This window comes from Melanostigma gelatinosum (assembly GCF_949748355.1).
Source record: "Melanostigma gelatinosum genome assembly, chromosome: 1".
Classification (NCBI taxonomy): domain Eukaryota; kingdom Metazoa; phylum Chordata; class Actinopteri; order Perciformes; family Zoarcidae; genus Melanostigma; species Melanostigma gelatinosum.
The window spans coordinates 30,295,844-30,357,740 of record NC_136634.1 but is presented as its reverse complement, the minus strand read 5'-3'; the positions used below and the strand labels follow the sequence as shown (position 1 = coordinate 30,357,740).

Here is a 61,897-nt window from a genome sequence, read left to right as displayed (position 1 = left end):
ACCCAAAAGAGGCGGGTCTATGAAGCAGTTTAGCCAATTGCTGATTCAAGATATAAATGAGTGACATACAATTTAGCCAATCAGCGCCCTCAAATAGATTCAGCTATGGGCCAGAACGATCTGGCCCATAGCTGCGCGTTCTCGTCAGGAGAAGTCTCTACAGGCGAGCGCCAGCGCGAGCACTCCTCCTCCAAGACCCGTTTGAGAGGAGAACTTTGAGGAGATTCTGCAGCCAAAGAGCTGATATCAGATCAGCCTGACCTCACAATCAGACAGCAGACTCGCGGGAAAGGGAAGCAGTACATGCGGAGCTTCTGTACTAGCTGTACACAAGACAGGTTTGGCTAGCTGGATGACGTCATGCTAATCATTTATTTAGCTTTTTAAAACAACGGGGACGGATCCAGCACGGACAGTTACGGGAGTGAGGGCTGAGGAGGTAAGGAAACATGAGAACACCAGGGTAGGGAGTGAGGGCTGAGGAGGTAAGGAAACATGAGAACACCAGGGTAGGGAGTGAGGGCTGAGGAGGTAAGGAAACATGAGAACACCAGGGTAGGGAGTGAGGGATGAGGAGGTAAGGAAACATGAGAACACCAGGGTAGGGAGTGAGGGCTGAGGAGGTAAGGAAACATGAGAACACCAGGGTAGGGAGTGAGGGATGAGGAGGTAAGGAAACATGAGAACACCAGGGTAGGGAGTGAGGGATGAGGAGGTAAGGAAACATGAGAACACCAGGACACACATGAGAACTCTGTCAAGCTACATATTAGACAAAGTGAACATCTTTTCTTCTACATAGCTGTCCTCAGTCTCATCTGCTTAACTTGGTCATGGAGGCATCAACATGTAATAGAGATGTTAAATTAACAGTGAAAACTCATCATAGCTTAATTTAACATCAGTATTCATAATTACACATCATGTTTACTTCTCCTGATCTTTACCTCCTATAACAAGGTCCATAGGACATCTCAATAAATGAACATGTTATATTATATTATATAAGTGTTATTTACTGATTGTTTTCGTGTTGGAATAAATGTTAAATATTTAACTGCCAAGTAATAATGCGTGTTTGATACTTCCATTTTTTTTACATTAAATCATACTGGGATGTTTGCTGAAATTGATAGGATGGCCCTACCTAGAACATGTTCCACCAGCCGCCACTGGCTAGAACCATAACTTAATTATGGTTATGAGCGAGTGAAACAGGAATAACTCACTTGTTAGAAGTGAGATGTGCATTTGGCTGAACAATGACCTCTCTTGCTGTCATTTGCCCCACTTGGAGCACCATCTCAAGTGCGTCTGTCTCTACGTCTATTGGCAATCGGTTTCCGGGGTTTAGCTTCTCAGGCAGTCTACTTCCTAGCAACATACAAATGCAGCAGATCCCCCCAATTGTCCTCATTGAGTGGAACATTCTCACAAACCACTACCATTCATATTTACTCTCCATAGCCAACAGCGTTAAGTTTGCAGTTGTATGACCACTGTTATGGTTACTCTGCTACCTGACAGACCCAGCTCTGGGGCGAATTAACCATCAACAGTTGCGTGACGTCAAAACAAGTTGTGTTGACAGCTAGCTCCAACTAGCCTGATGCTAGCTAGTCTTCTTGCGTCGGGTCCTGGCAAGTCCCTCGCCGACTCTCATGGTTTTAGAAGTGTGTTGGCCGTCATTCGTCCATGCACCGTAGTGTATCGGTTTGAGACATGCAGGATAGGTACAGCGAGATAGGCTTTGTCCAGCAAATACTCGGTTTGAATTTAGTTCCGAGAAAAAATGGCACGCACCGAGGAAACGACACATCTCTCGACGACTTCTCAGGTGGGCGAATGTTTGGTAGCTTGCTAGCTAACGTTATACAGGCTGTGTATCAGTGCTGAAATGCTGTAACGTGTTCTGAGGATGGATACCACACGAAGTCGCATCTAGTATTTTCATTTTAACGAACATGGGGAACGTTTGAATGTGCAAAATGTCCCTTAAAATATATCCCTACATGTTTGTTTGTACGCGTTAGCATTGTCAAGGTACTGTGTAGCAGTGAAGCTAGCTAACTTCCTGCTTCATCCCAACCATTGTTTTTATCGTCGGACTCGGATATACTGATTGTGCCACTACATTGCATTGTTTCTAGCTATTGTAGGCGTGCAGGTTAACTTTATTGTCCTGTTACCTGTAGGGATTTTAAGTAAGAAAGTATATCGTGGTAGGTAGGTAGGTAGGTAGGTAGGTAGGTAGGTAGGTAGGCAGGCAGGCCATCCATCCATCCATCCCCAGGGGGAAATTTGTATGTTACAGCAGCGAGACGCACCAAAAAGCTAAGTAACAGAGTAACCCGAATATTAAGTATTAAAAAATGCACAATATAAACAATAGAATAACAGAGTATGACAAATTAAATATCAGAATATATAAGATAAAACAAAAATGCACAGTATATACAATGAAATAGAATAGTGTTAAATTATCTGACATTTACAAATAGTAGTAGCGCTATTAGTGGAAGAGACTAACTTTACAGGTGCTTGAGTTATACAATACGGTGTATATCACAGAAAGCCTGCACCTTTGAGTGTATATCGTGGCTTTGTGGAGGGTTCAGCAGCCATGTTCTGCTAGAGACGTGGCACTCATTGTAATTCAGGGGTGCCCACACTTTTTCGGCTTTCGAGCTACTTTTAAAATGACCAAGTCAAAATGATCTACCTATATTAAAAATGCTGAATATATGTGTATATATATATATATATATATATATATATGTGTATTGACTATACTTTATATTTACAATATATGTTGGCGTACCTTGCATAACTGCATGAACCCTTATGGCACAATACAATTCTGTACATTGTTGGTCGTTACCTTACTCTGATGACTTGCACTGAATGGGATTGGCCAGAGTTGCACAGTCCGGACAGTAGCTGCTGGTAGCCAGCCTCAGACTTCAAATGATCATCAGTCATGGTGTTTGGACTTAATGTTCTTCATGTGGGAAAAGGCTGACTCACATAAATGAGTAGAGCTGAATAATGCAGTCAAGAAGGTATCACATGTCCTCATGTTTGGGGACTTTTCCTCTGTGAGAAAACTGTCCATGCGCCCTGGACTTCAGCTGAATGTCAGCTTGCAGTGTCAACATCTCATCCTCCACTCCAGACGAGTTCAGGTGAAACAGCGTTGACATTTTTGATGCGAGTAAATCAACCTCAATATCTTCCCCAAATGTGCAGCACATAAGTGTAGCAACTGGCTCGAGTAAAGCAAAGTCTGGAAAGCGTTTGTCAAACTCTGACAGACACTTGTCAATCTGCTCTGTGTAGCGCGTACTGTCAAGTTAGGCACACGCCTTCCGTTGAGTCTCCGGCTCTGACGCCAGGTTTTGGAAGTTTCCCAAATCGTGGCGCTACAGCTTTAGCTTATTTTGTAGAAATACATTGGAAGGCTAACTAATTAGCTCGCCGGAGTTTACGTGGTGACCCGTGTGTTAGAAAATCAAGTGGCAAATGCCATGAGGACATCTAATTTTTTTTGAATGGCATGCGATCTACCTCCGACCTATTGGGCACCCCTGTTGTAATTAAACCGTGTTTATGTTGCACTGACTTGTTCTTCCATTTGACTATGAGGCTGGATAAAGCGTAGTCTGAGTTTGCTGTTAGCTGTTTTAAGAATGCATTCTGAACAACATCTGACCTTTTGAATAAATTATTTACATTTATAACAAATACCACAATGTGCCATACTGGTGTACCTAACAGGGTATTGGACTACCTGTCCTTAAATTTTGGTGTGTACCGAAGTATCTCAGTCAAGGCTGTCCATTTATTACCATGGATTCACTGGGTATCACAGAGCATTCATGATTATTATTGATTCACTAACTGCTACTATGTTGTTGTGTGCATTTTGAAATGTCCATTGATGTGATAAAAAACATATTTAGAACTTATAGGCCAAAATTTGGCACAGTCCTCTCTTAACTTGGGACTCGAGTCTCCGCCTCAGTTGTTTATTCAGCTTTTTCTTTCATTTGCAAAATGTTTCTTCTCCAAAGAGGAGATAAAGTGCATGGAGCCAGATAGCCCGGATCACATTAATGAATGATCTAATTGAATTGTCACAACTTGTACTTTGATTGTCATGTAGTGATGTGTGGCTGCATGGTCGTGTGTTTGTCCAGAGATGTGGTACGGAGTGTTCCTGTGGGCAGCGGTCTCCTCGCTGATCTTCCACCTGCCCGCGGCTCTGCTGTCCATCGCCACGCTGCGCCAGCACAAGATGGCCCGATTCATGCCCATCGCCATCCTCCTCATGGGCATCGTGGGACCACTTTTTGGGGGGGTCCTCACCAGTAAGCCGATACTTGATCCTGTGAAATATGCTCGTATATTGGATTGTATTGATTTGGCTCGGGTAGGGATGTCACGATGCCAGACTGTGTCTGTCGACACCGACACCAGTGAAATTCCTTAATTCTCAATACCACGTTAAAAAACAAACCACTAAACACGTGTTCCGTTCAACAGTGTACATAAACTGTACTCACTGCTCCCTTTTCAGGGAATGTCAGTTAGAGGAACTTCTTCAAAAAATTTCTTTAATTTGTAAAACACCCTGCAATGACATCACTTCCTCTGTGCATTACCCTGGTAGCTTTAACACACGCTCGACTGTTGGTTACGTTAGTTTCTGACTTCAGCAGCTAACATTAGCACTGACAGCTAACGTTAATGTTTGTTATATTATTCATGTTTCATGCATTTTACAAGATTACATTTGAACACATCATTTTAACGCTGTAATTTACCTTCGCCTAATACTCACTTTACTGATTAGAGCTTGAACGCACCATAATGAAACTCAATGCAACCTTCTTTAGCGTTAGCTCTGCAGGACTGATCGTCTGCCAACAGCTGAAGATAGCTAGCCCTCCTTCTGGCGAATTCGACTCGGATTTGTTGTTCACAATGTAACAAAAGTAAAAAAAATATGTTGCGTCCCCTGGAAGCTATAGTTGCATCCCTAGGCTCGGGTGTCTCTACATTGTGATGTATCAGTGAACGGTGATTTCGTAACTGGCAAAGATTTTTTTTTAAATTATCCATTCATTACTCAATTCAATGAAATTTTACTGAAGTAAAAGCATTGCTAGTTTATCAGAAATTAGGTCAAATTAAACAACAAATCTGTTGAATAATGTTTTTGTTTTTTTAAAGGTGCAGCCATAGCAGGTGTGTACAAGGCCGCAGGAAAGAGGATGATCTCTTTGGAGGCTCTTGTGTTCGGTGTGGGACAGTCATTCTGTGTCCTCATCATCTCCTTCCTCAGGGTCCTCGCCACCCTCTAGCAGCACGAGGCCCGCCTGGCCGGCACCTAATGCCGCTGGGTGAGTCTGACACCAGTCGCACCTTCTCTCGAGAATCTAGCAAGACTAGATTCACCCGGGGAAATCCCGGGACACGCGTAAACCAGTCAGACCTGGGATGTGATGTCATTTGCTACCGGTGGACCAGAGACCAGAGTGGCTTTTATTCAAACTCCTGACTTGCTTGCCATCCGTGTAACGTTTCCACCGTAGGACGGCACAATGCTGCGTTCACGTCACATGACTTGTATGATGTGACGGCAGAGCGGGATGCTGTAGTCCCCTGTTGCCGGCGGTTACAGGTTAGCAGCAGGATGACACTAACCGTTCTCAGGGCCTGTGTGTGTGTGTGTGTGTGTGTGTGTGTGTGTGTGTGTGTGTGTGTGTGTGTGTGTGACAAACAGTCTGACTCCATGCAATGACTGCAGTGAGACAGAACAGCAGGCAGGTTGCTGAGACAGGAACGTGATGGTTTTATGCAAAGATTCTGGCTTTTTCCCTCGAGGCCTTAACTTCTATTTTCTAACTTCCAAAGTGTTGTTTTCTCTTCAGGGCTGTCTGTTCTTTAACACCGTCTCTCTTGCTGCTCTTTTTTTGTTCTTCCTTATATATTTTTTGTTCAAACTAATTGAAACCTGACTGCCTGTGTGTTATTGTTAATTCCAGTTTGTGAGACTTTCTCAGCTCATTTATTCTCGACGAGCATCAAGCAAAGAGGTTTTTTATATATCTGTTTTCATGGGACAGGACATTTTAATTGTTTTTAAATTCTGCGCCGCACAGGCAGCGTAGAGCATGTGTCCGGTTCGTCTGCTCTTCTTCTTCTGAATAGATCGGAGGTTGGAACACGGGGCCTCCAGGAAGGTCCGACCACTAAACAAGAGCCTTTCTCATCTTTTTGCCACACTGAGCTGATTTGTACATATTTTAAATTATTTCCATGTCTTTTATAGCTTTTTAATCTTCACGACCAAATGTGTTTTGCTGGTTTCTTTTTCTGCACTACACTGAACAATCGACTCATCCAATTCCCACAGTCCTGAGCGACTGCTTTTCGTTAGGGTCTGGTGGCGGAGCGGGTGCTTTTTAAATTAGGCACCTTAAGGGCATTATGTGGGAAACAGCGTATGCATGTTATTTCTTTAAACATCTGGCCACAGGTGGAATTTGTGGAGCAGAGTTTGATTCATTTTGCTTCTGTCCCATCCAGAATGTTTCTATTTTTTGTGCTGTTGCAGATTGTTCTGCACATTCCAACTGGACATATTGTTGTCCCACATCTCGCTGCTTACTCCATCGTAATCGTAAAACAGCCAATTATTTTCCAATCCCCTCAAAGAATTCCTCTAACCCGTGAATATTTCCCTGTACGTCACGAGCTACAATCAGTTCTGTTACATCAGAAAGAACAGTCTCACAGTGCAACAAATAAAGTGTTTATTTATTGCTGGGAAGTTCAATCTATAATACTAGGGAGGGCTGTGATCAGAAATGAATGTTGTCAACACACTTCAGATTGTAAGGACAAGACTACAGACGTTCAGCACCCATGGGACCAACAATGGGACAGGAATTGTTTCTTAACAGTGGACAGTTACCCGAAAACTCCTTTTGTCTTCTAGATGCATTTTAACGGTGGCTCTTTTGGACGCTCGGCACAAGAGTCCCCGCCACACCAAACCGCTTCCTTCTTCAGATTTGGAGTTTTTCAAATTTTTGTTTGATTTTCTTTTCAACTGCGAGAAGCTCTGTATCTGTGTGTGGCATCGCACTTTACATATTTTTTGGAGTTTGCGGTGGTTTGAGAGGAGTTTGGTGAAATGTGCTCTGATAAAGACTTGACTGAAATGTGTGTCTGATGCAGAAACAAGCGAGCCTTGTTTGAAATTTGCCCTTGCTTGGCCTTGCTTTTACGCTGTGTGTGTGTGTGTGTGTGTGTGTGTGTGTGTGTGTGTGTGTGTGTGTGTGTGTGTGTGTGTGTGTGTGTGTGTGTGTGTGTGTGTGTGTGTGTGTGTGTGTGTGTGTGTGTGTGTGTGTGTGTGTGTGTGTGTGTGTGTGTGTGTGTGTGTGTGCTGTTACAGCAGCACATACTGGCACGTAAAGGAAGCCCGCGTTTCCCTTATCTGCCTCTGTGACATGAATTTCCCATGTTGTACTCTTGTGTCGAGAGAAAAAGGTATCGGCGGTCAAAAGCGGATGCGTTTATGTGCACTGTTGGTGCCCAGCAGTGCATGTCTGAGTCCTTTACGTTAGACTCCCGGATGGGGTTAAAGTCCCTGCTCACATGTTCTTGAAGCTACTTAACTCAGGAGGATAAACCAGGAGTTGAGCAAACACTAGAAGAACATTGAGTACTGCAACACTCATGAAAGTAGCTGCACACATTGCAGGATTGCTGTGTTTGACTACTCTGCCGGGTTCAGACGATGCCGTATCGGCTTGTTTATAGACACGGCAGACATAAGGTGTCTGCTCCGAAGGGGAACAATAAAGCACCATTGTTTGTTTGCATTCTTGTTCCTGGACGGCGGTTCCTAGCACCTCCTTTTGATGACATCATACGAGTTATGGAAGACAGCAAGCATTGATTGGTCTAGTAGTCTTTCATGTCGTTCCGCCAAGTCACGCAAGAATTTAAAACTATAATTGCCGAATCTGACACAGTGACCATGGAAACAGACAAATATTGTGTTCTCTGGAGACATTAGTTTTAGCTAAACTGACATGTCAAAATTGAGAGATCATAACTTCGATAATTTTGACTATCTCATAATTTATTTTAATTGCCATGAATTCTTTTTTTATTAAAATTTTTGCATTTCTACTTTTATTGTTTGGGCAGAGATTGACTTCCATACTTGCCAGTTGTCCCGTTAGTTTTGACAGTTTCACGGTTCCTGAGATCGTCTTCTCTTGTCGGATGTATTGATGCAAATGATCTGTGATCGACAGCCAGGCGAAGGAAATGTGTCTGCTGTAATAGAACCGTTTACTTCCACATGGCTTGGGCCACATTCCTGGACTGGTTATGTTTCATTTTTAACCAGATTGCAAAGGGTTTTAAAAGTTTATTTTATGAGAGTAAATTAAGTGCCAATGGTTGATATTTTCATGGAATAAAATTGTTTCAACTATCATGTTGTGGTTTCTCTTCCTGTGCTTCCTCCAGTGGTGAGAGCTCCTGGTAAGAAAGCTGTTGGTTCTGTTTGCACATAATAAACCATGGTTTTAATATTTGACCCACAAGGAGGAATAAATCAGGACATAAATCAGTTTGTTTATATTCCAATTCAAAAAGTAGGAGTAAATAACCATGTAAAGTATTTCAGACTTCGGAGACAAAGATGTGTTGAATATACAGGTGCATCTCAATGAATTTGAATATATCGAAAAGTTCATTTATTTCAGTAATTCAATTCAAAAAGTGAAACTCATAGATTCATTACACACAGGGTGATATATTTCAAGCGTTTATTTATTTTAATTTTGATGATTATGGCTTACAGCTAATGAAAACTCAAAATTCTGTATCTCAGAAAATTTGAATATCAATTAAGACCAATTTAAAAAAAAAAAGGATATTTAATACAGAAATGTTGGCCTACTGAAAAGTATGTGCATGTACAGTCTACAGTATGCACTCATACGCGTTAACCTCGCTTAGGCAGCATCGGCTATGAACAACGACCTCATTAACCCTCTATGTCTATGGCATGACTTTTACACTGCCTTCATTGTCTACTAGTCGATGAAAACATTGACCTCAGCTGATCAGGAAAACATGGAGAAGGACAGAGAGCGAGTGCCAAAAATGTAAGGAATGTTGGGAAAATTTGTACCTTTTTACAGAAGTCAAGGAAAAGTGTGTTTGCCTTATTTGAGAGTATAATGTTCAAACATCAGTCCCACACTTCGTACACTGGCACGTGGTGCTTCCTGGTCTAGAAACATGGCGTTCTTGCAGTGTAACTGGTTGACAACATTTGGGCCTGCTATCGTTTGGCCCGTGACTCCTTATACTTTCTGTATATGGCCCACAATACATAGACACTAAAAAGGAGACAGGAAAAAGGAAATGGAGAGAAAAAAACAGTGAGAATATAGAGCTCAAAGGAGAGACGGGTGAGAGGCCTGTGGATTCAACTTTAAATCGGTGTTGTGTAGTGGTGTCACGGATCGATCCGTGATCCGTTCGGATCAGCCCTCACGGTTCGGTTCACTCATGAACCGCGGATCAATCGAGTATTTATCTATTTATTTTTTACAGTGTAATCATAGTGTGTAAAGTTCAACTGTTGCTGTTCCTTTTCAAGTAACAAGTCCCCGAATATCAGTGCAGAGTGTCAGTGAACAGATACAAAGCAGTAGTGTGTTCACGTGAACGGAGCAGCTTAGAAGCATTTAACGGTGAAGTCATGGCGAGCGGAGGAACGTCAGAAGCCGCGGCGTCATTTAAGTCGCAAGTTTGGGAACATTTGTGCAGGGCCGAGATCCTTCTTGTGGCACTGGCACCTCTGCGTCAGTCTGTGTCACTCAGCGTCAGTCTGTGGCACTCAGCGTCACTGAGTGGCAGTCAGTGTCACTCAGCGTCAGTCTGTGGCAGTCTGTGTCAGTTCAGCGGAAAGAGTCAGCTGTGGCAGGCGAGCATAGTTCGGCAACCGTCAAGAAGCTGCGGCGCTGAGGGGGCGGAGCCACATTTCCTGAGACATTTCCTGAGAACACCCGTTGTTGTTACGACAGATCAGCTTCCATAAATCAGTTTTATGATTTTAGGTGAGTCACCGGAGCCCCCTGTTCTCTGTGTGCATCCTTAGAGTAAGTACGTTGTACTTTTTTGTTTCTCATTCATTTTATTTAAGTATGATTTTGCTGGTTTTGCAACAAAATGGAACATAATACACTTTCCAAATTATTACTTTTATAGTCATTTACAACAATCGGCTAAAATAATGAAAACAAATCATCCGTTTTATAATCATTTAAAAGTATATATACAAATTAAAATTAAAATTAAAACCCATAAAATGTCCAATCCAAAAATACATGTTTGAAAATATCTTCACTCTTCCTCTGCTTATATGTATATGTATGTCAGTAGGTGACACAAGCTGCCAGAGAGTGACGCAGAGTGACACAAGCTGCCAGAGAGTGACGCAGGGTGACGCAGAGTGACACAAGCTGCCAGAGAGTGACGCAGGGTGACAGAGAGTGACGCAGAGTGACACAAGCTGCCAGAGAGTGACGCAGGGTGACGCAGAGTGACACAAGCTGCCAGAGAGTGACGCAGGGTGACGCAGAGTGACACAAGCTGCCAGAGAGTGACGCAGGGTGACGCAGAGTGACACAAGCTGCCAGAGAGTGACGCAGGGTGACGCAGAGTGACACAAGCTGCCAGAGAGTGACGCAGGGTGACGCAGAGTGACACAAGCGGCCAGAGAGTGACGCAGAGTGACGCAGAGTGACACAAGCTGCCAGAGAGTGACGCAGGGTGACGCAGAGTGACGCAGGGTGACGCAGAGTGACGCAGGGTGACGCAGAGTGACGCAGGGTGACAGAGAGTGACACAAGCTGCCAGAGAGTGACGCAGGGTGACGCAGAGTGACGCAGGGTGACGCAGAGTGACGCAGGGTGACGCAGAGTGACACAAGCTGCCAGAGAGTGACGCAGAGTGACAGAGAGTGACAGAGAGTGACGCAGAGTGCCAGATACGGATGTATTTAATGCAGGTTATTTCATCTGATATTTGATGTTGATGGTTAATTTGCAACCAAGTTGTATACATCATGTATTTACTTATTTGTATGTAATAGAAAAGTGAGCATGTGTAGTTCATGAAGCAATAAATAATGACAATTGAAGAATATAGAGAGATGTTTCGGTTCATTCTTTTCAAACACTAAGCCTAATTTACCTAAGTCATTGATTTAATTGTCACACTTAAATCCTGAATTGACTGGTGTAACAGAAGAAGTTAAAAGGCCAAGATGAGAAGATATAATGTTGCTGACAGTAGTCAGAGCTGCCACAGGACTGCCACTAGATGTCAGTTTATTTGAAAAATACTTTTTCTAAGGTTCTGTTTAGCTCGATTTAGGTTCTGTTTTGTTGTTTTCGATGAAAAGTGCTGTTGAAACTTGTTGGATGTAATTAATGTGATGGTGGACAATTCAATAATAGTCAAAATTCTGTTACAAATGAAAGCACAAGTGTTTGCTGAATCAATAAAGCTGCAGTTGTCACGGGTGGGAACACACGAGGAATAGAACCAGACGCAGAGACAGTCAGGACACAGGGTTGAGAGAACCTATTTTTATATCTGTTAATTGGAATCAAAATAAAACTGAACAAGTCAAAAAATAGAATAAACTCCAATTAAACATAAAAACAACATGAGAATTTTACAAATGAATAATTAAACATGGCAAGAAATTCTGACCAAAAAAATGCAGTGTCTAGCGGTGTACTTGTGTTAAATAAACGTAGTTGTCCTGTTATGGAAGTCATCACAATATATAGCACTACATATAAAAAGCAGATAAACAAGTTTAATACAAGTTTGACAACACAGTATATTATTATCATTGTTAGTATATGTTACCATATGTATTGATTGTTTTATAGGCTACGTTACATAGGCTACTACTTAACACATGTACAGCAGGCCACATCATTATTTTTGTTATGTTATTGCCATCACACTACTACTATACAGCTATATTAATAAATGCACGTTAGAAGAGTGCTCTTTCAGGAACAATTAAGCCATCTGAGGCTACAAAATGGAGCGATTGCTTGCAGCGTGATTCAGTTCCGAGAAAGAAAAGAAAATTACGTTCAATATAGTATTACAAAATATTAAAAACGTGGCAGGAAATTGCTAATATTATAAATGTATAACACGTTAATCTCATCACTGCACTCTATTATTAAACAGCCTCCAGTGGACCTTGCTTTAGTTCCCATAGTAACACAATCAGTGATACATTTTCAAAATAGTAACACTTCTGACAGTCTGCATCCACCTACAGCTCCAGAGATCAATCTTAGGGGTCACAAGACAGTTAACATGACAGCAACGAAGAAAGGAGAACACATTCATCTTGTTTTTGCTCTTGTCTTGTGAGATTCGGAATTGTTTGAATATTCTAGAGTCAAACTTTCTATATCTCAATGCCAATAAAACTGAATAAATTGAATTTGGACCACAGTATTTGACCAACATTATATCTTCTCATCTTGGCCTTTTAACTTCTTCTGTTTCACCAGTCAATTCAGGATTTAAGTGTGACAATTAAATCAATGACTTAGGTAAATTAGGCTTAGTGTTTGAAAAGAATGAACCAAACATCTCTCTATATTTTTCAATTGTCATTATTTATTGCTTCATGAACTACACATGCTCACTTTTCTATTACATACAAATAACAAGTAAATACATGATGTATACAACTTGGTTGCCCTGCGTCACTCTCTGTCACCCTGCGTCACTCTGTCACTCTCTGTCACCCTGCATCACTCTGCGTCACCCTGTGTCACTCTGCATCACCCTGTGTCACTCTGCGTCACCCTGCGTCACTCTCTGTCACCCTGCGTCACTCTGTCACCCTGCGTCACTCTGTCACTCTCTGTCACCCTGCGTCACTCTCTGTCACCCTGCGTCACTCTGTCACCCTGCGTCACTCTCTGTCACCCTGCGTCACTCTGTCACTCTCTGTCACCCTGCGTCACTCTCTGTCACCCTGCGTCACTCTGTCACTCTCTGTCACCCTGCGTCACTCTGTCACCCTGTGTCACTCTGCGTCACCCTGTGTCACTCTGCGTCACCCTGCGTCACTCTCTGTCACCCTGCGTCACTCTGTCACTCTCTGTCACCTTGCATCACTCTCTGTCACCCTGCGTCACTCTGTCACCCTGCGTCACTCTCTGTCACCCTGCGTCACTCTGCGTCACCCTGTGTCACTCTGCGTCACCCTGCGTCACTCTCTGTCACCCTGCGTCACTCTCTGTCACCCTGCGTCACTCTGTCACCCTGCGTCACTCTCTGTCACCCTGCGTCACTCTGTCACCCTGCGTCACTCTCTGTCACCCTGCGTCACTCTGTCACTCTCTGTCACCCTGCGTCACTCTGTCACCCTGTGTCACTCTGCGTCACCCTGTGTCACTCTGCGTCACCCTGCGTCACTCTCTGTCACCCTGCGTCACTCTGTCACTCTCTGTCACCTTGCGTCACTCTCTGTCACCCTGCGTCACTCTGTCACCCTGCGTCACTCTCTGTCACCCTGCGTCACTCTCTGTCACCCTGCATCACTCTGTCACTCTCTGTCACCCTGCATCACTCTGTCACCCTGTGTCACTCTGCGTCACCCTGTGTCACTCTGCGTCACCCTGCGTCACCCTGCGTCACTCTCTGTCACCCTGCGTCACTCTCTGTCACCCTGTGTCACTCTGCATCACCCTGTGTCACTGCGTCACCCTGCATCACTCTCTGTCACCCTGCGTCACTCTCTGTCACCCTGCGTCACTCTCTGTCACCCTGCATCACTCTCTGTCACCCTGCGTCACTCTCTGGCAGCTTGTGTCACCTACTGACTCGGGTTGGGCACCGAAACTCGGTGCCGGTATGGAACCGGTTCCTATACGTTCGGTACCTACCGGACCGAAACGTAACGCAGATTTCGGTGCTTCATTTCGGTGCCTGCGCCGATTGAAATACTTTTTTTACAGTACCCTGATGACTCCGTCCTGGCAGCAGGACTCTGTCCTCTGCTCCTCACTCATAGTATTATTACAACGGGGTACGTAGCGCTGTCGCTCATGAGCACAACAACACAGGCACGCCAAAGCTTCTTCTTCTTCTCCTCCTTTGAGGTGTACTGGCGGTTGGCAAACGACGAATTGGCGCATTACCGCCACCAACTGGTAAAATAAAATAAGGCATGAGACGTGTCGTATTTTGCCAGAGGGGGAAAATATGCTCATATTGCTGCAAAATAATTGCTGCAGTGTGTGTACAAAGTGTGCGTGTGTTTTGTATTTATTTATATTTATTTAAGTATACTGTAAACTGTTAACAGTTAACATATTGTTCACAGTTAAAAAGTTTGAAGCTGTAGTTTGAAGCCAAGTGTTTTGTATTTATTTATATTGATAGTATACTTTAACAGTTAATATATTGTTCAATTTGAAGAAAAAAGTATCGGTTCAGGCACCGTTCAGGCACCGGTATCGTTTTAAAAGTATCGTTTTAGCACCGGTATCGGAAAAAAACCCCAAATGATACCCAACCCTACTACTGACATACATATACATATAAGTAATCACTCTGCGTCACCCTGCGTCACTCTCTGGCAGCTTGTGTCACTCTGCGTCACTCTCTGGCAGCTTGTGTCACTCTGCGTCACTCTGCGTCACTCTCTGGCAGCTTGTGTCACTCTGCGTCACCCTGCGTAACTCTGCGTCACTCTCTGGCAGCTTGTGTCACTCTGTGTCACTCTGCGTCACTCTGCGTCACTCTGCCTCACTCTCTGGCAGCTTGTGTCACTCTGCGTCACCCTGCGTCACTCTCTGGCAGCTTGTGTCACTCTGCGTCACTCTGCGTCACTCTCTGGCAGCTTGTGTCACTCTGCGTCACTCTCTGGCAGCTTGTGTCACTCTGCGTCACCCTGCGTCACTCTCTGGCAGCTTGTGTCACTCTGCGTCACTCTCTGGCAGCTTGTGTCACCTACTGACATACATATACATATAAGCAGAGGAAGAGTGAAGATATTTTCAAACATGTATTTTTGGATTGGACATTTTATGGGTTTTAATTTTAATTTTAATTTGTATATATACTTTTAAATGATAATAAAACGGATGATTTATTTTCATTATTTTAGCCGATTGTTGTAAATGACTATAAAAGTAATAATTTGGAAAGAGTGTATTATGTTCCATTTTGTTGCAAAACCAGCAAAATCATACTTAAATAAAATGAATGAGAAACAAAAAAGTACAACGTACTTACTCTAAGGATGCATACAGAGAACAGGGGGCTCCGGTGACTCACCTAAAATCATAAAACTGATTTATGGAAGCTGATCTGTCGTAACAACAACGGGTGTTCTCAGGAAATGTGGCTCCGCCCCCTCAGCTCCGCAGCTTCTTGACTATTGCCGAACTATGCTCGCCTGCCACAGCTGACTCTTTCCGCTGAACTGACACAGACTGCCACAGACTGACGCTGACTGCCACTGAGTGACGCTGAACTGACACAGACTGACACAGACTGACGCTGACTGCCACTGAGTGACGCTGAGTGACACAGACTGACGCTGAGTGACGCAGAGGTGCCAGTGCCACAAGAAGGATCGCGCTGTCTCTCGAACAGTTTTGTCTTCCCTGTAACGTATAATGACGGATGAGGGTGGTGGACGAAACCGTTACGGTATGTAGGCGTTATTTAAAGAGAGACGCACGACAACGGCAAAACATCGGCATGTCCACACATGAAGAGACACCATCCCTTCTGTCAGCGACGGGGACACTCCGGTGTAGAAAACAAAGGATTTCTAAATCTGGTTAAAATGCTTGAGCCACGCTACGAAATCCACTCACGCACCCACTTCAGTGTGAAGCTGTTCCAGACCTCTATGAGAAGGAAAAGACTGCAGAGACTGCTTTCACCACGGCGGAGTGCTTCTTAGTCCGGTGCTGTAGACACGCCCCCTCTGTGAGCATCTCACACACACACACACACACACACACACACACACACACACACACACACACACACACACACACCTGGTTCAGGTGCTGACAGAAGCATCAGAGTGGAAGCTAGACAGGCCCAATAATATTCCAGTCACCACAGAAAGGTTCACCCTCTCCCCAGACAATGGAGATATTCTCATCTTTTTGAAAATAATGTCACAGTAATGTAACATTATTGTGTATTTGAATGACCTGACAGGAAGTAAACATAGACCCAAGTTGTTGCTGAGCAGTTCAGTTCAGTGTAAGCAGTGGAAGCTCACTGGCTGTTTCTTTCTTTCAGTATTGATCAAAGGACGAGGATATCGACATAACTCATGTTGCACTTAAACTTAACAGAATTCTTGAATGTATTATTTTTATTTATTTATTTCATTTTGTTTCAAATTGGACATCTTCAATATTTGTGTTTTCATGTAAGACTATAGGCCAAAGTTCTTTGCTTTAAGTGTTCTTGAAGTTCTTTCATTAATAAATGGAAAGCAAAGTTATATTTGTTTCCTCCCCTTTTCTTTGTTGATTCGAAAAATTATCCGAACCGTGACTCCTGAACCGTGATCCGAACCGTGAGGTTTGTGATCCGTGACACCCCTAGTGTTGTGTCTGGCAGCTACAAACTGCCTGGATTAGAGAAGTGACCTGCAGATGAACCAAGTGTTTAGCTGCTAGTCCATCCATTAGTGGACTAAATGGAGCCACGACTGTTTTCTTCAAAGGTTTCAGCTTCTTATGAAGGAAAAGTGTCAAAACATTCTCCAGCTCCCTTTTCTCTTTATATCACTATAAACTGAATGTCTTTGGGGTTTGGACCGTTGGACGGACAAAACTCCAGCTGTGATGATTTGTTTTTCTGACATTTAGTATGCTAAATCTGTTAGTTAAGAAAAAATTGACAGATGAATCCAACTTGGAAATAATCTTTAGTTGCAGCCTTGTGAGTCTTATCAGCGCAGTTTCAATCTTTACTACAATCACGACAGCACACACACTGAGCCCACTCTTCTATGTACTGAACATGTATTTATTGGTAAGAGCTTGTGCACAGATGCACGTTATCACAGGTCAGAAATGCGCAAACAACTGGAACTTGGTCTTGTCGGCCGAAGAACGACGGAGCAGAGCGAGAGACCTGGAGGGAGAGTGGGCCGACTGATCTGCATCTTCATCTGGGCCGGAATGATACTCCTCTCCCTCTTCTTTCTCCTCCTCCTCTAATGCCCCTTCTTGTAGTCCTCTAGGTGAGACAGTATCCAGCCGGAGGGACCCAAGATGGCCACAAACAGGGCAGTCATAGCTACTGCCTGCTCCTGAGGGACACACGGAGACAAAAGGATGGATTTTAGCAGCATGTGAGAATACCTTTAATTCTCTAATGCCCCCTGAGAATAATATAAACTAGAAAAGAGTAGAGTGCAGATCTCCACCAGGTGTGTCTGGAACGACCACTGCCGTCATGTTAGTTTGAATGATACTACTGATACTGTAGCCACGTTTGCGACCCGTTGGAAGCAGTTTTATCACCTACCGGCCGGTTCAGAGTCGTGCTGAGTCAGCAGTCGAGGACGGTATAACACAGTCAACGAATATGTTTTTCAAAAAGTGTGAATCGCCGCAACCGCAAGTGCAATTAATTAGAATTACCACCACACGGTTGTACGCCTCCGCCAACCAGTCAAATTAGCAGTTTACATCCATGTCTGTCCAACATCATTTGTATGGAATTGTCATAATTATCAGTTGTGGCCCAAAACGTGTTTTTGTGAGATCACAGTGACCTTGACACTTTGTGGACGTTTGCGCCAAATTTGAGGAAATTCCTTCCAGACCTTCCTGAGATATCGCGTTCACGAGAATGGGACGGACGGATAATCCGAAAACATAAACTTAATATCTTTATGCCTCCAAATGATCCACAGCATAACAATATTAGGCTGATGGGTCCAGTAGTATGCAAGATGAACCGTGGACGGACGGACAAATGCACATACACGCACACACACAACTCAAACACATAATCTCCGCCCAGACTTCTCTGGTGGAGATACTTCATTTCATTGAGGGTGGTAAACACAATACACACTCATTAGTCCCATCAGTTCACAGCAACCTTACTGAAACTCCAAAACAACAGGAAGGGAATGGCTGAACCCATTCTCTTTTCCCATTTTGGTATCTGATGAAGCTTTATGTGGTTCAGAATAGCGGTTTCCTACACTTGTGTCCATATTTGGTCAATATAAAGCAGAGGGTTGCTGTTATCTTTGGCAGGAAAGACTGCTCTTAGATTCTGTAGTCTGTTAGGCTTCAATCCACAAACATCATTCTACCCGTCTCCATTTTCAGGGCTCAAAAAGTCCTCTAAAAAAACGGAGCATGAGCAGCGACTCGAGCACCCTGGTCTTCTAATGAAATGTGACCTATTAGAAGACGGTCCCGATGTCCTCATTAAATCAAAACAGTCACAATTTTCAACCATTTGTCTGGCCATTCTTACATTTCTGCTCTCTGTCCTGATAATTAGACTGATAAGATATCAAAGCCATATCGGGACCATGTGGCTGGTTTGGTTAGTGTTCTAAACAATAACAAACTCTATAAAGCACTCTCCCTGTCACTTGGTGTCTCTCCTCTGTGAAGAGGAAAGTAGCAGCAGGAAAAACAAAGCTTCAGTCAGATATATCTACATGTATTAGAGTCACATGGAAGCCTGTGGTGAGGGTTTGAAGGCACCCTGCGGAGGGTTTTGGCCACCATGTGGCGCTATGGAGCAACGTTTTGATATGCGAAGCACCTCGTTTTGTTTGCATCTCGTACCCTATAGGACGCTTTACGCTCAAAGCGCATCTTGGATTATATTGTCTGTGATAGAAATGAATATTAGATCATTGTTTTCGTTATTATCCTCAAATATATTAAATGTTGCATATATGTATTAGCACCAATAATAAAACAGTCGGTTTCTACTAAAATATGACACACTTCTCAAAGCATCAGTGTCATGGTAACATAAGTACACAAGCTGTTGGCCCGGTGCAACACGTTTCGAACACATGCTGGGCCAATCAATGCATTTCATCTTCTTCATCAAGTGAAAACTCTTCTGTAACTATTTCCACACAGAGGACATACATACGTAACATTAATTCACAAAAATCGAAGGTTTCTGCTTCATTTTAGTTTTCTAGTTGTAACTTGGGCAAACATGTTTCCAACTGACCCCAGCCCTCTCATGCTCCACTGTTCTCATGCTAATGCCATAGCCTTATCAATACGTCATTGTAAAATGCTCTTTATAATTATAATAATAATAATGCTATTATTAAGCCATTCCCTCTCCAAATGTGGAAACTACTGAGCTCCATGTAACCGAACATGTAATGGCGCTGAATAACTCCTATTATATTTCATGGGGTCATGTGACTAAGACTGAAATCAGTCTGACAGCGATCAACATCAAGGTCAGTCCTTTGGCACTTGCTCAACAGTTTACACAGCGACTACACAATATGCAGCCTGTTACTCAAGTAAACACCGACTAAATCATTGTGGACCGAACATAAAAGACTTTATGACATATGAACATTTCCATTGTCCTTATCTTGCTGATTGTGTCTGAGCTGGCAGAGACGTCTACGTGTTGGATTTAAGCGGAATAATGGCGAGGTGCTGACGCACTTGTTGAAAGAGTTCAAAATAAATCAATTTGATCAGATAAAGTAAAATAACTAAAAATTGTGCATGGTGCACAGCAGGATAAATAAATAGGATATTACAAATCCCATTTAAGTAAGCTATTAGTGAAGCATGACATGTGAAGTTTGACGTCGTCGGGGGAAGTGAGCCCCGCGGGTGGATTACCTGCTCCGTCATATCAGCTGCTATTAAAACGATAGCACCTCATAAAGCTAATGCTCGCGCTGCGGTGAATATGTGTTCATGTTATGTCAGTGTTCGTGAATGTTATTTCGTGTAGAAGTGAACGTAAACTCACCGCTGCAGTGATGTTGTGTTTGGCCGGTTTGGACGACAAATTGGCCGCAGGGACGAGCTGAGTCCTCAGAGCGCTCCTGAGAAGGCGGGAGACGGCGGGCAGAGACATAGCGACGGGTCGGTGCTGCTGGCCCAAAGGAGGACAGGGACGGTACAACCGGGCAGGTCGACTGTTGACGTTACGACTGATACTAGCTGGCCTTACTTTCTGTTTTTCACTCCAAGTACCAGACGCAGTGTGTGCTTTAGTGCGCGCGTGTGTGTGCGTGTGTGTGCGTATGTGTGTGTGAGGGAAGGAGGGAGGCCGTTACGTTGACAGCCTCGGGCAGCGCCGGAATTGAATTGGCCGCCGCACCTCTGGGTATCTGACTCCGTGACCGGGCGCGCGGGCCGTGTCCTCATATTACCCTGACATCACGCTTCCGCGAACTGTTCACATGAAACGCTGGTAAGCGACCCGTGCAGTTATTAGGAGGAACCTGGTGACACAGGAGGAGTCTCTTCTTCCATAGAAGCTATATTTGAAATGCTTACGCCTATTACATCTCAAAAACACTTTTGGTAGAGGGCTCGTGTACGTGCTCATGTTTATGGTGAACTGAATATATAGGCAACTACTGAACGTGCACATGATCGAGCGTCGATAACTCTCGGGACGCTCACGCGCCGTGTGGCCGGCACGACCATTGCGATCAGAGGAACAGGAACACCAGCCGCCTGTCTGTTCCATCCGGCCCACTAACGTCACCTGGACCAGCCGACGATGTATGACGAGAACGGACCAGAGAACGAGCGTTGGGAGAGCGTGGGGTGGGTCGGGCTCGCGCTAAATACTGCCCCGTGCTCGCAGGACCGCATTTCGTGCACGCGGAGCAGAAATGCTCCTCCGCCACAGGAGGATACTTTTCCGCTCGCGGATACTGTTCTGTGCACTCGTGTCACGCGCATAGTTTCAGACAAGTTTCAAGTTTCAAGCTCTTTATTCTATATATGTTTACTACAAGTTTATAATACTTCATTATATATTTTATGATTACTTATATCTTATATTGTAGCCCTTGTATGTTTGTATTCTCTCTGTGTACCTATCTCGCTGTATATATATACAGTATATATATATACAGTATATAATATACTGTATATATATACAGTATATATATACAGTACATATATACAGTATATAATATACTGTATATAGTATATATGTATACTGTATATATATATATATATCTTGAAACTTGAAAAAAAACTCCATTGCATTAGCAGTTAATCTCGATATAACCTGATATATACAGAAGAGTGGGTGATAGTCGAAATCCAACCTGTACACAACTAGAGGAAAGTGTTTATTTAGCAGTGGGACAGTAAGTGGTTGCACAGGTGGTTGCAGTAGTAACATTGGTAGGAGGACAAACGTTAATACAGGTAGCACTAGTTGTGCCAGTCATGGTTGGCAGGACAGTTGAGTTATAATGACACCCTAGTGGATCTTCAGTGAGGTTACTGATCACAAACAGATCACTGCCTCTGTAACAGTGACCTGTTTCCCTTGTGTTGGCTGTGTACTTATGGATTTTATATTTATTTAGGTTTACAATCTGGATCACACTATAACCAAAATGTCACCTCAATTAAATGTTCTTATTTGAAATGAGAAAAAAAGTCAAGTATTTCCTTTCAGTCATTAAGGAAGAGGCCACTGCCCCCTATAGTTGCTGGTGAACACACTCTGCAATGTGAGGGCCAAAGAGGCTGCATCAAGTTAAAGAAATGAAACAATACAGCCAGGTTCAAGGTTATAATACATAATATGTATACAACAAGTGAAGCTTGATTGGAATGGAAAACCCCTCACTTTAGGAGATTGTTTTTGTATCAAAGCCTGATGTATCTTCATCTCTGTGCCACAGAACTCCATCACATGATAATAACTACAGCACTGTAAACCCAAATTTAGTTCAAATTAAACTTTTGATGGTCATTACTTTACTTTCATGTTTCATGCTGCCATGAGCCCCTCCGCCGTCCCAAAGCACAGGTGGTGCAGGTGCAGATCTTGTGTCTGTGACAAGGCACCCTCTGACCTGTGGATGACCTCTGTTCCATTTGTGCACCATGATCACTCCTATGCTGTTTTACTATTTCACTGTTTGGAGGCTCCCCCCATGCCCCTTCAAAGACCAGCTGGTGTCTCTGCAAATGTCATGGGAACACAGACAGTTCTCGTGACAGTGTCGAGGTCCCCCTTGAACTCTGTCACCCAAACATGGCCTGTACAGTCTCACAGTTTCAAGGTTCCCTAAAACCACAACAGATGAAAGTTAATTTGTAGTTCTAAGCATATTTAGGGTGTTTTTTGACTCACTTTTTGTCTCTCCCACGACGTTATTCCTCTCTCCTACAGCGCCCATTATGATTATGCAAATTGGGCGATGACGTCATTTAGCAACTTCTAGCGACTTTTAGGACAGCCAGCTACTTTCCTTTCTGAGGAGTTCAGTACAATTTTCTTGAAACAATACAGTGTAATCAATTTTATTAAAAGTAAAGACATTACTTAAATAAACTAATGGTCGCAATAAATAATGTTATATTAGTGATTTGTTTATATATGATTATGTATGTTGAACTTAAAATAGTTATTTCATTAAACTGAGACGAAAGAAAATAAATAATTCAAGTGAACTAATGGTTCTTAGTAAAGATTACGAATGTGGACTTAAATGTGTCTACTGCATTCATTTAAGGTTCTATGTTAACACAACTTGATCTGTTTAGTTCCTCCATGTGTAAAAACTTAAATGGTTTGAGGCAACGCGTTTCCACGAAATTTTCGAGTAAAGTCAACTAGTTCGGGATAACAGTGAGTGACCAGCTGTTTGAGGACAGTAGTGATTGTTTTTTGAGGATGAAAACTAATTGCGAGGCGTTTTTAAAGGTTTACTTCACTAGGAATGAATAGGCATGGGGTTGAAAGCTACAGACGGAGCAAGGATTATTTTATTTTATTTTACATGTTGCCGCAAACAGCAAGAGTATGCCTTTTTTTAATCGTCTGGTTTTAGTTTGGTGTGAACTGCAGAGGGCAGAAATTCGCCGATGATGAGTCAACGCTGCCAGAAATAAAGCCGGAGAAGAAGAAGCTTACGTCCTGCTAACAGGAAGTGTGGAGTGTCACCTGGCTGTCTGTGCTCGGTGTGTTCATTGAATCAATCGCAACATACCGCTGGTAAGTGTCCGAAGTCACATTCATTGCAGTTAGCACGCTAGCGGTTGCGTTAGGTTATCCTGATAACCCACGCTAATCAAAACGGCATGTTAGCATTAGCTAGGCTACAATGTGGATGTTATGTTATCTTTCCGTTAAACGTGAACTTATTCTAAATACACCCTGTTCTGGCATGTTAAACTAACGTTACCTGTAGCATTTGAAACACATTTTATCCACAGTGAACTACAGCCATTGGCGTTTAAACTACGTGTTGATTCATGTTACCGCGTTAGCAGTGACGTCAGTAGAATACGGGCGAAACTTTGGTGTTTCTCATCCGAAATAACGTTAGTTAGAGTTAGCAACTTTCTACAGTTCCGTTTTCTCTGCTAATAATTGGTCGTCCCGTGGCTTATTTACCCAGCAGCAGCATAATAACGCATTGGTAATGTGAGCAGTGTATTCTGGTCAGTGTAATGTTAGCGCAGCACGATTACAAGCATACATTGTGTGTGTGTGTGTGTGTGTGTGTGTGTGTGTGTGTGTGTGTGTGTGTGTGTGTGTGTGTGTGTGTGTGTGTGTGTGTGTGTGTATATATGTTCACACAGTGCTCTTGGGTTAACGTTGAAGTGTATTGGAATATGTTTTGGATTATCACGGTATTTGTTGATATAACTTAATGCGTTGGTTGGTTGGTAGACTGTTTAAAATTATGTCGCAAAGAGTTTCTCCGTTATGTGCTGCGGCAACGTCCAACCGCTATGCTATTGAACAGAGTTTGGTCCTGGGGCGTTCTACTGTCTTAACGTCAATGCTGGCCCACTACTTTCCTCCACGTAGGCATCTGCACCGACCTTTGAGTGTGTCCTGTTGACATTGAGGGCGGGTCACCGTGCAGAGCGTTGTGCTGGAGCTGAATGGCACCAGCCCTCGTTAAAGCTTTGTCCAACTGCGAGACCTCAGTGCTTTCATAAATAACAGTTCTCAATAGATGTACAATCATGAGCTTACTTGGAGGCTCTGCCAATGTACTGTCCTGGCATTGATATGTGAAGAAATCCCATGAGGTCCAGGTGGATTTGTTGTTGGTCATGTGTCCCCCTGTCCTTTTATTTCCGACTCTGATCCTGTGTCTCATCTTTCTCACTCGGTTCATTAATACCTCTCATTCAGTTCTCTTTTTTTACGTTTCCTGATCTCCCACCGTTACTTTGTTGGCCTCTGTCGTCTCCCGTCTTTTGTGTTTCTACCAATAGATCAACTCACCTGCTCTCACCTGCAAACGGCGAGATGTGAAACAAATGCTTTGTTAAAAGCCATGTTAGAGATTAAAGGAGCACGAAGCTAAACTACAATCAATAAAACCAATAAACCTTTGACACAGTGGCAAAGCCAGAGCATTTTTATAGCGGTGGCCAGCCTGAGGCCAGTCGGCAACTTGTTCAGTTGTTTCTGTGTGGCACAGCAGTATGGAGGATTCTGTGTGAGTGTTCGAAGGTGGTTTGATTAACCACAATGACCAACCATTCAGGAGACAACCTTGTTTCTAGGCTTTCCGACAAAGAGGGAACCGCTGTGATGTCTTCAGGAGGGTGTTCGTCAAATGTCCCCTGAATGGTTCTTTTATATACGTAAACATGTTTAAATCGTACAGGGTGAGCTCATAAAGACATTTATTTCTGACTGAATGCTACATAATCTAGATTATGATGTTTGCTAATGACCAAAGAAAATTCACAATGACAGACTAGTGCTATTTTTTTTAGGCAAGGCAAGTTTATTTGTATAGCACATTTCAACAACAAGATAATTCAAAGTGCTTCACATGAAACCATTACAATCATCAAAACATAAGGCAAAAGAAAAGGAGATTTAAAAAACAATTAAAAAACAGTGTAAGAAATAAAATGCAGTAGTAAAATGCAGAAATGCAGGAAATTGATTAATATATGAATTGAATGTGGTTCAATTAAAGGCAGCAGCAAACAGAAAAGTCTTCAATCTTGATTTAAATGAGCTGAGGGTCTCAGCAGACCTGCAGCTTTCTGGGACTTTGTTCCAGATATGTGGAGCAGAAAAACTGAACGCTGCTTCTCCATGTTTAGTTCTGACTCTGGGAACAGAAAGTAGACCGGTCCCAGACGACCTGAGGGGTCGGGATGGTTCATAAGGTAGCAGCAGATCAGAGATGTATTTTGGCCCGAAACCATTCAGTGCTTTGTAAACCAACAGCAGGATTTTAAAGTCAATTCTTTGTTGGACAGGAAGCCAGTGCAAAGACCTCAGAACTGGAGTGATGTGATCCACCCTCCTGGTCTTAGTGAGGACTCGAGCTGCAGCGTTCTGAATCAGCTGCAGCTTTCTGACGGATTTTTTACAGAGACCTGTAAACACACCGTTACAGTAGTCCAGTCTGCTGAAGATAAATGCGTGGACAAGTTTTTCCAAATCCTGTTGAGACATAAGTCCTCTAATCCTTGATATGTTCTTCAGGTGATAGGAGGCTGATTTAGTAATTGTCTTGATATGGCTGTTCAGGTTGAGGTCTGAATCCATAACTACACCTAGATTTCTGGCTTGGTTTGTGGGTTTTAACATCAGTGATTGAAGCTGAGCGGTGATTTTCAATTGTTCGTCCTTGGTACCAAAAACAATTACTTCTGTTTTATCTTTCTTTCATTGAAGAAAATTCTGGCACATCCAGTTGTTGGTTTGTTCAATGCAGTTACCCAGCCCTTGTATGGGATTATAGTCCCCTGGTGACATAGTTATGTAGATTTGTGTGTCGTCTGCATAATTATGACTTTTTAAGCTCTGACATCAATTCAAGGCCTTGTAAAGTCGGTGTTTGGAAGCAGAAGTTGCAGTGAAAGTTGAACCAAAGCCTGTGTAAGGAGTATGTTTGAACATAGAACATTGAACATTGAACATTTGAATCCAACCAAATGCTTCAAGGCTGTGAAATTTGTGACAGTGGGGCTGTTTCTCTTTTGTCCCAATTTGAGTCTTGCTTAACAAAAAGTAGAGCGAGTCCTCAAAGTCTCACCTCAGAAGAATTGAAAAACAAATACTTCATGCATCGCCTGCTGCTTAATCCAACCGTGAAGCATTATTGCTGAATTGCATTTCATCTCCAGGTTACATCGTCAATATAAGAAGCTTCTTGAACTTGATCCTGGTGTAAAATAACATTTATTTATGTAAAATCATACCTCTGGGGGAAAGGTTTCAGGCTTTTTCTTTTGCATCACATGACCATGAATGACTGCTCTGCTGCACTACCTTGTTCTGACACTAGATGGCAGTCAGTCCTCACGTTTGTCTTCCGGTGCTGCTCTCTGTCCCCTGTGGACAGCCTTAAACCAAACTCCTCTGTGCTGGAAGCCTTGATAACATTTCACAGTAAAAGGCTGAGAGTGATGTGTTTGTACTGTAATAATTTGGCTCGTAGCTCAAACCAACAGTGTGTGTGTATCACAGCCTGATGTATCTTCATCTCTGTGCCACAGAGCTCCATCACATAAGATGTGAGCCACACTGTTGCACTGGATGACATGTTCCCCCATCACCATGAACACACTCTGTCGTTTATTCTGAGTCCATCCCAAATACACCGTCCTGCTGCCAGAAACACTCACTAGAGCCCCAAATGTGGATTAATCCGCCGCTGAAAATAGTCTCCAACAAATGCCCCATTTCCTCCTGTTTGAACAATGTTTAATAACTACAGTGACCAGCTGTTTGAGGACATTAGTGATTGTTGTTTTTTAGGGTGAGAACTAATTGTGAGGCGTCTTTAAAGGTTTGCATCACTAGGAATGAATGGGCATGGGGCTGAATGCCACAGACGGAGCAAGGAAGTCAAAAAGTTTTGACATGTGACACCAGACTGGAGCTTGTTTTGTTTGCTGTTGAACAGCCGACTCAAGTCTCAAAAGTCTGAGTGTTCTTGAACACGTCTATTAGAAGCGTCTTTGCTTTCAAGTGCATCAATACATAATCGTGTCTCTAATGGTTGGTGTTGGTGTCTTGTGCAGGTCCAGAGAGCTCCTGGACTCCATCCTCCCATTTCAGCTGAGCCTCAACTCCCTGTGTGTGCACCCGGCTGTGCCTGTTGAGTGTGCGTGTGTGTCTGTTAATTCGCTGTAGGCCTATGTGAGTGTGTGTGTGTCAATGCCTCCCCAGCCCACCATGTCCCCGTGTCCCTCAACGCTCCAGCTGAGTCCATCTGTGTGTCTTCGCCTCCTCTGCCTGCTGCTGCTCCTCACTGACCGCTCCTCCTCACTACCCATGAGGGACCCGGTTGTGACCGAGCCCCTAACCCAGCACACCACAACACAAGCTAACTGCTCCCCAGAATGTGAGTATGAGCCGAGATTTATACACGAAGGAGCTGTGGACACATGATACAGCTGAAAAAAGTAGAAGATGCCTTTACTAATATGTAAATAAATGTGTATGCAGCCGTTTGAATTCAAAACCAAAAGCTGGTAACTTGTTTTTAAAACTGCGGAATTTTTTCAGTATTTAAGCAGCATTTATATCATAGACTGTATATACGAAGTGGACTTAGTCACTGTGATGACTGGAGGCAAACAATCACTTCAGGGGGCTAAAGTTACACATCAGAAATGTCATCTTGTTGTGTTGTCGGGTGCCCGAATCGACGTCTCATACATGTGATAACAAAAACTGGGATTTTAAGCTCTCACGAGCTTCAATATCGTCATAGCGATTCAGAGATGGAGAGAATAGTTCCTAATAGTTTAGCTGAGCCTTCTGCTAACCTCCTCAGCCACACTGCGGCAGGCTCAACTATTCGCGATGGAGAGATAGATAAATTGATATTCTGCAAGTTGAAGAAGTTACTGAAAGTGTTTGCATTGACTTTGGTGGAGATTGCAATGTGTTTTATAGTGAACTTGTGTTTTTGACCTTCTTTTTCACTTGGTCATTCATGGTGTTGTCTGTTCCCTGGGTGGCGTTGGTGGTGTAGGTGTAAATGCCACAGATCTGAAAACTAACTCAACAGGCAAACCGGAGGACCACTCCCTTCCCGACTCGTCTTCATCCAGCCACACAGTTAGCCATCCACCCAATCAGCAGCTGGCATCAGACCAGCAGGCTCCATCACCAGCGACGGTCTCTCAGACTGCAGTCACTCTTACTTTTACAAGCACAGGCTTTTCCACGCAGGTTACTGATACTGGACCCATCGCCAGCACTACTACAGCCACTACTATGGAGCATGTGACGAATGTACACACAACCACTTCACCGGTGACTTCTTCTGCAACGTCTACTACAACAAGAACATCGACCGCAGAACCAACAACTAAAGCTGCAGAACAACCTGCAACAACTGCAGACGCAACAACCACACTCACAAAAGCTAACCCAAGCGTCGCTCTTCCTACAACCACAGGTACAAAGACGTCTCCTCCACCACCACCATCAGCTGCCCCGAGCACCGGGATGCCACCGGTTCAGACCTCTTTACCCAGCGCTCCTACGACCGTCACCAGTACCAGCGCTACCGCCGATCGCGACAAGCCCGTCTCCTCGGGATCGAGAGTCGCCGTGGTAGACGTAGCGGGAGACGCTCTGACCAGCCAGCTGGTGGACACGGCGTCTCTACTGGCCGTCCTGCTCTTCGGCCTGCTCTTCTTCTTGGTCACGGTGGCCGTATTCGTCACGCAGGCCTACGAGAGCTACAGGAGGAAGGACTACACCCAGGTGGACTACCTCATCAACGGCATGTACTCAGACTCCGGGGTGTGAGGGGGGAGGGGCTAAGCACTTTGAGTCTGAGACTATGGACTGGATGGCAATGCTGTGAATTCACATGGTGAGTGTAGACGGTTCATGGAGAAGGAGGAATGGACTAAACTCAGCACCAGCTCACTGAACTGACCCTGAAGCAGTCTCTGATCTGTTCCTACCACAAATGTTCCAGTTCACGCTTCCTTCCCTCCCTGCTTCCCTTTCTGCGATGGTTTGAATGTGAGGCGTTTGGCTTGTCCCAGTTTTGCCAAATGTGGAGCAGCAAAATAAGCGGTTACCTGGATGTAACTAGTTCTATTGGCTCGCGACACAATCTCAGTCCAGCTGTGGTTGGTTCCAGGCTGGCTGGACTAAATGGGATGCTTCCAAGCTGATAAACAGATTTATTTGTTATTTCTCATGTCTTACTGAAAAAATATGTCAAAATTGTTTGAGTTATTGTACCTTTGCAGAAGAATGTAGAGCTCATTGAGGGTTGTCTCTTGAGGAAAAAACAAAGAAAATAGGAACAAATTTGAACCAACACCAACTTCATTGTAGTTAATTTATAGCGTGAGGCATTTTTTTCCCAAATTCGAGCAAATGTTCAAATTTGGAATATAAAGCGAGAGCCCTATTAACCAAAGCATATTTGTGGATGTTATGTCAGACGTGAATTTAATTTCCTAGAAATGAACTAATAACTTCTAATTTGAGGAAATGAAAGTAGCAGAGACAACATGTCAGTCTTATGGCCCTTGTTATTAACGTGTGCAACTCAAAGCCTCCTGCTGCGCGTTCCCTCTCCGTCAGTTCAGTCAACAGAAGACTTGTCTTTTTAACCTCCCAAACAAAGTGGTTTAGAGAATCTGGATAAACTGTCGCGTACTTGTAAAAGATGGCCGAAACTACAATAGTGAGATGCACGCTGTAATGCATGCATTACAGTGGACCAATCCTCTGGGTGTAGCAGGTCTGACCTGAGTGAGTTCACAGGGTAGAGAGCTGGACTTGAACCAGCCTCTTCCATACTTCACTTTAAAAGCAAATAACCGCATGGAAAAGCTTCACAGGACTGCACAGAGGTGGAGCAGTTTTACACAGGGGGAGAATATGTCCATCGCCAGGAATTAAGTTTCCCCAGATGTGGCCCGGTGCGCCAGCGCCAAAGAATATTCTGTGTGTTTGGTTCAGCCAGTAGGCCAGAGAGGCACCACCGAGTCGTCTCAGTCGAGTCAACAAGTTGATGATTTCTTCATAGTCCTGTCGGCCGGTTAAGGTTGGCTCGGTGTTTTTCTGCCGTCTGTTTGTTTGGCAGCTGCTTCGCCATGTTGAAGAAAAGAAAAGTCAGCCGTATCAAAAGAAAGCGCCTCATTTGATTCACTCTGAGAATGAATCAAATCAATCCTGGTCACGTTAGTTCCACTTCTTTCAGGAACTTGATCAATGACTTCAAATATTTTGACATCAGGTGCAGCAACAGCTGTTATTCCTGCAAAAGATTAGCCACCCTGATTATGAGGTCGCACTACACAAACCATATTGTAGCTTGGATTGGGGACTGGAGGAAATACTCCCTTTTTCACTGTAGCTTCTGGAGATAATAACCGAGAGGACAAAAACCATCACTTTTAGTACGTTCTCATGAAATATGACTGACGGTGTGTGAAGCCTCGGCTGTGCGTCATTTCTTTATTGTTGTTTTGGTTTGGCTAAAACATCTCTTCATTTCAAGATTAAATCAGACATTTTGTGAAATCCGTGTGTTTGCTGTCGTCCCCTCAACTCTAGTGCACGGGGAGATGCTCTCAAGGTCACATTTGACATGGTCACAAGCCGTCTTTCCATTCACACATTAAGCACATTTTGAAGTATGGCGGTATGGAAACGACAAAATTAGATTGAAAAAAATCCTCAATTAAGCAAAAATGTTTTCACCCTCGCTTTGAGGCGGTGTTTGTGTAAAGAGGTCAGGCGCTACACGGGATACGGAACGTTCTTGCCGAATACATTTTGACGTGGCGAACATTGAACTCGCATGACTGATCAGCTTTCTGCTTTCGGCTTTGATTTTCTCCCAAATTTTGTCCTTTGTCTCCGGAACATGGCCGACATGAAAGAACAGCTAAAACTTGCTCAAGTGAAACAAATTCCTGGAGACCTCTCGCCATTTCTCTATCGCACAATTCTCGCGGTGTCACGAGATCACACCAGAATAGCGGGACCTCGTATCATGTGAGAAATCCATCGCATCTGGCTTCAAATAATGTGTTTGTGACCTGCAAGCTAGTGCATGGACCAATCGGCATCCTGCGAGGCAGCTAGGGGCGTGGCTTAGTGTGTGGGAGACGACACCCTTTTTTTTGAAGTGCCTTCCTTTTTCCAATGACTGCTTGTCAGATGTTTCTGTTTAACAAACCATGCGGTGTGTCGTTAGGGTAGATGGCTCGGTGACTTGTTTTCTTCTTCTCTGTTTACTGGCGGATCACAGCCATGCGTAGCCTAAAGCGCCAACTTCTGACCAAACTGCTCTGTAGCAGAGTTCATTTGCTCCAAACGGTCAATGGAGACGCACTAAATTTCAAAAGTTTGTTTAAAATTAGCTTGACAATTGAATGGAAACACGGCTGCGATACACGTGTTTAGACACTGGTAATAGCCTAGCTTAGCACAAAGACTGGAACGCACATTCACATTTGATGGAGCTTGTGAGCACTTTCTGCTGCTCAACACATCCTGGGCCCGTCTCTTACTGGAGGTCTGTACAACATGAGAGGAAACTCATCCACATCTTCTCATCCGACTGGTTCAGTGCCGAAAGAAGCCTTTTCCCCAAATGTGTCTTTTCTATTTCAGAGTCTTACGATTTCACTTCCATTCCATTAGCTTTCTTTGATGCCAATGAAATTTCGTCTTTTTGATTTGATCTTTTTGTTCAATGTTTTTGCACACATGGGTACAGGGCCATACTAGTTTATTTCAATATATTTTATAAGTTGTTTTTTTTTTGCTCACGGAGAATGTATTTTTGAATGCTCGGCTATTTACAATATGTTTTTCTGTATTAATCTGCCGTCTGTCTCCGTTCATGACCAACTTGTGGGTTATATTTTGTCCATAATTCCTGAGCGCAGTCTTCATGTAGCTTCATGTTTACCTCACCATGCATTCTCTCTTGTTTTTATATTTCACTGATGAACATGGATCCATTCATTCGCTTATTTTCAATAAGTTTGTGGAGACGCGTCATTCCTGGAAACATTGCGTTCAGCAAAGCAAATAATTATGAATTCCATATCATGTTACTCAGTTTCCTCAGTATCCCATGTGTTATCAGAATTATAATAATTAGGTAAAGTTCTCCTGCTCATGAGATGGATTACTGTTAGAATCTCATAGTTCTGAGTCACAAGTCCGACATATGGGAGCTCTAAATGTGAATGAATAATATGTGAGAACGTGATGAACTCATGCTCCGTAGCTCTTACCTTAAGTTGTTCTCAATGACTGAACTACTGTTGCCTTTTCTCTTTTCCTTACCGGTTTGTGAACGTTTGTCTTCTGAGGGTTCATGGTTGATGAACGATTGCCAAATAATCACGGAAGCACATTATTGTATGATAAAGCCAAGGGAAACATAAAGCCATTATCAATATGTGACTGACGACATGACAAAGAGACGGCTGGTGGATGTGAAAGCTCGCAGCAGAGGAAGTTGTCAAACGTGTGCACTCAGTATCTCTGCCGTATATAAAATGCATCAGGTTTGACCCGAACCTGTATTGTGTTGGACCTGCTCATTTTGTGTTCATTTTCCACATCTTTAAAGATGTCAAGCCAGAATGTTTTGGTTTTAGAAATGCAGGGAAATGTTAAAATGTGTTTACAAGACGCCACCAGTACGTAAGCAGAGAGCGGATTTGTTTGCAAAATGTTTTTGTCGTGAAAATTGGATGTTTATTCCGTTATCTTGGGGAAATGAGGCGTCTGATTTGAAAACAAGCTTGTTTTCTCCTGAGAATTTGAGATTTATTCCTTTAAGAAAGCCACATCTTTGTTTAGCTCTCTGGAGGAAAACAAAGCCTTTTGGTGGCTTGTTTCTTGAGAAGGAGATGTTTATCACGTGATCTTCAGACGAAAGAAAAGCAACTCTTACAAATCTTGAGATCATTAAATAATCTGTCCGCTCTCGGCTTCCATACATGAGTGTAATTACTAACATTTTGTTTTCTCGTGATCACTGACTCATTTCTGATAAGTTTCGTTTTCTCATCATCAGAAAATGATTTCATGATGTCTGCATAACTCAAACCATCGAACCATCATTGGATAAAAGCATTAGGGAATCACTGCCTGGTGTCTGGTGTTTAGAGGGGATTAGCATCGTGCGCTGTCATGCAGAAACCCTTTGGGTTATTCACAAAAACAATGATTCAGCGGTCATTGGAAGTAAGGCCTCTCTTGAGGTCTGCAGTGATGACTAGAATTGTTCTTGTGACAATGTAGTGCAAACTGATGTCAGTGAAGCATTATCTAGATCTGCTGATTTTGTAACTTTTGGAGTCGCTGACGTCGGTAATTCTAAAGTGAGCTGTTCTGTCCTTGAAACACAGATTGTTTGCGGTGTCTGATGAGCAGAATGGCGAGAGGAGACACCTGCCGTGTGCCAACTCAACATTGTACCAATGCACTTTAAAAAGATATTTTTACTTGCAGAGAATAAATAATAAATGAAAGAACCAAATTGTTCTCGCTGGTGTTTGAGTCAATCGATGTTGTCTAATCGTTGTGTGTATTTCATAGGAGCGAGCTGTACTGCAGTTACGGTGTAATGCCGTCATTCCGCATGTAGGGAGCGCTCATTGATCAGCTGGAGCGGGTTTAGCCAGCGGTTCAGTCCGTGTGGGTCCCTCAGAGCCGGCTGCTCCAGCTTCACATCACAGCGGCGCCTTCGCCTCGGGGATGCACAACACGTCCGGCTTGGCTTCTGCAACGCATTTGTAAAAGGTGAAATCATTTTTATTGGTGTGGTGTTTTTTTTTTTAATCAGATGGCAAAATGCACGCTAATAAAATTCCTGCCCGTGTTCAACAGTGGTTTGGCAGGAAAAGTGTTTTTTTCCAAACTTACCTCAGTGATTGTTCCCAGACCTGTTGTAGATGAAGTCCTTTTTGCTTTTCTTGTAAGCTTGAGCACACTCGCCACAAATCTGCCATTTTTCACAACATTATTATTTTACGCCTTTGGATTACAGGAAACCTTGTAAACGTTTTTTGGTTTTCCATTCGCAGAAATTGTGGATTGTTTGTGGTAATGCCTCAGTTAAGGTGTTCAAACGAGACAGTGGAGTTAAAACCCTTCAGGAGGGGCACCTCATGTTTCTCCACTGGAGGGGCACCTCATCATGTTTCTCCACTGGAGGGGCACCTCCTCATGTTTCTCCACTGGAGGGGCACCTCATCATGTTTCTCCACTGGAGGGGCACCTCCTCATGTTTCTCCACTGGAGGGGCACCTCATCATGTTTCTCCACTGGAGGGGCACCTCATCATGTTTCTCCACTGGAGGGGCACCTCATCATGTTTCTCCACTGGAGGGGCACCTCATCATGTTTCTCCACTGGAGGGGCACCTCATCATGTTTCTCCACTGGAGGGGCACCTCATCATGTTTCTCCACTGGAGGGGCACCTCATCATGTTTCTCCACTGGAGGGGCACCTCATCATGTTTCTCCACTGGAGGGGCACCTCATGTTTCTCCACTGGAGGGGCACCTCATGATGTTTCTCCACTGGAGGGGCACCTCATGATGTTTCTCCACAGGAGGGGCACCTCATGATGTTTCTCCACTGGAGGGGCACCTCATCATGTTTCTCCACAGGAGGGGCACCTCATCATGTTTCTCCACAGGAGGGGCACCTCATGATGTTTCTCCACTGGAGGGGCACCTCATCATGTTTCTCCACTGGAGGGGCACCTCATCATGTTTCTCCACTGGAGGGGCACCTCATCATGTTTCTCCACTGGAGGGGCACCTCATGATGTTTCTCCACTGGAGGGGCACCTCATGATGTTTCTCCACTGGAGGGGCACCTCATGATGTTTCTCCACTGGAGGGGCACCTCATGATGTTTCTCCACTGGAGGGGCACCTCATGATGTTTCTCCACAGGAGGGGCACCTCATGATGTTTCTCCACTGGAGGGGCACCTCATCATGTTTCTCCACAGGAGGGGCACCTCATCATGTTTCTCCACAGGAGGGGCACCTCATGATGTTTCTCCACTGGAGGGGCACCTCATCATGTTTCTCCACTGGAGGGGCACCTCATCATGTTTCTCCACTGGAGGGGCACCTCATCATGTTTCTCCACTGGAGGGGCACCTCATCATGTTTCTCCACTGGAGGGGCACCTCATCATGTTTCTCCACTGGAGGGGCACCTCATCATGTTTCTCCACTGGAGGGGCACCTCCTCATGTTTCTCCACTGGAGGGGCACCTCATCATGTTTCTCCACTGGAGGGGCACCTCATCATGTTTCTCCACAGGAGGGGCACCTCATGTTTCTCCACTGGAGGGGCACCTCATGTTTCTCCACTGGAGGGGCACCTCATGTTTCTCCACTGGAGGGGCACCTCATGATGTTTCTCCACTGGAGGGGCACCTCATGATGTTTCTCCACTGGAGGGGCACCTCATGATGTTTCTCCACTGGAGGGGCACCTCATCATGTTTCTCCACTGGAGGGGCACCTCATCATGTTTCTCCACTGGAGGGGCACCTCATCATGTTTCTCCACTGGAGGGGCACCTCATCATGTTTCTCCACAGGAGGGGCACCTCATGTTTCTCCACTGGAGGGGCACCTCATGATGTTTCTCCACTGGAGGGGCACCTCATGATGTTTCTCCACTGGAGGGGCACCTCATGATGTTTCTCCACTGGAGGGGCACCTCATGATGTTTCTCCACTGGAGGGGCACCTCATGATGTTTCTCCACTGGAGGGGCACCTCATGATGTTTCTCCACAGGAGGGGCACCTCATGATGTTTCTCCACTGGAGGGGCACCTCATCATGTTTCTCCACAGGAGGGGCACCTCATCATGTTTCTCCACAGGAGGGGCACCTCATCATGTTTCTCCACAGGAGGGGCACCTCATGATGTTTCTCCACTGGAGGGGCACCTCATCATGTTTCTCCACTGGAGGGGCACCTCATCATGTTTCTCCACTGGAGGGGCACCTCATCATGTTTCTCCACTGGAGGGGCACCTCATCATGTTTCTCCACTGGAGGGGCACCTCATCATGTTTCTCCACTGGAGGGGCACCTCATCATGTTTCTCCACTGGAGGGGCACCTCATCATGTTTCTCCACTGGAGGGGCACCTCCTCATGTTTCTCCACTGGAGGGGCACCTCATCATGTTTCTCCACTGGAGGGGCACCTCATCATGTTTCTCCACAGGAGGGGCACCTCATGTTTCTCCACTGGAGGGGCACCTCATGTTTCTCCACTGGAGGGGCACCTCATGTTTCTCCACTGGAGGGGCACCTCATGATGTTTCTCCACTGGAGGGGCACCTCATGATGTTTCTCCACTGGAGGGGCACCTCATCATGTTTCTCCACAGGAGGGGCACCTCATGATGTTTCTCCACTGGAGGGGCACCTCATGATGTTTCTCCACTGGAGGGGCACCTCATCATGTTTCTCCACTGGAGGGGCACCTCATGATGTTTCTCCACAGGAGGGGCACCTCATCATGTTTCTCCACTGGAGGGGCACCTCATCATGTTTCTCCACTGGAGGGGCACCTCATGATGTTTCTCCACTGGAGGGGCACCTCATCATGTTTCTCCACTGGAGGGGCACCTCATCATGTTTCTCCACTGGAGGGGCACCTCATCATGTTTCTCCACTGGAGGGGCACCTCATGTTTCTCCACTGGAGGGGCACCTCATGTTTCTCCACTGGAGGGGCACCTCATGATGTTTCTCCACTGGAGGGGCACCTCATGTTTCTCCACTGGAGGGGCACCTCATCATGTTTCTCCACTGGAGGGGCACCTCATCATGTTTCTCCACTGGAGGGGCACCTCATGATGTTTCTCCACTGGAGGGGCACCTCATGATGTTTCTCCACTGGAGGGGCACCTCATGATGTTTCTCCACTGGAGGGGCACCTCATGATGTTTCTCCACTGGAGGGGCACCTCATCATGTTTCTCCACAGGAGGGGCACCTCATCATGTTTCTCCACTGGAGGGGCACCTCATCATGTTTCTCCACTGGAGGGGCACCTCATCATGTTTCTCCACTGGAGGGGCACCTCATGTTTCTCCACTGGAGGGGCACCTCATCATGTTTCTCCACAGGAGGGGCACCTCATCATGTTTCTCCACTGGAGGGGCACCTCATCATGTTTCTCCACTGGAGGGGCACCTCATCATGTTTCTCCACAGGAGGGGCACCTCATCATGTTTCTCCACTGGAGGGGCACCTCATCATGTTTCTCCACTGGAGGGGCACCTCATCATGTTTCTCCACTGGAGGGGCACCTCATCATGTTTCTCCACAGGAGGGGCACCTCATCATGTTTCTCCACTGGAGGGGCACCTCATCATGTTTCTCCACTGGAGGGGCACCTCATGATGTTTCTCCACTGGAGGGGCACCTCATGATGTTTCTCCACTGGAGGGGCACCTCATGATGTTTCTCCACTGGAGGGGCACCTCATGATGTTTCTCCACTGGAGGGGCACCTCATCATGTTTCTCCACTGGAGGGGCACCTCATGATGTTTCTCCACTGGAGGGGCACCTCATCATGTTTCTCCACTGGAGGGGCACCTCCTCATGTTTCTCCACTGGAGGGGCACCTCATGATGTTTCTCCACTGGAGGGGCACCTCATCATGTTTCTCCACTGGAGGGGCACCTCATCATGTTTCTCCACTGGAGGGGCACCTCATGATGTTTCTCCACTGGAGGGGCACCTCATCATGTTTCTCCACTGGAGGGGCACCTCATCATGTTTCTCCACTGGAGGGGCACCTCATGATGTTTCTCCACTGGAGGGGCACCTCCTCATGTTTCTCCACTGGAGGGGCACCTCATCATGTTTCTCCACTGGAGGGGCACCTCATGATGTTTCTCCACTGGAGGGGCACCTCATCATGTTTCTCCACTGGAGGGGCACCTCATCATGTTTCTCCACAGGAGGGGCACCTCATGATGTTTCTCCACTGGAGGGGCACCTCCTCATGTTTCTCCACTGGAGGGGCACCTCATCATGTTTCTCCACTGGAGGGGCACCTCATGATGTTTCTCCACAGGAGGGGCACCTCATCATGTTTCTCCACTGGAGGGGCACCTCATCATGTTTCTCCACTGGAGGGGCACCTCATGATGTTTCTCCACTGGAGGGGCACCTCATCATGTTTCTCCACTGGAGGGGCACCTCATCATGTTTCTCCACTGGAGGGGCACCTCATCATGTTTCTCCACTGGAGGGGCACCTCATCATGTTTCTCCACAGGAGGGGCACCTCATCATGTTTCTCCACTGGAGGGGCACCTCATGATGTTTCTCCACTGGAGGGGCACCTCATGATGTTTCTCCACTGGAGGGGCACCTCATGATGTTTCTCCACAGGAGGGGCACCTCATGATGTTTCTCCACTGGAGGGGCACCTCATGATGTTTCTCCACTGGAGGGGCACCTCATCATGTTTCTCCACTGGAGGGGCACCTCATCATGTTTCTCCACTGGAGGGGCACCTCATCATGTTTCTCCACTGGAGGGGCACCTCATCATGTTTCTCCACTGGAGGGGCACCTCATCATGTTTCTCCACTGGAGGGGCACCTCATCATGTTTCTCCACTGGAGGGGCACCTCATGATGTTTCTCCACTGGAGGGGCACCTCATGATGTTTCTCCACTGGAGGGGCACCTCATGATGTTTCTCCACAGGAGGGGCACCTCATGATGTTTCTCCACTGGAGGGGCACCTCATCATGTTTCTCCACTGGAGGGGCACCTCATCATGTTTCTCCACTGGAGGGGCACCTCATCATGTTTCTCCACTGGAGGGGCACCTCATCATGTTTCTCCACTGGAGGGGCACCTCATCATGTTTCTCCACTGGAGGGGCACCTCATCATGTTTCTCCACTGGAGGGGCACCTCATCATGTTTCTCCACTGGAGGGGCACCTCATCATGTTTCTCCACAGGAGGGGCACCTCATCATGTTTCTCCACTGGAGGGGCACCTCATCATGTTTCTCCACTGGAGGGGCACCTCATCATGTTTCTCCACTGGAGGGGCACCTCATCATGTTTCTCCACTGGAGGGGCACCTCATCATGTTTCTCCACTGGAGGGGCACCTCATGATGTTTCTCCACAGGAGGGGCACCTCATCATGTTTCTCCACTGGAGGGGCACCTCATGATGTTTCTCCACTGGAGGGGCACCTCATCATGTTTCTCCACTGGAGGGGCACCTCATCATGTTTCTCCACTGGAGGGGCACCTCATCATGTTTCTCCACTGGAGGGGCACCTCATCATGTTTCTCCACTGGAGGGGCACCTCATCATGTTTCTCCACTGGAGGGGCACCTCATCATGTTTCTCCACAGGAGGGGCACCTCATGATGTTTCTCCACTGGAGGGGCACCTCATGATGTTTCTCCACAGGAGGGGCACCTCATGATGTTTCTCCACAGGAGGGGCACCTCATGATGTTTCTCCACAGGAGGGGCACCTCATGATGTTTCTCCACAGGAGGGGCACCTCATGATGTTTCGCCACTGGAGGGGCACCTCATGATGTTTCTCCACAGGAGGGGCACCTCATGTTTCTCCACTGGAGGGGCACCTCATGATGTTTCTCCACTGGAGGGGCACCTCATGTTTCTCCACTGGAGGGGCACCCTAGATGGCACATTATGCCCAGAGGGCATTAGGGCACTTTTGCTGCATTTCTTTTAAACATCACGGGGGGCGGGCCTTTAGTTCTGTTCACACCTTAACTGACTAGAAACTTGAAACTAGAGAGCGTTGTTTTTCAGCCTGGTGTTAAGTTACTCTTTAAGTAAAATAATAAAAGGCACTTAAAGTGTAAAAAGGAGAAGCGCTGTGAATGGTTACTCGTTATATTTGTACATGTATCGGAATGATGTCACTGATGCATTTATATGTTAGCAGCATGCTGTATTCTTGGTGCGCCCATGTTCTGCTGGTAACTCTTAATCTGCAGAGTCATTTCTGTAGTTCAGTATAAAGTACAATATTTGTCTCTACAATGTAGTGGAGTAGAGGTACAACGAATGAATGTTGCATTGGGGGAAGTGTAGGATCCAGGATTTTTGAAAGATTCCTGACACGACTTCGGAACTAAAGGTCGTGGCTCAGGCCCGAAATGAAATCAAGAATGAGGTGGAAGTCCTTGTCAGTTGTATGGATGAGAGTAAGGTTACAAAAAACCCACTAAAGGAATACAAACGCAGCAGAAAGATCTTCACATCAACTACTGCAGTCCAAACACTTTCAACCACTGGAAATACACACCGATCCCTCGGTACTACGGTCTCCATGTACAGCGTCGCAAGGCTCGTCATGCCTCACCTCCGCGCTGATTTGGTTTCCAGAGCGTCAGCGAGTGCTTTTCATCTTAGTCATCCGCCGTAACTCTGCCAATACACCCACAACAAAGCCGACGCACACGGCAACACATCAGTCAGGGTGTATGGGAGTCCAAACACTGCGAAGCCACACGCAGACTAAACACCACACACAGTAAACACGTTCCGCAGCCATCCCCTGCAGCTGCTGTGGCTAAATGACGAGAAGAGACGGCGAATTGAAGTTGCAACCCAGCGGGAAGTGTTTTAATAAGCACACGCCAACATACGAGTTCAGCAAATCCAAACAAATCTGATGTATTACTTTTCAGATTACTTTTATCGTCAAAATTCACCCCCTTTAAGTCACTTTCCACCAATCAAAGCAGTGGGTTGAACCACAAATGAAACACATCTGGTCTCTTCACTATGTCGCGCTCTCATGACTTTGTTTGGGTCAAGATAACCTTTTGGCAGAACACACAATTCGTGTAAGGGAAATGTTTGGACACACATTTGAGTGAGCTCTCCCTCAATAGTTTCCCTCATAAGCTACTTAAAGCATGGTTGAAAACAAAATACCAAAGTTACCCTTTAATATTTTGCAACCTCGTTCTGTTTAAGAAAGGGCTTTGAGACTTTACTTGATGTGTGCCATAACATTTTCCACTCGTTTGCCGTCGCCCCGATGATTGCAGTGGTGGTTTGGCAGAGTTCCACTGGATCGTCCCTTTGCCAAACATGACAGGAAGCCTGAGGCCCTGGACTGTGCACCGGAGAGTGCAAAATACCTTTAGGAGCCAAATGCAATTCCTGCTCAGTCTGGTTGTATCTCATTATCATGAATATTGTTTTAAAATAATGTCTCATAGATTGCAGACCAGAATGGTACAAAAGCTGCAGCCCAGCACACCACCCACGTTCATTCATGAGATGATAGGCTTACCCAGATGCTCAAGGCTGGATTATTCAAATTATTGCCCCAGGGTCCACAGATCCCCATCTGCCTCAACAGCCACGTTCTCTGTGAGTCACTTGGTTCTTGGTATTTGGTTTGGGTTTGTTTTTGTGGAACATGCAGGTTTAAAGTACAATATCAGCTGAAAGTGTAGGGGCATTAAGGTCCTTGACCTTGTGGCCCTGTGTTGGAGGTGCCTCATGTCAAATCTACTTTTAAGGGCTAATGTTCCTTTGAGCCTCTGGTGACGAGACGGGCAGGTGAAGCCAACTTCTTGGGTCATTTCACAGCTCTGTTAGTCTCCGCCCACACATAGATGCCGTCAGCTTTGAGCGCCTCATTGGATGCAAACCACGGACTGTGAATGTGATTCTCCCATATTCTTCACGAATCTAAACGTCTGTCTTTTGACTCGCAGCACTGATGCTGTGTGCGTTTGGTAAAGATTGTTATCTGCTTAGAAAGTGTTTCAGGGTGTTTCTTTATTGGGCACGTTATATGAGTCATGCCTCACGATAATCAAGGAGCTTGAGACACAAACAAAGAGCCATCTGCAGAGAGCTGATTGCTTCCTGATCTGAAGATCAAGGAGGAGTTAATTGGCTGGAGACAAACACACTTAGGTGTGTGTTCGTGCGTGCAGGAGGTTGTAGGCGTCAAACATCTGTGTTGTAATTTACATACTGTAGTTTTGACAAATTTGATATGTTTTATTTAACAGTAAGAAAACTGGATAGAATGTCTTTCTGTGGCTAATCTCACATTCTGTTGAAGCAAACTGCTTCACAGTTTGGGTGGGCAGTTGTCTGAATGCTGCTTAAGGACCTCTTGTGATTGCGGTGACTCACACTTTCTCAAAACATCTTTTATTCCTCCTCACTCATTACTCTTAGCTGGCCCTGGCCAGTAGGGGCCGCTGTTGATAACACAGCCGACTGCATCGCCGCTGCTCTGCACCCAGACAGTGAGGGGGAAACAGTTAGCGCTCTTTCAGTGCTCTGGACGGTGTGTTCGGCTAACTGCAAACAGCTAACGGAACCACCAGTACACACACTGCTGAGTACATCACCGCTACTACGCCGGCACACAACTTGCTTTGATTTTGTGTTTGGCAAGATTGCATGAAATGTCAAACTCGACAACTTTGAGCCGATTGTCTGCATACTTCGCCGCTTGTTTTTTAAATTTAAACTGTTTTGCGGCACCTGCGCTCTACTGAGTGCACCTCTCTAGTTACCCAATGTTTTCCCTTTATTAAATAACTGGAATACAAAAATCCTAATCTTTTCAAAAGCACTGGGAGCATCTTTCTCATTGTAAACCATAGTTCCTGAAATATCTGCCATTTGGACGATAGTGCCGATATGTAGGGTGCGTGAAGTAGTCCTCACGTGCGCATACAAACATATGACCGGCACACCCACACTGACGGCTCACCAGCGCACCCACATTCACACAGGAGGGGGGCGTTTAAGGTTCACGGAAAACGAAAGTTTTAAGAGGAAAGCGTGGGAGCCATTAAGTGTGAAAACTCTGAGAAAACACATTTTGGGCATCACAAGGCGTCTCAGGCTGCCTCGTCTCCGGGCCGCGTTGCGAAACTGATGAGGTTCAGTAATGCGATTACTGCACTTCACCTTTCCAGAGCACTACAGGGCATTTCTTTGTCAATGGTTTGGTCGCAGCAGGTACACATCTCCAATCAACGAATCCGGCACCTCCACGGCTGCCAAGTCGAACTTGTCTCAACTTTTCAATGTGAACGGATCTCCTTTCAAACAGTCACCATTACAACTCTTTACAAGCCTTTTTCTCTTGATGGTGTGGGACACAACTTCGGGCAGTGGTGGAGGAAGCACTCCTAAGGTAAAAGTAACAATACCACAGTTGAGCGATTACTTCTAGTAAAAATCCACATTCGTAAAAGTATTCTTCATACAGGATAGCCCATTTCAGAACGTTAGGTTAAGGGGCCCTCGAGGTCCCTGTGAAGAACCAGGGTATGCATAAAGCCAGGAGAGCGAGCAAAGGTGAAAAGAATACGGAATTTATTCACCCAAAGTATTTACAAGAATTAAGATGGGTAACAACATGAAGCAGAAGTGACTCATTAAAATAGATATATAAAGTGCACATAATTGCTCTGGAGTCTAAGAACAACTTAACTAAACAGAACTTCATTTAAAACATGAGTGCTGTTCTGACAAAGATCTCCTAAAGGCATGAATATAAATACTATGCTGGCCAGTCCATAGTTGATTGCAGGGGAGAGAAGACATTCCTCTTCTTCAAACAGTGGTGCAGATGCAGGGGCTCCTGAGAACACCCCTCTGGCTGGAGTAGAATGGCACAGTCCAATTTCCCAGGCTCATCTACTCAGGCAGGGGAGATGCAGCAGCTCAGTCTTGTGCCAGAAGGATGGTCAGCTGGGCACTGACAGGAAAGTTGTTCACACTTTTACTTGATTTATACAGAGTACTTGTATATCTCTATCTGTACACTCAATCTAGAGAAATAAATCCCCTTCACTGGTTGATGGTGTGGCGATAGCTGCAGCTGCCACAGTCCTGAGTGATGATATTCCATTCTTTCCTTTTGCACCCAAATTACAACTTTAGCCTTCTTCATGGTGTCTTCATGTAAATCTGTGTACAATTCCAACCTGAGTATGTCCTAATCCAGTGGTGTAAGGTAGTGCTGTGTGTATAATATATAAACACATGTCTTCCAGGAGAGACTGAGTACTTGTATATCTCTATCTGTCCTGTTAACCACTATGTTATGAATGTGTATAGTTTTGCATTGTATTACTACAAATACTTTCGTTTAATTTCGTGCACTTGGAATCACTCTGCAAAAAAAATAGTGAGATGAGTTTTGAAAAAGAGTAAATTTTAGAGAAGTGAGACACAAAATGACCATAAAGAGACACAACCACAGAGAACATGACAACCAAGTGAGAGTAACAATTTAACAATATTTATTCAAACTAAGGTATTTTCAAACAAAAGATTCTCAGACAGAGTGGGAGATGGGACACATGTAGTCGTACCAAACAAATAGAAATCAATATAACAAACTAAACTAAACTACTTCTGAAACAAAACAAGCAAAATGACTTTAACTGCTTCTCTAAACACGTCTTCACCAAAACAAATACAGATGGGCACCGACCAATAAAGCTAGCGTAGACAAAAACAACTGTGTGTTTGTACCAATATGAAGGGAACCAGACTCACCTACTGTCCGCAACCGCCACAAACCTTCACAACTTAACATCAGTGCCAGTATCAACATGCAGAGAACACAATGACGAATAGACTGAGCTCCTGAGGCTTCCTCCTTGTATTCTGGGCCCCACTCTGCTGATTGGAGCAGCATGACTGGCCTGCACAGGTGGAAACCGATCCCCTGATTGGCACCTGAAGAGGAAACAAGGGAGGGAGAGAGAAGGAAAGGTGTGTCTTATCTGTGATAATAGCAACTACATGCAGTGATATATTAATAATAATAATAATAATAATAGAAGATATAACAACGTGCTACTAACACGGATCACTTTTCTGCCTGGTGAGTATAGTTAGTTGGTAATGATTTCATACTTTCATACTTTTACTTCTGACATGTATTGTCACAGTGTATTTGAAGTATGCAACACATAAATGTAGGCGATGCAGCAGAAAAATAAGTGAATTTTAAAAAAGTGGATGTCGGTGAGCGAGCTCAGAAGAACAACAAAACACACACAATAATACAAATAATACATGATATGAAAATAATTATCCCTTTCTGAAGTTTTTGAATTGAAATCTAGCAGTGATTTCAAAAGTCCCAGTCATTGGGACCCATCAGCATACACTATACACTATAAAGTACACATCTTAAAACTGCCCAATCTGACATTGAGGGCCTGCACTCGCTCATGTCTGTAGCCTGTCTGACCTCTGTGATGAGGAAAAGCAGGGCTGATTTGAGACCAGCTGACAGATGACACATTGAAGTATTGCTCAGAAAGGCTATCCTATAACTAAAAAAGCCACGTCGAAGTTCTCATTAGTAGGTCCGCTCCAAACTTGACCAGCCCAGATGGTTCAGCGCTGATTGATTATTGTTTCTAAATTTAGATTAAGAAAACAACATGCATCTCTGCCAGCACCATGTGGCCCAGCACCAGATATGCATGTTTGTGCCATTTTATCCCCATTCCAATCATAGCCGTAATCCCACCAAGCTGCTGACAAGGAACACAAGGGGGACAAACCAGGATCAATGAGTTCGGTTCTGCTGGGACAGAGGCTGCATCATTCATGCAGGCAACCTCCGGTTCTGAAGAGTGAATTCTATGCGGAAGTGTCTTTAAAGCTGCATTCTCTCTAGTGTCCACCAGGGGGCGACTCCTCTGGTTGTATAGAAGTCTATGAGAAAATGACTCTACTTCTCTCTTGATTTATTACCTCAGTAAACATTGTAAACATGAGTTTATGTCTCAATCTCTAGTTTCAAGTCTTCTTCAATACAGCATGATGTTCATTGAGTAAATTATGCTCCATTTAGAGTCAAATAGACCATAAAGCAGGGGATGCTTTAGGGCGGGGTTTACTGTGATTGACAGGTCGCTGCCGCTACCAGAGATTACAGCGTCTCTATGTCACTTCTCCACATTCTAACAGTGGCGGGCCGTCAGGGCCTGCAAGGCCTTCTCTGCTGGCCCAAACAGAATCACAAAGGTGTATATATAAAAATAAAATATAAAAAATATATATATATATTTTATAATTTAATAATTTTTCTTAAATGCACTACATGTATTATAATTTATACAAATATTTTTCCCATTATCTTATTTTCTCATTGCACAGCTCCTGTCTTCCTCAGTTGCTCTGCTTCCAGTGCAGCTTGTTTTAAGTAGAGCTTTTATCCAATCAGATCTCACCTCTGTGACACAAATATCATGACACAATTTCATTCAATCGACCGTAGACGCCTAGAAGACATTATACAACATCTGAAGTCATCCTCCTGCAAAGTGTGTTATCATAATTATGCAGACGACACACAAATCTACATAACTATGTCACCAGGGGACTATAATCCCATACAAGGGCTGGGTAACTGCATTGAACAAACCAACAACTGGATGTGCCAGAATTTTCTTCAATGAAAGAAAGATAAAACAAGTAATTGTTTTTGGTACCAAGGACGAACAATTGAAAATCACCGCTCAGCTTCAATCACTGATGTTAAAACCCACAAACCAAGCCAGAAATCTAGGTGTAGTTATGGATTCAGACCTCAACCTGAACAGCCATATCAAGACAATTACAAAATCAGCCTACTATCACCTGAAGAATATATCAAGGATTAGAGGACTTATGTCTCAACAGGATTTGGAAAAACTTGTCCACGCATTTATCAAAGTTCAAGTTCAAAGTTCAAAGTTCACTTTATTGTCAAAGTTTCCACATGTGTTATGCATACAGAAAATTCGAAATGCCGTTTCTCGCAGTCCCACAGTGTAATATAGACATGAACATATAACATATAATAGAATAAAATAGAATAAAGTCAAGAACATAAGGGCCTAGATAAAGGATTAACAAGTAGCAGCAGAGAATAAAAAGTGACTGGTGCTGGATGAGGGAAGGGTGTGTGAGGGGGGTATTTGTTCGTAGCAGCAGAGAATAAAAAATTAAAATAAATAAATAGAAAAAGTGACTGGTGCTGGATGAGGGAAGGGGTGTGAGGGGGAGTAGATGTCCTGGTATGTTCCATTTGAGGCAGTGGGGAAAGGTGGGTGAGGGGGAGGGTAGAGAGGTCAGGGGAGAGATGGCAGGGGGGGAGAGAGGGGGAGCGAGAGGAGAGAGGGAGGGAGAGAGTTCAGCATCCTGACCGCCTGGTGGAAGAAGCTGTTCCTCAGCCGGGTAGAGCTCGAACGGAGACTGCGGAACCTTCTCCCTGAAGGTAGGAGGCTGAAGAGGCTGTTGGAGGGGTGGGTGGGGTCACCCGCAATGCCGAGTGCTTTGCGGGTGAGGCGGGTGTTGTAAATGTCCTGTAGTGTAGGGAGTGAGACTCCGATGATCCTCTGGGCAGAGTTCACAATGCGCTGCAATCTCCTCCGCTCTACACCCAGCCCTCACACACCTGGACACTAAGAACTCCTACGTCAGAATGCTGTTCATAGATTTCAGCTCAGCATTCAATACAATCATCCCCCAGCAGCTTGTGTGTAAACTTACAGACCTGGGCCTCAGCCCCTCTCTCTGCAACTGGTTGTTGGACTTCCTCACAGAGAGACCACAAGCTGTTCGGGTCAACAACAACACTTCGAACACACTAACACTGAGTACGGGGGCCCCCCAAGGTTGTGTGCTCAGCCCCCTTCTCTTCACCCTGCTGACCCATGACTGTAAACCCAACTACAGCTCCAACCACATCGTGAAGTTCGCTGACGACACTACCGTATCTTCAGCAGACTGGACGACTGTAACGGTGTGTTTACAGGTCTCTGTAAAAAATCCGTCAGAAAGCTGCAGCTGATTCAGAACGCTGCAGCTCGAGTCCTCACTAAGACCAGGAGGGTGGATCACGTCACTCCAGTTCTGAGGTCTTTGCACTGGCTTCCTGTCCAACAAAGAATTGACTTTAAAATCCTGCTGTTGGTTTACAAAGCACTGAATGGTTTAGGGCCAAAATACATCTCTGATCTGCTGCTACCTTATGAACCATCCCGACCCCTCAGGTCGTCTGGGACCGGTCTACTATCTGTTCCCAGAGTCAGAACTAAACATGGAGAAGCAGCGTTCAGTTTTTCTGCTCCACATATCTGGAACAAAGTCCCAGAAAGCTGCAGGTCTGCTGAGACCCTCAGCTCATTTAAATCAAGATTGAAGACCTTTCTGTTTGCTGCTGCCTTTAATTGAACCACGTTCAATTAATATATTAATCAATTTCCTGCATTTCTGCATTTTACGCCTGAATTTTATTTCTTACACTGTTTCTTTAATTGTTTTTAAATCTCCTTTTCTTTTGCCTTATGTTTTGATGATTTTAATGGTTTTGTGTGAAGCACTTTGAATTACCTTGTTGTTGAAATGTGCTATACAAATAAACTTGCCTTGCCTTGCCTGTGTCTCTAGGTAAGAACAGAGGCAGAGGCCTGCAGACTCACAGGTGCAGCCAGTGCAGATTAAAGTACATGGGGACGATATTGTTGATTGTCATAGTGTTCAACCAATCAGATCTTTAGTTTGACATGTTGGGCGTATTCTTTGACAGCGGCTGCTAGCGGCCTATAATGACGTCAGCATTACATGCCGCTCAGTGTTGTCTGTAGCTTTCCCGCGAGGTGCAGAGTGTGCTGTGATTGGTCAGTGGGCGAGCACGTGACTATCGTGAAATGAAATTTAACAGCCAGCAGAGGCTGATGCGTAGTGAATCACATCACGTGATGCAGCTCAGCCAATGAAAATGCATTCTGACTGAGAGGAGGAAAGACACTGCAGAGCAGTACGTTCAACGTTCAAGTTGTGAAAGTAAAATCCTATGATACTCTCTTTGGCTTGTCGTTAAGGAATGACGGTGGATCCCACAGCCAGACCAGCTGAGAACATGATATTTTCCTGAATTTAGGCTTTTGCATTCTCTAAATGCTCGAGCGTTAATCAAACGACGAAGATGTACATAGTTACAGCCTAAAAAATGAGCTGTGGCGCCACAATGTGGTTATAAGGTGGTATTTCAGCTGCAGGACCAGGTATATAATGCACGGCCCGCCACTGCATTCTAAATATGATCACTTCCGTTCATCGGTTGCAAAAAACAGATGCGCGATAAAGTCTGGTCTGCACTTTTTATTTAGTTTGTAGCCAGCAGGTGGAGCAGGAGAGCCGACTGTTATAAAGTTAAGCTGAACTAACAGCTTTGTGTCTTTGACGGTCCGGTTGTGAAGTTGAAGGAATGGATTTCTCTGGTTAAGTCCCACAAGTCATATTCATGAGCAGATTCAGCCCTGTTTTCAAGTTTGTGTCTGTCTGTCTGTTCTTGGTTTGCCACTGTAGAAATATGGCTCAAATCTCACCTTTTTTTCTTCTCAAACTTAGAGGGAGATGAAACCTGCATAAAGAAACACACAGAGGGAGAGCAGACATTATTACGCCTCTGTATCTTTACAAATCTCTGCTGCTGGTGAAACGAACACACACATACATAAACATATCAGGACCAGAACAATGAAAGCACTTCCTGTACTCTGAGTTCTGCCTCCACACAGAAAAGAGTCTCCAATGCTGTACATTCAAGTCTAGACACTGAAATATGCTCGATGTCATGTTGCCGTATGTGTACTGAAGGCAGCCATGTTGCTCGAGCCTCCCACATGTGAAACGGTTGTGTTTCTCAAAGAGCTCTCCTCACTGCGGCCTCAGACAGCGGGGAGCCTCACCTGTTCCTCGTTACCCACAGAGAAAGAGAAAGGTATTTGTTACACTCGGCCATATAACTCGTAAGCCTCCGTCTTTATAGAGCGAAAGGCGCGGACCAATGCAGAGATCGTTTTGATATGTGTGGAGAGCAGTGCGTGGATCAAAGCGAGGCCGGCGGCTGTGGGTTTGCAGGTGACTGGGGAAAGAAAATGTGTTTCATTACAGCATTCCAGCAGCAGGGCTGGGAGCCTAGAAACAGAATGAATAGAAGGGATGTGACAGGGCCTGATAAGTATAACTAGAACATCGCTAAAGTGAATCGTTGCCCTGAAGGGAAAGCAGCAGCTGTCCAACATAAATAGAGCATCAATTCAAGAACATTAGGTAAAACATGAATTTCAAGCGGCCAAATATTAAATACACACCCCTCCCCCCTGGGCCGCTTCTTCGTCTCTCACAAGGCAGACACATATAGAGGTCCAAGGTTAGTTTAAGCATGGTACACCCCGGCTTACACAATGAAATGCAGTCCCTTTGTGCTACATAGGAAAACTAAAAAAACGATTTTTATGACTTTACTGACGTTGAGCATTTGGTTGATCTCTGAGCACCGAGATGATTGATTTCCTCTCTATATGGATAGGGGGGTCTCCGGTGTTCAACGATGGAGAGATCAAATCTACGCGCAAATCAAAAAACTCCAGTTAGGCCAGGGGTCTCAAACTCATCTCCACTCTGGGCCACATCAGCATCGCGGTCGCCCTCAAAGGGCCGGTTGTAAATGTAAGACTGTGTAAATGTAACTACTCCTAACATATTGGTAAATAACTGTCTCTGCATTTGATTATTGTTTATTCAAGTGTAAAAATATTGTACATGCAGTTATACAAATGTAAAAATATATTTAAGCACATTTCTGTTATTATAACTTAAATCATTTTAATTTAGGGTTAAGAAACCCACATTACTCTATCAAATATCAAACTATTCAAGAAAATAACAAAGACAAATATCAAACACAAGTTATTACATTAACTTTGTTCAAAGCTTAAAATCCTTTCAAGGGTGCGTTTGCAGTATTTCATGTGTTTTAAAGCCACGTTTAAAGTAGTCTTCAATGTACTCACAATACATTTAGCCTACATGTCACATGTACAGTAACCAGCCAAAGAGCTGCTTCTGTGACTGTGTGTTTAAGTATCTCGTCATTTTGACTTTCTATCTCAGAATTATGACTTTCTATCATATTTATGACTTTCTATCTCATAATTTCGACTTTCTATCTCATAATTTCGATGAAGGGGATATTTTTATTATCAAGTCTAACTTTTATTTTTTTTATTTTTTTTATTTTGCTGGGGGATTTGCGGGCCACATAAAATAACGTGGCGGACCGGATTTGGCCCGCAGGCCGGGAGTTTGTGACCCCAGTTAGGCTGCTATAGCCTGCCAACACATTATTAATCCCAACTCGCCAAATACCTCCAATGGTCAGTGGCCTTCAGCTGTAAACTGTGATGGAGTAGGTCCCGCGCTACAGTTAGCACCGAGCGGGTCAGGGACGGCGTTTACGTTTCCACTCGTTATGTGCATATTGTCTTTGTCCTGTGATTCCTTCATACTTACAATAATTGCTTTCCAAAAGAAACAAAGAAAGTGACTGCTACCCCAAACCCCGAAACAAACAACCATATATAATATGTTATACTTAACAGATGAATAAATAAAAAAGTAAACAAGGCAAAGTAAGCAAAAAAAGAAGAAAGATTTCCTACATATTCATTAATATATCTGTGAAATCTTGATTATAAGAGTGCATTGGAACGCTTTAGGAATGGATCTTTTAATGATTATAACAAGTGTCAGCGTACAGAAGCTGTGGATGTAAGTAGAACCTCACGATTGTTTTAAGAGGCATGAAATATTGTGAAGCTATCCTTTAATGCATGGATTATGAGACCGTTGGCTCCTGGGCACAGACACGCAAAAAGCCCAACCAGCTCTCCTTCACAGCAGACTTTTAAGCTCTTTGGCCTCTTTTTGTTGTTGTCCTATGTCTCCTTGTAGTCGTTACACATCTCTCTGTGGTTGTGTGTCTCTTTGTGGTCATTTTGTGTCTCTTTCTATTTGCTTTGGTCATTTTTCTGATCGTTTTGCGTCTCTTTGTAGTCATTTAGTGTCTCTTTGTGGTAATTTTGAGTCTCTTCTCTGGTTGGTACGTGTCTCTTTGAGTGACATTTTGTAGGTGAAGAAAAGGAGTGGCCCTGACACTTTGGCCCCTGGGCCTGTGCCCGGTAGGCCCTTAATCCATCCATTTTAATGTATCAATAATCAATAATACTCTGATCTTTTCATGATGTGTACTTGCTGATAATACTACTGAAGTACAATATAAAAGGTGGGACTTAATAATATATTTACACGGTGGTATTGCTACTTTTAAGCATCGGAATGCTCTCGACAATGAAACGTCCTAGAATGGCCTCTACAGCCACATCTACCGCCACCACTGCTGCCAAACAGTTCTACATGGTCTGTGCTGCATATTCTACGGTGTGGAATGACTGCCTGCCTGTCTCACATGTAGACGGAGAGGCAGAGGAGGAGAACATGTGCTTTGAGTTTACAGAGCCTTTGGAGTGGAGGCCAGTTGGAACAGAGGAACAAGGCATCCAGAAAGGAGAGGAGAAATGCCAGCGTTGGCTTGGCTTCAGGTGAGTGTGAAGAGCTCTGGGACGTTTCATCTTGGTTTCCATCAGTGTGTGAACAATGGTGTGTGTGTGTGTGTGTGTGTGCTGTTACGATGCCATAAAGTCCTACACACTGTCCCTTTTAAATTGAACACAGACATTGAAAAATATAATGCAATTGTGGAATTACATTATTATAATAATTTGAATAAAATCCCCCTCCATAGCATCAGATAGGGCAGGGATTCCAAAAGTGGGGTGCGCGCACCCCTGGGGGTGCGCGAGCTGCCTCTAGGGGGTGCGCGAGAGAAAAAATGTAATGGCGGTGCAGTCCCGTCTCCTAAAAATTACGTTCCCCCAAAACTAAAATGCATTCTCAATTACGTTTGACCACAAACGTATTTTCTCCCTGATTACGTTTGTGTTTGACGTACAAATACGTTTCTCATCAACATATCTTTGCTGTACTCTAGTCTTTATGTTTCTGTGATCTGCCTCGCCTCTGCCCCGCCACCCACGAGTTGTTGACCCGCGGCCTGTTCCGAGGGCTGAAGACCTGACGATCGGGTGCCTCGCGGCGGGGCGGCTGGAGACCTCGCGTCCCAGCGCCAACGGGTGAGCGCCCGCCACACGGAACCATAAAACCAAGTCCCGGATTTCACCCGGGGACATTCTGGAGGTATTGTGACCGGGTGATGTGCCTCGTTGCTGGGGAGGTGCGTGTGTCTATGAGCGCATTTCTGCCGGAGACAGGCGGCGTGTTGTGGTAGTATTCTGACCGCGTAATAGGGAGAAGGAGAGGCGGTGGTGGAGAGGGAACAAGATGTTAAAGAGATGGTGGAATGTATGATTGGAGAGAGAGTGTCCAACAACACTGTCGCGCGCATCGATGCTTTGTCCGAAGACATCCTGGCTACATTAGTCGGTCGCGTGAAGAAGAGTGAGTTTTACTCTCTGCAAGTAGACGAGCCTACAGATGTGGCCAATCTGGCCAATCGTCTGGTGTACGTCCGTTACCTTTCAGAAGGCACGGTGCAGGAAGAATTTTTTGTGTTTTTTATCTTGTAAACAAACGCCACGCGCGAGCAAACTGTTCTCTTATTAGTCCGATTTTTATGCGGCTCTGTTGCTTTTTTTTTTAAAGGTGTGTGGGGGGGGGGGGGGGGGGGATTGGGGGTGCGTGAACCCGGTCTGGATGTAGAAGGAGGTGCATGGCCTAAAAAGTTTGGGAACCGCTGAGATAGGGCATGACAAAGGTCTGGATCGGCTCTTTAACCCCTCAGACTCAAGGGCACTTCAAGACATGAAATCCATATTTCTCTTCTCTGATAACTCTCAGGGAGAAAGTAAATGATTTAATTGGACCTAAAAGGCAAAGCCACAACCAAAAAGAAACAGCTTGTAGCTACTCAAGCGTGATATTGTTTTTCATGGTTCTGTTTTGGTCCAGCAAAACTAATTTAGAAGAGCCATAACAACAAGGCCACAGATTGGCAAAAGTACACCACATAGCCTTTCAGGGGAGAGTTATCTGGTCACAATAAAGGAAGACAAACATGAACACTAAACAAAGCTGATTTAGGATTCACTTCAGCAAAAACAGTTTGAGCTGGTTGCTGTGTGATGCCAGTTAAAACTCAACACTAGAAGACAAGAGAACCCTCCAACATCTACAGGTGCTTCCTCTGGCATTATCTAACAGGTTGAGATTGCACTGTGTTTGGCGGTGTATGCTCTAACATCTGAATTTAAATGTGTCCAAAACAGTGAAACGCCACGCATCATGTGCAGGCTGTTTCCACTGAGTAGCAACTATTGTTGCGCTGAAGCTGCAACCTGCTGGTAGTACAACACTTCTGTGAGGTGCAACGGTCTATAGGGCAGGCTAGGTTTCACGAAGGACACAGCTACTGTACTATGGAAGCCCATTCCTGACGTTGTGATACAACTATGCTGTAAGAACCTATAATGAGAAACTATCTCAAAATAGAAAGTTAGAAACTAAAAATAATGAGAAGCTTTCATCAGATTTATGGAAATGGGCTTCCATTGAACCAAAGCTACAGAAGCAAGTGTGTAGAAGCCCATTTCTGAAAATGTGATTGACTAAGACATTATTTTGAGATACTAATTCATTATTTTGAGATATTAAGTCATTATTTTAAGATACCAAGTTAATAAATTGATCAAATAATTACGTAGTATCTCAAAATAATGTCTAAATATCCCAAAATAATGACTAAGTACCCCAAATGAATGCGTTTGTATCTCAAAATGTCTCATTAGCTCAAAATAATGACTTAGTATCTTAAAATAATGACTTAGTATCTCAAAATAATGACTTAGTATCTTAAAATAATGACTTAATATCTCAAGATAATGACTTAGTATCTCAAAATAATGACTTAGTATCTCAAAATAATGACTTAGTATCTCAAATGAATGCGTTTGTATCTCAAAATGTCTCATTAGCTCAAAATAATGACTTAGTATCTTAAAATAATGACTTAGTATCTTAAAATAATGACTTAGTATCTCAAAATAATGACTTAGTATCTTAAAATAATGACTTAGTATCTCAAAATAATGACTTAGTATCTTAAAATAATGACTTAGTATCTCAAGATAATGACTTAGTATCTCAAAATAATGACTTAGTATCTTAAAATAATGACTTAGTATCTCAAGATAATGACTTAGTATCTCAAAATAATGACTTAGTATCTTAAAATAATGACTTAGTATCTCAAAATAATGACTTAGTATCTTAAAATAATGACTTAGTATCTCAAAATAATGACTTAGTATCTCAAAATAATGACTTAGTATCTCAAAATAATGACTTAGTATCTGCTTTCATCATCCATTAAACCAAAGCAACAGAAGCAAGAGTATAGAAGCCCATTTGTGAAAATGTGATGGATATCTTTGATTATTTTTGAGACACTAAGTCATTGTTTTGATTAAGCCGTATAAATGCCTCTGGTGCAGCGTATTCAGTTCTGAATCTGGCTTTAGTTAATATATTGGAGAAGATGCTGAATATTTTGCTCCAAAGGCTTTCTGTCCTTGGGCAGAGAGACAAACTGTTTTTGTTAAAGTGGCTTCTTGGATTTGACATATCGCAGAGAGGGAAACACTAAGCAATTGTTTATTTAGTTTTGATTTTGAATAACCTGTGCAGCACTTTAAATTGTATTAGGCACTGATATATTATGACAATATGCAAACTATAAGCTAGTCTTGTTATAACTATAAAGGATTACCTCAAGGGTTTTCAGTTCCCTTTCACTCCGTATTCTCCTTTTGCAATCGTTGTGACGACCTACTCATCATGTAAATCAAATGATTGCAGACTGTGTATGAACATTTTTTCTTTTTCTTTTCTTAGATGTTTTGAAACACATCCATACCAAAAGGGAGGGCAGGCAAATATGAACTTTTACTTTAGTTACCTATGCATTGAAGTGCAACTTACCTTTTAGTCTGGTTAGTGATGTGTATACTAGCTGTTTTCATTGTTTACCTTTGTCTAAGGGCGTTATTTAGCTGTATATTTAAAAATCTGTTTTTATTAAAATTATTTTGTTAAATTAAAGTTATGACGGGCACAATTATCAATTTCATCGTAAGGAGTTGTTTGACAGATTGTTTTCGTTTTGTATTTTTTTGGTTGAAGAGCCTCTGATTCTTTTGTGTCCCAACTTTACACAATAGCTGAACTGGTTATTTCCTTTGTTTCACGCTAAATTGTGTAAAATCTTTTTTTGTCAAGGGGGGCTAACCTATTACTTGAAATCGTATTTCAGAATAACATGGACAAGGAATACATTTCTGTTTCAAGGGGAGACACTAGAGGCAAAACCATTGCTTTTTATGCACTGGTCATTTTTAAGATTTTGGATTACTTTGCTTCCATATCTTCTTTCAGACTAGTGGAAAGAAAACATCCAAAATACACATTTAGTGTCTATTATCTGTAGATTTCTGCTAAACTTACCAAGAGTTACCATAGAATGCCTCATTTGCATCTTCAAACATAACATTCCAGATAACTTGGTCTTCAAAAATAATAAAGAATTGCCTCAATAAAAGTAATCAACTCTCAACATTGTTATGATACATTTGATATTCAAAATTCCTTCTGTTAAAAACCTTTGACCCTAATATGTTAACATGAAACAAGATTTTGAAACCATGGCTTTATCCAATGTTCAGATTTATCTTCTGGAAATGTAACATATATATCATAAGATAATCTATGGTTTGCATATTTTTGCATACATACATTTCCCCAAAAATATTATACAACAAATTATAAAGTAAATACGTTTCACACAGTTATAACAATAACACAAAAGTCAAATTAGTGAATACAAATAAATAAATCTTGCTGCCTCGTGTCGGATGACGTCACACCACGTCCGCCTGCCCTTTCTATCCGTGCGCGAGCTCGACAGTCCAAAGTATAAAGCAAGTAGCGCGAGCCCCTTAACAGAGAAAAAAGTGTTGTCGACAGAGGGGTGCACAGAGGAGCGCACACTAACGCGTGCAGACACATATTTAGTGGGTCAACGGAATACTGGCCCGTGCGTGCACATGTACACCCAGAAAAGCGGACGTCTTTACAACTTAATTAAGGAGTAAATCACCCAACAATGGAACGGGAGTTATGGATTTAACGGGTAGAGGACTTGAAATGGGCGGTCGGCTGGTGGTGTTGCTGCTGTGGAGTTGCCTGCTGTCGGCGGTTGACGGTACGTTGACTTTTTTTGTTCACAACATGGATCCGCAGGGAACAAGGACCGCGGAGCCACCGGGAGAAAGGCGCGTTCAGAACACCGTCGTTAACACGCTGTTGTATCCGTGCGCCTCGTTCCCCTCTAACGCTCCCGCATTGAGTCGAGCCACAGCGCTAGCTGTGATTCCCTGTTCTGAAAGTTGAGGTTTTTGTGTGTCCCAAGGGTACAACAACATAGTAGTTGCAATGAAAAGTCTCGAAACTTTTGCATAGGTGCGCGCGACACACCGGAGGAGAAAGCCCAGTGTAGCCAAACAGCCTCTCGCGCTTTGTCAGGACCAGTGCGGTTGACGAGTTTAAATGTGTCGGAGCATAAATGAAGTTTGAAGCCGAGCCTGGGCTATTTTTCTCGGGCCTCGGCAGCGCGAGCCTTTCCTGCTCGGTGTCGGGTGTCACGCAGACTTTCTGCTTTGATCGTGAAAAAAGAAAGCCGGAATGTCTTATTTTTGCGGGAAGAAAACGCTGCCGGACACGCTAAAAAACGTTTTTTCCACTCCGGGTCAAGGTCTTTTACAAGTCGTACTTTCCCCAGCGGCTAATTTGTGGTTTTTATTATTTTATCTTGAAGTGCCCAGTCAGAGGCGGAGCTTACCTTCCTCTCATATGGATGCAAGGCATTAGCTAGCTCGTGTTTGTCTGCTTTCATCTTAAAACTAAAGCTTGATATGTTATGCTCTGATATATATATATATATATATATAAATATAAATAAACACGCACACAGACCTATAAACTAGTCCAGTAAAATATGCATATTAACCTCAAGTCCAGATCTGGTGATGAAAATCTAATATATACAGTGAGTTTTCCCTCAGCGACTGAATGTTATGCTCACGTTTGATTCTTGCCTTTAAATGTCACTTTGACCTCCCCTGAGACACATTTATAAGCCTGCCTCCTGATTATAACCCTCTCTGAACCAGGTAAACACGGTTGGTAAAGAGTCCCAAAGGTCCCAAAGGGTGCAATTCTCTGGAGATTAAATGGTTTATTTCGAAATGTTTAAATGGTAGAAATGACAATCAATAAGACATCCAAACTAAATATACATCCAAATTTAGGTTTGATGTTGTTAAAGATGGTGTGAGTTTTGTCTTGTGCTGTAAATTAAGTATTTAAAAAACAAAGGAAATGTATCCACTGGGTCTGTGGGTATTGGAGCGAGGTGCTACTTAAAAAAATGTTGAATATCATTTTATCTTTGTACTGCCCGTAGTATTTTTTCAGTATTTTTTTAGGGGCAAACTATTTATGTTGGAAAACTGCATCATGTCAAAATTTGGCACTGAATGTGTGGTCGGTCGGCTTCTGAGTCCTCCTTTACCCGTTCTTTATTCCGATATTTCTTTGTGGTTTTGTTCATTTCATGCAGTTTATAAATTAAAATTATTGTTTGATTTGTAAGGCTGTGTGCATTCAGATCATTTTGTATAATCTCTTAAAGTGACAGCCCTATATTCCCGAATAGTGTGAACATCACGTCCACTGAACAAATGCATTTATTACAGAACAGTAATCCTGCTCAACAATGCATCATAACCAACACGTAACATATCATAAGTGCAAAAAACAATCGTTGACTCAAGTAAGTTTTGCCCAACTTTTACTCCAGTCAAAACATGTCACCAAACATTCTGTCTCTATCAGGGTCAAGGGTCAACACCAAAATAACTGATTTACAAAAGCATCATGATAACCAATGGAAGCAACTACTTACAATAGCAGGAGTGAACTTTGTACCACCTCCTACCTCTATTCAGAACGTTACGACACAGAGGACCTTCAGTCAGATCACTTTTATTTATGTAGCCCAATATCACTCATCACAAATGTTTCTTAGGGGCGTTATTACCTGTACATAAAAAAACACCCTCCGACCTTTGACCCTAACCTACCTTGTAACTAACCTACTTTTTGTAGGCTAAGCAGGAAGTGAGCATCACACTGCTTCCCTCAACAAAAAGCGAATGGGATTCTTCAATTCGATTTTTGTAGAAAATGCGCTTTGTGGGGAACAAACGTTTATGATACTTACACGTTTTTGTTCAGCAAGATCATCTTCACAATGATCACCAATGTTTATGGCTTTTAAAGCATGACTGCTGTCGGCAAAAGTAAAAAGCTAATGTTAGCCTATAAAAAATACCAACAATACGGTCACATGACGTCACCACTAAGCTAAAGGCGTGTTCACCATGGTGACGTTTTGTAGTCTCATTTAGCCACTCGTTAGCAGCCGCCTCTTTAAACAAAATATAAAAGCGTCACCATTTTACAAAAAACAAATTACGAGTGGTGTATTTACTGATTAATTGTATGTTGTAGAACAAAAGAACATTGAATCTCTTCAGCTTGTTTGAACTAAAGACCTTATTTTCATCATCTACACAAAAACCCATTTAAAAAAGAACTGACTTCTGGATGAGGGAACCAGAAGTGATTATACAGATGTCAACAGAATAATAGTGGTGGAAGAAAATCTCTCTTGAGTATGGTGATATTATGTTTTGTGATTGATGAGATTTTGAAATCAACATGTTTTGGGGGGAAAATAACTTAATTGACTGTATGTATTTTGATTGCTGTAGAATGTTATTTCCTTTTCTCAGGTTGCACACAGAGTAGGGCTAAGATGTCGGATGGACTGTGATAAATGCAAATGTACATCACACTGTTCTTTTTATGCAGTTTTCCTAAAATTTGATTTAACAAAATAAAAATTGCATTGCTTACAGTATCGTAATGAATTGAATCATAGCCCCTGTGTAAGGATATGTATTGAAACACCACATTATTGCCAATACACATACAGAATAACAAAAAAGTCAAACTACAGTATTCACAGTGAGTGTGCAGAAAACTCTCGCTCTCGTTTAGTCCTGAACAAATAATAATGATGTCCCACGTTTGGCACTGAGGTGACCACATGTACGCACGCTTCACACCCATTGGCCAGAAACACCACAGCGGTGTCAAAACCACTGCAGGGCAAACATCACAGCTGTGTGTGTGTGTGTGTGTGGACTGTCAGATCACCCAGTAAATGGTGCGTTTTTTCATAAATGGTGTGAAGTCTACACCACGGCGTCTGATCTTTAAAATGCTGCTTTCTTGTGAGAACTACAAACTTGTGTCTCCATGTCAGTAGAGACCTCTGTCCACGGTGACACCTTTCTCTGTTTCTGTTGTATGAAATATGCTGGTGATAATAAATACTGGACATTGTCCTTCCCAAACTGCTGCCCTGCGCTAAAGAAGTGTTTTACTTGAGTGCCTGAGTAATAATTCATATATTGATAAGTGGTTCCCGTGGTGCATTCAGAGTCCTGTACATGACAGTGTTGCTTCGCGCCAACGTATTTTTGCCACAATCCTGGAATTTTCTTACTTTGACTATAATACCTCGAAAAATATCGATATTCGATACCATTTTCGATACCACGCACCATTGAGGGCTTAAAATGTAGATTTTATTGAAAGATACATCATTTGTGGATGTGTCAACTCGCTGTCGGAGAAAATATTATTTCATATATTTATTTTTGACAACCCTACTCTGACACTCATAAGACTTTCATTAAATTGGTATCGGCCTCAATACTTGGTGAGTAAAGCCTGTAGCTTTGAGTTATGAAGAGTAACATAGAATGTTAACTTGCTTTTTGAAGAAAGAAAGAAATTCATTCCAAACTGGGACGTGTCAAACTCACTGTAGTTCATGGGCCCAGTTTGATTCCAAGTAAAACCATTGCATAACAACCAAGAAATGACATCAACTTTGAATGCTTCCCTCTCTTTGAGTGTCAATAGGTACACTGCAAAATGTTCACAGTTAATGAACTCGGTTTTACAGAACAGTCGATGAGCAGCCATGACACGTCTCTCTGATCTCTCAATCCTGCCGACCATTCATTTATCTTCTCAAGTTCTCGTATCATTCGCCTGTGGGCCTGTTGTGACCCACGGGCCGTATGTTTGACAGCCATGGCTTTCATATTATATGTTATTATATCATTAGTTCAGAGTATGCAGCTTTGCATACTCTGAACTAAGGTATTGGGGGGGGAGAAAGCATTGCTTTGGTATCATGAACTTGGGATGAAACACAGGTATTTTACTGGCAACACTATTGAAACATTATATTATTATTCAATCCCTAATTTTGACTTTGATAGCGATGCAAAAAATCTTGTTTCAACCACCAACTCGTTTCAACCAGATGGTCTTTATCAGTGGATGGATAAACTTTCACCATTTACTACCGTTTATCTCACACTCGCAGGATGTGTTCATCTTCGAGGTAGTCAAATTTTG

At 43.8% G+C, this 61,897-nt stretch overlaps 4 protein-coding genes across 6 annotated transcripts in view; 3 read left to right on the top strand and 1 right to left on the bottom strand.

The window, feature by feature from the left end:
* The first annotated feature begins 1,679 nt into the window (after positions 1-1,679).
* On the top strand, positions 1,680-8,511 carry tmem170a (transmembrane protein 170A). Its single transcript, XM_079292517.1, has 3 exons — positions 1,680-1,837; positions 4,200-4,370; positions 5,236-8,511. The coding sequence occupies exons 1-3, from the start codon at positions 1,723-1,725 to the stop codon at positions 5,364-5,366; spliced, it is 417 nt and encodes a 138-aa protein (XP_079148643.1). The 5' UTR covers positions 1,680-1,722; the 3' UTR covers positions 5,367-8,511.
* An 8,625-nt stretch (positions 8,512-17,136) lies between these two features.
* cox8b (cytochrome c oxidase subunit 8B) lies at positions 17,137-20,562 on the bottom strand. The gene is made up of 2 exons (XM_079274478.1): positions 20,128-20,562; positions 17,137-17,443 (listed from the first exon to the last, which is right to left on the bottom strand). The coding sequence occupies exons 1-2, from the start codon at positions 20,233-20,235 to the stop codon at positions 17,348-17,350; spliced, it is 204 nt and encodes a 67-aa protein (XP_079130604.1). The 5' UTR covers positions 20,236-20,562; the 3' UTR covers positions 17,137-17,347.
* A 2,760-nt stretch (positions 20,563-23,322) lies between these two features.
* On the top strand, positions 23,323-29,118 carry cUnh11orf24 (chromosome Un C11orf24 homolog; the record flags this gene model as incomplete). Of its 2 annotated transcripts, XM_079270742.1 has the most annotated exons (3): positions 23,323-23,355; positions 27,523-27,697; positions 28,334-29,118. In XM_079270742.1, the coding sequence occupies exons 2-3, from the start codon at positions 27,529-27,531 to the stop codon at positions 29,116-29,118; spliced, it is 954 nt and encodes a 317-aa protein (XP_079126868.1). In that variant the 5' UTR covers positions 23,323-23,355; positions 27,523-27,528. The 2 variants fall into 2 exon arrangements, with proteins under 2 accessions (XP_079126868.1, XP_079126867.1); XM_079270741.1 differs by lacking the exon at positions 23,323-23,355 and having other exon boundaries at positions 27,477-27,697.
* Positions 29,119-57,316: 28,198 nt separating this feature from the next.
* Positions 57,317-61,897, top strand: part of lrp5 (low density lipoprotein receptor-related protein 5) — a 73,929-nt gene continuing 69,348 nt past the window's right edge. For both annotated transcript variants that reach the window (XM_079274978.1, XM_079274977.1), the window contains exon 1: positions 57,317-57,539. In XM_079274978.1, the coding sequence (XP_079131104.1) occupies positions 57,455-57,539 (85 nt within the window). In that variant the 5' untranslated portion in view covers positions 57,317-57,454. The remainder of the gene's footprint in view (positions 57,540-61,897) is intronic.

Bases quoted from the DNA above. Each gene is read 5' to 3' on its own strand.
- cox8b (XM_079274478.1), bottom strand. From the start codon at position 20,235: ATGTCTCTGCCCGCCGTCTCCCGCCTTCTCAGGAGCGCTCTGAGGACT. The intron at 17,444-20,127 runs GTGAGTTTACGT...TGTGTCCCTCAG, and splicing joins AACACAACATCACTGCAGCG to GAGCAGGCAGTAGCTATGAC.
- tmem170a (XM_079292517.1), top strand. From the start codon at position 1,723: ATGCAGGATAGGTACAGCGAGATAGGCTTTGTCCAGCAAATACTCGGT. The intron at 1,838-4,199 runs GTGGGCGAATGT...GTGTTTGTCCAG, and splicing joins ATCTCTCGACGACTTCTCAG to AGATGTGGTACGGAGTGTTC. The intron at 4,371-5,235 runs GTAAGCCGATAC...GTTTTTTTAAAG, and splicing joins TTTTGGGGGGGTCCTCACCA to GTGCAGCCATAGCAGGTGTG.